This window comes from Gracilinanus agilis, chromosome 2 (genome assembly GCF_016433145.1).
Source record: "Gracilinanus agilis isolate LMUSP501 chromosome 2, AgileGrace, whole genome shotgun sequence".
In the NCBI taxonomy this organism is placed as follows: Eukaryota; Metazoa; Chordata; class Mammalia; order Didelphimorphia; family Didelphidae; genus Gracilinanus; species Gracilinanus agilis.
Genome location: NC_058131.1, coordinates 265,769,173 through 265,835,440, shown reverse-complemented (window position 1 = coordinate 265,835,440; position 66,268 = coordinate 265,769,173). Strand labels below are relative to the sequence as shown.

General features: G+C 39.4%; 1 protein-coding gene across 1 annotated transcript; it reads left to right on the top strand.

Moving 5' to 3' along the window:
• Window positions 1-25,196: 25,196 nt before the first annotated feature.
• SRMS (src-related kinase lacking C-terminal regulatory tyrosine and N-terminal myristylation sites) lies at window positions 25,197-53,775 on the top strand. The gene is made up of 8 exons (XM_044661171.1): window positions 25,197-25,626; window positions 40,915-41,036; window positions 42,670-42,836; window positions 44,089-44,230; window positions 46,095-46,253; window positions 49,583-49,764; window positions 51,082-51,238; window positions 53,071-53,775. The coding sequence occupies exons 1-8, from the start codon at window positions 25,205-25,207 to the stop codon at window positions 53,262-53,264; spliced, it is 1,545 nt and encodes a 514-aa protein (XP_044517106.1). The 5' UTR covers window positions 25,197-25,204; the 3' UTR covers window positions 53,265-53,775.
• Window positions 53,776-66,268: the final 12,493 nt, after the last annotated feature.

Genomic DNA, 66,268 nt, shown 5'->3' with positions numbered 1-66,268 from the left:
TTTGTTTACATATTGTTCTCCCTCCCATTAGATTGTCAGCTTTATGAGGACAGGAACTACCTTTTTTTATACCCAGTATTTGGCCCTATGCTTGGCATACAGCAGGGGCTTAACAAATGTTTATTGATTGACATCGAAAGGTTGATAGGAACCAGATTGTAGAGGGTTTTAAATGCCTGGATGCAGATTTTGGATTTTATACTAGAGCAAGAGTTCTAAACTTAGAATTCATGAACTGTTGGGTTTTTAGAAATATATCAATAACTGTATTTCAACAGTAATTGATTTTTCTTCATAGCCTCATGTTTTTTATGCACTTAAAAATGAATCTTCTGAGAGGGACCCTTAGGCTTCACCAGACTGCCAAAGAGGTCCATGATGCAAAAATGGTTAAGAATCTTGAGACAGGTAATAGATAAGTTATTGAAGATTCTTGAGTTGGAGTAGTCAGGGCTATATGTTAGGAATATCAGATTTCTTCTGTGTGAAAGATTTATTGGACAGTATTATGCAGATTATGCAGCAGCCATGTGGACCCATCAGTCAGCATCAACACAGTAGTCAAGAAACTGCAATCTAGTGTGGCCTTAGTGTATCAAACTTTCTCTCCATCCAATGACACTAATATGTCATGCTTTGTGAGCCAACTGTCACTCTTTCCCCTTTGCCTGGGCCACCCAGGGGACATCTGGCCTGCCTCCTGCCTTGTTGTCCCCTACTTCAATTTCTTGCTTTTCCTGCTGACTACAGGGGACACCAGAGTTTTGATACTATCCTCATGCTCAAGGTCCTCTCAATAATTTCCTTCACATAGGGAAGGTACCAGTGGTTAAGAGTGATTCAAATGAGAGAAAGCAAGAAGTTGATCAAGCAGGGCAATTGTTGGAGTAGATCAGAGGTTCCCAAACTTTTTTGGCCTACCACCCCCTTTCCAGAAAAAATATTACTTAGCCCCCTGAAAATTAATTTTTAAAAAAATTTAATAGCAATTAATAGGAAAGATAAATGTACCTGTGGCCATCACCACTCTCCTGGATTGCTGCAGCACCCATCAGGGGGCAGTAGTGCCCACTTTGGGAATCACTGGAGTAGCTGGAAAGGCATAAATCAAGAATACAAGAGAAGAGATTGGTCTTGGCTAAGAAAAGGTTCATATCTTTATCTGCAGTAAAGGAGAACATGAGGGAAAAATGTATTTCTGATAAATTGATAGGAAATTTGACAATGAAGGCCAATACCTTCTTGCTATTCCTCAAAAATATTCCCTCTAGGCAAGGTAGTTTAGAAGGCTTATTTAGAGTGAGGTGATAAGCACCTTGAGATTGTGAGCTTTCCTCACAATAATCCTGTGGGGGCAAATAGAACAAATATTGTCACCATTTTGTATACAGGCAAACAAGATTAGGGAAGTAAAGTGACATATCTTGCCTAAGATTACATGGCTAGAAAATGTTCGAACTAGGAAAAAAATTCATATCTTCTCATTCTTCAAGTTTAGGGCTTTTGCCATAATACTACATCTTCTCACCAGGAGCATGAAATTCTGGTTAGTTTTAATTGTACCTTCCTTGATTTGACTATTTGAAGCATTGGGAACTCTATTCAGTCTCCCTAGACTCCAGGCAACTTTGAGACTTCTTTTTAGAGATCACTTATTTTTGGATGGGAGAAATGGGTCTGGGAAGGGTCAAGACACTGAGTTTAGGTTATGGAATTTAGACAATACTGAGTTATGTGGTAAGTCACTGCGGTGTAAAATGAGAGTACAAAGATATAGCTCACATAAGCCTTCTTTGGCCCCTATTTATAGAAGTTCTCTGACTCTCTGATCTATAGCACCCAACTATGGACCTTTTTCTGGGGTCAGTGGAGCTTGAATGGGCAATCTGAATGATTTCTGCCCTATGAGCTTAGAGACTGGCAAAAGCAGGCATGGTCCAAGCTGACAAAGCCTGACCTACTAGCCTAAACAAGAGAGTTGACTGACCCCTGCAGGGAACAGTTGTTGAGATCTCTGATATCAGAATATTCTATGTTTTCCTGCTGTTCTGATCCAAAAAATAACCTTGAAAGGGCACATTCATGCTAATTCTTCTTGGTTGGAGTAGGGTGGGAAGAAGATTCTTGTGTATTAGCAGAGTCTGTTCTCCCTGTACCAGGTGGATATTTTGTTTCTTTGTATACCTTGGCATCTAGTGCTTGGAATGTTAGGGACCCAGGGTGGGTTAGGAGTGTCACAGTGGAATGTGCTGAACTTGACATTTATATTATTTCCATTAACTCCTAGTGCTCCATAAGGGTCAGTCCATCCTTTACACATATAATGTGCTTTGGGAATTTGTGTTGGATTTGGAGTCATAGGACCTACTTTTAAATTCTGACTCTTCATTTCTTAGCCACATGGAGGTAATGGATAAAACCTGGGTACAGCAAGTTTTGGGGGAAACATATTCCCTCCAGAAAAAGTAACCTTGGAGGTCAAAGAAACTGAGCTACAGAGACAGGGACTCTCAGGCTTACAAGATCAGGAGGACCATTACAGATTTATCTCTTGAAGGAGGTATCCACTATCCATGCCAAATTATTCTGATGAGATTAAGTACAGAGAAAATATCTGCATTGGAAGGAATGTGATCTTTGGCAACTCTTGAGACCCCAAAGTTAACCTAGTCTCTCCTAAATCACTTGACATCCTGTTCCTTTTATTCAGCCTCCCAAATGGAAAGTGACTAAACAACAGTTTCACCTGATAGGCTTTTTTTTTTTTTTTGCCACTTGCAGTGTCTAGTCATGAAACTGCACGATTTTCTCTTTATGTGCATTTCCTGCTCTGGCTAACCAGCTTTCAATCAAAGGGTTCAATGTGAGGGAGGAATCATTCTCTGAGGGAATCTTAGAACTTCTGGTTAGGAAATTCCCTAACACCTGCTTGACTTTGGGCCAGTCATTTCTCTTCTCTGGGCCTCAATTTCCTCATCTAAAGAATGAAGAGCTTGCCCTAGATAATCTCTCAAATTATTTCCAGCTCAATTCTATTTTCCTATGATCCTAATCCTTCTGGGCATGAATAAGAATGATTCATTTTTGATTGTCATTAGCAACTGTGTGACTACTCAAAGAGTCATAGAATTATAGGATTTTAGAGTTGGAAGGGAATGTAGAGATATGAAATCACAAGCTGGGACAGACATTGGAGATCATCTTACCCAACCTCATTTCATAGAGGAGCAGGAAACTGAATCTGGAGAACCTAAGTGATTCACTCAAGTTCACATAGCTAACAAAAGGTAGAGCTGGTACCATATAATCCAGTCCATCTTTACATTTCAACTGTATAGTTCAATTCATCTGTAGGAAGCATCTCTATATACAAGCCTTGCAAGCCTGAGGGTCCCTATTTGTGCAGCTCTGTAGCTGGATTGGAAAAGGAAGCATCTCTTAATTTCTGACTAGTGACCATACATTTTGTACTAAAGAAATCTAGTAATGAGAAACCTGTTGAAAGAGCCTGATCTCATTTTGGGCAGCTGCAGTTGTTAAGAAAAATTTCCCCCTTATATTGCACCCAAATCTGTCCACCTATAACTTTCTTTAATTGGTCCTAGTTCTATCTTTTGGTACAAGACAATGCAAATTGAATCTCTTTTTTTACATAACAGCCCTTGAAATTTTGGAAAGTAGCTATGGGGTCCTCCCTAAATCTTTGTTTTTTCTCTTCAGTCCAAGCCTTCTTACTTCCTTCAACAATCCTCAAATGACATGGTCTCTTGTAATTTTTTTTAACCATCTTTGTCATTTTCTTCTGTGTATGAAAGTCAGTGTCTTTACTAAAATGCCATCTCCTATGTGGCAAAACTGGGGCACTAATGCATTGTTGGTGGAGTTGTGAACTGATTTAACCATTCTGGATTGCAGTTTGTAACTATGCCCAAAGGGCTATAAAACTGTGGGAAAACCCTTTGATCCTATAATACCATTAGAAGGCAGAATCCCAGAGATAAAAAAGTAAAAGGCCTATTTATGCAAGAATATTTGTAGCATCTCTTTTTGTGGTGGCAAAGAATTGGAAATTGACATGATGTCCATCAATTGGGAAATGGGCTAAACAAGTTGTAGTATATTATGGTGATAGATTACTATTGCTCTATAAAAAACGATGAGTAATAAACAGAATCAGGAGAACACTGTACATAGTAATAACAATAATTGTATAATGATCAGCTGTGAAAGACTTAGCTATTCTTAGCAATACAATGATCCAGGACAATTCTAAAGAACTTATGATGAATAATGCTATTCACCTCCAGAGAAAGAACTGTTGGAATCAGAATGCAGATAAAAGCATACTATTTTTCACTTTAGTTTATTTATGTTTTTATTGGGAATTTTAGTTTTAAATGAGAATTCTCTTACAACAACCAATATGACAATAAGTTTTGCATGATAATACATGTATAACCCAGATCAAATTGTTTATCATCTCTGGGAGGGAAGAGGTAAGGGAAGGGAGGGAGACAATTTGAATCTTATAATGTTGAAAAACATGTCAAAATTATTATGTTTAATTGGGAAATTAAAATACACATGTACAAAAAGGAAAACCAATACATTTTTAAAAAATGCCACCCCTTGCCCCCAGACTGAACAAAATATTTCATGAAGCGGTCTGACCAGAGCAGATTACCATGTTCTGGAAAGCAGGCCAGCAAGGGCACAGAGCCCTATCCCACACCGGCCTTTCCTCCGGGTCCCTACGCCACACCACTGGGGTACGGAGCAGCCTTCAGCTCAGCTGCACCCGCCGGGGTCCTGGGCGCCGGCGGCGCCAATTACAGCCAGATGCCCGCAGGGTCCTTCATCACAGCCGCAGCCAACGGCCCGCCCGTGTTGGTGAAGAAGGAGAAGGAGGGGGCAGTGGTGTCGGACGGGCAGGATCGGAAGGAGCCCAGGGCTGGGGAGGTGATCTGTATAGACGACTGAAAGGGCCCCAGCCCTGCCACTCACCCCGTCCCAGGGGCCGTCCTCCAGCCCACATCCCACCCCTGGGGATTGCTGCCAATCCTCCACCTTCCCCACCCCCTGGGCCACGATCAGGATAGGAGCCCCTTTCTCCTTCACCCCTATTTTCCAAACCAGGGCTTTCTCCCTCTGTATTCCCCCACCCCCCTGCCCCAGGTGCCTTCTCCATTGATGCTTTGAATGAAGGTGCTGTGGTGGGGGAGGGGTGTGGAAGTTGTTCTTTCAAAGTAGCCCCAACCTCAACACACAGCTCTCCAGCAAATGGTTTGGGGTAAGAGGGAAGGGAAAGGGGTAGGGCTTGCCCAATTTCCCCTTCCCTCTGCAGTATTACGCTCCATCCTCAGTAACCAAGGAGGGGAATTTGCCCTGTCTAGCCCTTGTGGATCCTTTTGGGGAATGGAAGAACTTTTCAGAAAGGGAGGGAAAAAATTTGAGGTGGGATGGGAAATGACTCCTAGAGGGAAGAGAGGGGAGGTGTGGCTGCATGTTGCTCCCCCCTACCTCCCTCAAAATTGAGGGTGGGAAATTGGAGGGAGGAGTGTCAATTCATTTTCAGCCTCAGAATAAAGGCGCCATTCACTGGCTGAGTCACCTTCCCGTGTACTGGCTCCTTGTGTTAGGGGAATTCTTCCCTCCCCTCAAGGGACCAGGTACCCACCTCCCCCTAAGAAAAATGTCAGGGATGGAGGACACTCAGGCCAAAGAGGAGCCTCCCTCTCCCCTGTCCCCAACCTCAGCAACCCAGGTATTGTAAAGAAGATGGGAAGGAATACAAAGGGCCAGAACTGGGGAACAGGCCCCTTTGTGCCCCAGCTCTGGAAACTCAGGTGTCCTAAGAGTGCTCTATCCACCCCCTCCTTCTTTAGTCCTTCCCCTTCTGCCCCCAGCTCCAAGCTTGGACCAAGGGGCTGAAATTTGACTGGATAAGCTAGGGGAACCTTGCCTCCATACCTCTGAAACCATAACAAAGAACTTTGGAGTGAAGGGGAGGATGAGGACATATTCCCCCCATGGGGACCAAGGGAAAGTGACATTTTGCATGGTAAACCCCAGCTACTGCAGCCCTCTTTGCTGTCCCCTTTACCTTTTCCTTGCTTCAGCCCTTCTGCTTTCATACCCACTCCTCACCTATTCACTCCCTTCTGTATCGGGTTTCTTGGTTGTACATATAAATTATACTTTCCTTTCAAAAAAAAAAATGTAATCCAAGATCACGTTAGATTTTTTTGGCTCATATATCATATTGTTAACTCTTATTTATAATTGACATTTACAACATAATGCTTTAAAGTTTGTCAAGCGCATAATCTTATTTAAACTTTGCAAGAATCCCATGAGGTGTTTATATGGGCATATGATTTGGGGTTTTGGTTTTAAAAGATTACTATATTATAAAAATGAATAATATGGAAATGGGTTTTGAGTGATAATACATGTATTACCCAGTAGAACTGCTTGTCAGCTCTGGAATGGGTGAGGGAAGAGGAGAGGGAGACAATATGAATCATGTAACATGGAAAAATATTTTTTAAAGTATATTTTAAAAAAAGAACCCTGTGAAGATGGTACTTTAGACATTATTATCCCCATTTCACAGATGGGAGAGGTTGTGACTTGTCATGTTATAGAGCTAGTAAGTGTCAAAAGCACCCAAGTTTTCCTAATTATATATTCAGCACTCTAGCCCCTGTAGTTAATAGTACCACAATTTATAGTGCCATATTAAGCTTGCAATACATTATTGCAAGCCTCAGATCTGTATTTCACACAAACATTTGTTTAGCCATACCTTAACTGTCATGTACTTTAACCCAAGTTAAATTTAACCCAAATTTCACATTTTTCCCTACTAAATTTCATTATATATATTGGGATCTTACAGAGGGATCTGTGTTTAGATATGCGTTTAACTATATGATCCCCGAATTCCTTTCCAACTCTTAAGATTTTATGATTATCATATTATTATAGTTATAAATATGCATATATACAAAATACAAATATGTATACTTTTCTTAGTTTTGTTTTCATTCTTTTTTTAAAAACCTTACCTTTGATCTTAGAATCAATACCATGTATTGGTTCCAAGGAAGAAGAATGATAAGAATTGGGCAATAGAGGTTAAGTGATTTGTCCAGTATTACAAAACTAGGAAATATCTGATTCTAGATTTGAACCTAGGACCTCCCATCTCTAGGCCTGGCTTTCAGTATACTGAGTTACTTAGCTGACTCCTATTTTCTTTATTCCATATCAATCTATATATCTTCCCATGTTCCTTTGAATTCCACATGCTATTGTTGTAGAAGATAAATACTGGGAAACAATTATCTGAGCTCAAACTGATACTTTATTGTAGAAGCTATAAATCACAAAATATCAGGGCCCAGACCCATCTCACCTGAGCCAGAGACCCAAGATTTGAATTGCCCAATCCTTTAATATTCTACACAAAAAAGTCAAATCACACAAACTTCCTCCAAAAAGGAAGGGTGGTTGACTGAAAATTTTTCAGAAAGAGAAAACCTATTTCTCCTTTTAGAAAATCTCTTTCTTCTAGAAGGTCAGGTTTTTTCCTTATCTTCTTATGAAGGGAGGAATCATGTAATCCCTCTGTACTAATATAGTAACAGCCAAGGCTGTTCCAAAGTTTCAGTGCCAAAAGAGATACCACTGTCTTAAGAAGTCTGAATATATTCTAAGACACTAAAGACATTTGCCAACTTTCCTTGCTAAAGGAATTTTTGCAAAGCACTTAAAGGGATTTTAATTATTTTACTCACAATATGATTTGACTACTGATTCTCATACACAATTATTCAATCAATGAAAACTTGGAATAATTCCTTATTATCACTAAAATAATTGTTATCCAATAGGATTACATAAACAGTAAATATAAACTAAAGTTGCTTAATTAGATTATCTTTTACATTATAACAATGCAATAATGTTCTGTTTCATTCATATGCCATCATTTGTCCAGCCATTCTCATTCCAAAAGTGGATATCCACTTTGTTTCCATTTTTTTTTTTATAATCACAGAGTGGTTCTAGGAATATACTTTTCTTTCACTCATTGACCCCCTTGGGGATAAATTCACAGTGACAGGAATTCTGGGACAAGGAGTATAAACAATTTAGTGAATTTTTTATACAAGTGAACAAAAAAGTTTTAGTTTTTGTATCAATTCCTTATTTATCTTGGATAAATAATTTTATCAGATACTTGAGAATAATGACTTCCTCGATGAAACCATGCTGCATCTCAGTCACCACTTCCCTTTCTAATTGCCCACAAATCACCTCATTAATAATGTATTCTAAAACTTTGTCAGGAATGAGTCAACTTCATCACTTTATGGACCGAGGTCTCCATTTCTTCTCATTCTTGTTCTTCCTCTTCTTCTGGATATTTTCAATGCTTCATGCTTTTTTCTTTTAAAAATTAAAAAAAAATTATTCCCCCCATACTTGCAAAAACAATTTTTAACATTCTTTTTTTTTTAAAAATGAGACCCAAAATCTCTCCTTCCTCACTCCCCTCCCTTACTGAGACAGTAAGCACTCTGATCTAGATTTTGTATGTGCAATCATGTAAAACATTTTTCCATATTAGCCATTTTTGTGGAAGAAAACTCAAACAAAAACAATGAAGAAAGTAAAATATAGTATGCTTTAGTCTGGATTCAGACTCCATCAGTTCTTCCTCTGGAGGCAGAAGGTATTTTTCATTGAGTCCTTTGGGATTGTCGTGAATCATTGTATTGTTGAGAATGGCTAAGTCATTATCAAATATTCATCTTCATACTTTTTCAAAGATTCTGGCAAAGCAAGCATATCTGCTAGTTTTATTAGTATAATGGGATGTAGTTTGACTAAATGAATGCTCTTACCTTTTCCTCACTTTGGATTCACTTGATGCACGATAATTTTTTTTCCAACCACTTATTTTCATTCTGTGTTTGCCTTAGTTTTTAAAATGCGTTTCTGATAAATACCAGATTGTGGGTGTTATCCAAATCATTCTTTTTCATTTATAGGTTGTTTAATTCATTTAAATTTAAAGTTATGGAAGTTAAGTTTATATTTTTCTCTATTTTTCTCTTCCCTCCCCAGATTCTGATCTCCCCTCCCCTCATCCTCTGTAAATATGGCATTATTTCTCCTTAGTTATTTTAACTTAATCTGATTTACAGCAATCTTATTCTCACTGGATCTCTTCCTCTCCCTCCCAAATTATCTCCTCTCTCTAATTATTTAACTCTTCCTCTATCCCCATTTTCTTTCCTCTCCTTCAACTTATTTTATTCATTAGTTTTACAATTTCATTTGCCTTTTTTGAAAAACAGGATTCATTTTCCTCATTCTTTTCCTGAGTTAGCTTTCCTTTGTCTCTATTTTTGACTTTTAATTCTTTAATTCATAGTCCTTCCACTTCTTTAGTCCTTTCTTTTCTGCAGTCCTCATCGAATTAAAATTTTTTAGGTATCAATTTTAGACTCTCCTGAATACTTTGTGTTAATGTCTTGTACTCTAGCCTATTCCTCCCCTCCCTTCTTTGGAGGAGCCCTTCCATTCTAAAATTTAGCTTACTTGTAGTTGGATTTAGTTCATGATGTTTTAGTCTTATATCTCCATTTTTTTAAATTTTATTTTCTTTATCATATTTGACTTCTGATTTCACCCTTGTCTCATTAATTTAGGAAGAGATCTCTTACTACTTTCTCTATCGTTATTTTGTCTTTGGTTGTTATATTTATTTACTCTTCTTGTGTTTCTGTTGCCTGAGGTGTTTGAGAAGCAAATTCTTTCTTCAGATCTTGTTTTCTTTCTAAAACTATTTTGAATGGCTCTTTTTTGTTGAATATTTTTTCATTTATAGTTAAGTTTAGATTTGCAGTGTATGTCACATTTGTCTGCATCTTAAGTGCCTTTGCTCTTTGGAACAAATAATTTTATTCCTTCTTGTGGTTCCTGGTATGTTCAGAATAGATTTGTGTCACTGAGTTTCTTTTTCTTTATATTTGAAGAGCTTTCTCTTGGTTATTCAGAGAAATTGTTATTTCTCAATGGAACTGCTAAACTTAACCATTTTGGAATTTGTAGCATTAGATTTTTTTCTTTGAGATGATCTTTAGTTCTTTCAAATGGCAATTTGTTTTCAAGGTTCAGAAATTCTGGGAAGTTTTTTTGTATTACTTCTTGCATTATAATGTTCAGATTTTTTTACTTTTGATGTTCTTCTGAGAGACCTATAATCCTAATGCCTCTAGGTGTCCTGTCTTTAAGAGAAGTGTGCTTTACTGGTATGGAAATCTTTATTTATTTATTTATTTTTTTAAATTTTTTTTTTTTATCCTGGGACTCCATTCTAGGAGCATAGGGCCACAACCAGTAGGCAATGGGACACATAGTCGCTCAGGGTCACCCATCTGGGAAGTGTCTGAGCCCAGACTTGAACCTAGGACCTTTTCGTCTCTAGGCTGGCTCTCAAGCCACTGAGCTAGCCCAGCTGCCCCTACTTTAGGTTGCAGTTTCTTTAGCAGATGTAGTTTTTACAGGGTGGGGTTGCTAGCCCCACGCCCAACCCTCCTCCTTTTTCATCCGGGCTAGGGACCGTCCTTGGCCCAGGAGTGGTAAGGGTGGGCAGTAGGGGTCAAGTGATTTGCCCAAGGTCACACAGCTGGAAGTGTCCGAGGCCGGACTTGAACCTAGGACCTCCAGTCTCTAGGCCTGGCTCTCAATCCACTGAGCCACCCAGCTGCCCCCTGATGGAAATCTTGCTTTCCTTTAATTTTTTTTTTTTTTTTTTTTTTTTTTTGCTTTTCTTCTGTCATTAGTTGAATGAGGTTTGACATTTTTTTGGTTTCTTAGTGTCCTTGATTATGGAGATTGAAATTGCTTTATCTCTTGTGAATAATTCATGCTTGAAAATGTCTAGTTCAATGCCCAAAGGGTTTTAAAAAACTGCATTTTGATCTATCCATACCACTGCTGAGTTTATACCCCAAAGAGCTCATAAGGAAAAAGACTTATACAAAAATATTTATAGCCGCACTCTTTTTGCTGGCAAAAAAAAAAAAAAAAAAAAAAAAGGAAAATGAGAGGATGCCCTTGTTTGGGGGAATGGCTGAACAAATTGTGGTATCTGTTGGTGATGGAATACTATTGTGCTGAAAGGAATAATGAACTGGAGGAATTCCATGTGAACTTGAATGACCTCCAGGAATTGATACAGAGTGAAAGGAGTAGAACCTGGAGAACCTGATAAAACAGAGAGACTGATACACTGTGGCATAATCGAATGTAATGGACTTCTCTACTAGCAGCAATGCAATGATCCAGGACAATTCTGAGGGACTTATGAGAAAGAAAACTAGCCACATTCAGAGGAAGAACTGTGGGAATAGAAACACAGAAGAAAAACAACTGCTTGATCACATGATTCTATGGGGATATGATTGGGGATAGAGACTCTAAGCAATCACGCTAATGCAAATATTAATGATATGGAAATAGGACTTGATCAATGACACATGTAAAACCCAGTGGAATTGCTCGTTGGCTACGGGAGGGAAAGGACATGAATCATATAACCATGAAAAAATATTCTAAATGAATTAATTAAAGTTTTCAAATAAAACAAAATATCTGATTTATCATCTTGCCAGTCACATGACTTAGAAGTTGCCTCCTTGATTATTTTGCGTTTAAACTTTTAACATTTTTGATATCCTTCCCGGTCTAAATATTGCTCTCCCTAATAAAAGTGATTTAGAATAAGACCTGAGTGACTCTGCCTTCTTTATATCAACTGGGTTTTCTTTTTTCTATTTTTTCTTTTGATCTTAATACCAAATAAGATGGACATTTCCATATACAAAGTAGAACAGAAAAAAGGTATAGTGCACGAAACTGTGAAATAATAACTGGTAGCATTTATACAACACTTTAAGGGTTGCAAAGAACTTTGGAAATATTTAATTTTATCTTAAGAACCATGGGGGGTAGTGCTTATATTATTCCCATTTTACAGATGAGGAAACTGAGACAGGTTGGTTAAGTGCCTTTCCCAGGGTCACACAGCTATTAAGTGCCTAAGATCATATTTGTACTTCAGTCTTTCTGACTCTAGGTGTCAGGTTCTCCTTCCATTGTACTGTTCCTATTATGAATAGCTTTTTTTTTTTTAACCCTTACCTTCCATCTTAGATCAATATTATGTAGTGGTTAAGTCACATTTTCATAGTTAGGCATATGTTGTAAGAAAAGTAAAGTGAAAAAATATGCTTCAATCTGTATTCAGTTCATCCATTCTCCCTCTTTGAATGTGGGTAGCTTTTTTAATCTTGAGTCTTTTGAAACTATGGATTGTGTATTGATCAGAATGGCTAAGTCTTTCACAGTAGATTATCATTACCATATTGTTATTACTGTGTATACTATTTTCTTGGTTTTACTTACTTTATTTTACATAAGTTCATATATGTCTTCCCAGGTTTTTCTGAAACCATTTCCTTCATCATTTCTTATCACATAATAATATTCCTTCACAATCACATCATGACTTGTTCAGCCATTCCCCAACTGATAAACATTCCCTTGATTTCCAGTTTTTGCTTTTTGCTACCATAGAAAGAACTGCTACAAATATTTTTGTACATGAGTCCTTTCCCTTTTTCATTGATCTTTTTGGGATACAGCCCTAGTAGTAGTAGTATCAGAATGTGTGTGTGAGTGAGTGTGTGTGTGTGTGTGTGTGTGTGTGTGTGTGGTGCACATTTTTGTAGCCTTTTGGGAAGAGTTCTAAATTGTTCTCCAGAATGGACCAATGAATTTACAACTCTGCCAGGAGTACTTTAGCGACCCTATTTTTCCACATCTCCTTCAGCATTTGTCATTATCTTTTTCTGTCCTGTTAGTCAACCTGATAGATAGGTGTGAGCTGGTATATCAGAGTTGTTCTAATTTGTATTACTGTGATTATAGTGATTTTAGAGCATTTTTTCATATAACTTTGATAGTTTAATTTTTTTTCTGCTGAAAACGGCCTGTTTACATCCTTTGACTACTGTCAATGGCTCTTATTTTTATAAATCAGAATTTCCTTCTTGTATTGAAAAGTGTATTGAAAAACTTGGATTTTGGAAGGGAAAAGGGCATACATTGGAGTAAGAAACTGTGTCTTTGATAAGTTAAAGAGCTTTAGGAGAAAACATCAATTTACAGAGAAGTATTTTTAATCACTTCGAAATTATGATAGCCTATGGTTGTTTTTTCTCCCTACAATGTGTTATGTGTGGCATTTATTTGTTTAAAAAATTAAAGCATGTGAAGGTTTGGAATTTGGATAATTTTATTCAAATAACTGGAGATATTTTCTGATGTCACAAGTGTAGCTCTGCCCTCAGCCCAGGTAGGTTTTATAGTCCTTTGAAGGATAGCTCAAGCAGAAGGAGGGCATCGTGATTCTTGATTGTGAGATCATTCTTCCTTTCATTGTCTGCTAAGTTTGGTGATGCTGTATTCAAGGAAGAATATGAGACTTTGGACAGACTGAAAGAAGCAGAATTTGAGAAAGATAAAGTGAAGGAGAAGGCTTGAACTTTAGAATGGCTAATAGGCCTATGGCATAGGCAGAGATTTGGGGAAAACCAGTCCCCCAATATGTCCTTTGATTCCACATCAGTCCATAAGACTTTAAAGATCTGACATGTATGTAGTAGATAAAGATGTAATTCTAGCTCAATATCTGTCTTGGAGAGTGGAAGAGTGAGCCCCACAGATATTGAACTATTTGACAAGGCCAATGACTTGGATGACTTATGTTTTTTGGCTCTTCAATAAATGAATCTATAGCAACTGCAGGAGAACTTGCTCCATAGGCACTGTTTTCCAGAAAGATAGTTATAGGTATTGAGCTGGAAACATTGCTGTTCCAAAGGCTTTTGGGTTCAGGGTTCTGGACTTTCTCTAGCAGGGTCTGAAGAGATATGGAGGTCAAGAGGGTGGGTGTGATTTGACTTGTCTGGCATATGCATTTTTAATGATGAAACTCAATTTTTCATTCAAGACTATATACCAAAATGAATGTCAGAATTGTCCAGTAATCCTATAATAATCTGAACATTTTTATCAGACTGCAAAATACCCACAAATAATACTTCAAGGCCTTTTTTTCTTTTAACTATCTATTGTCCTGGAAGTCTTACCCCTCTTTAGAGAATAATGAATTCCAACAAATGTTGAATACTAAGAATGAGAAGTATTCTGAAGTTATAGAAATGCTTAAATAGAGTTGGAAAACTATAAAATGATATTATACCATGCCACATATCAGGAAAGGTTAAGAAATTTATTCAAAAGATGGAGACAACATGCTTCAATGGCATGGGAAATTACCTGATTTAAATTTCATTGCAAACATGTCGTCAAGGTGACCTTGAAAAAATGGACTGTTCTCTCCTATCTACTGAACAAATTATTGTTAGGAGCACCCCCATTCTCATAACCACTCATGCTATTAAACTCATTCTTATCCTCTATTCCTCATTCTTACCCCATCTATCTAATTCAAGGACAAATCTTGTCATTTCTACCTCATAACATCTCTGGCTTACATCCTCTTATTGCAATAGCCTTAGAATTGGTCTTCCTGGCTTGAGGCTCTACTCTAATTCCTATCTTACACTCAGCTGCCAATGGTGATTTTCTCAAATGGTTGGTCTTAATAGACTATCTACCTATTCAGATAAATAACAATGCCTCATTATCTCTGGGATCATATATAAAGTTCTCTGTTTGGTATATAAAACTCTTTATGACCTGACCCTTTCCTATCTTTCTATAAGGCATCTTATACTTTACTTCCCTACACAAATTCTATAGTCCAGCCATACTAGATTATTTGTTGTTCCTTGAACACAACAGTCTGTCTCCCACCTCTGTTCCTTTGCATTTACTGACTCCCATGTCTGCTCTCTTTCTTTGCTTCCATCTCTAAGTTTCTCTGACTTCTTTTAAGACTCTGTTCAAGTTCTATCTTCTGCTGAACGTCTTTTCCTCATTCTCTCAGCTGTTAATGCTGTCCTTTTAAGGTTGCCTTCAATCACCATTGAATATATCTTGTATGTGCCAAGTTATTGACATATTTCCATCACTAGAATGTAAACCTCTTGAGGACAAGGACTGTTCTGATTTTTCTTTTTCCCCCAGAAGTTAACATAGAACATGACTCGTGGTAAATCCTTAATATGTGTTTAGTGCCTGACAGACTAAATACTATGTGCCTATTACTGTGCTTGGAGATTAAGGGGAGATTGCAAAGTTTCAGTAAAACACAGTCCCTTGTTTTGTGAAGCTAGTCATCACAAAGCCAAGGTTTAGTATTTAATGATTTAGTGACTTTCTTCACTTGATTAGTCTTATAAAGGAAAACTCATAGTCCAGACCTAGAAAGGAAGATAGTTTATTCTAGTGACAGGAAATCAGTAGAGTGAGCTGTCAGCTGCAACGTGAATCTCTTCCTCTACCTAGCCAAACTTGGCATATGTGCACCCTTTCCATTCATTCATCTCTCCTGTTTGGTGATTCATAGTGGGTATGATAGTCTTTTTTTCAGAGCCAGGTCATTATTTCTTTTCAAGGGAATAGGTTACCTTATAGACTTATTCTCTAATCTAATTTGGAATCTCAAGATCTCATCTTCAGAAAGAGACAATTTGGGGGACTGTTAAATCAGTGTTTTTCTGGCCTCTCAGCAGGTCACTTTCCCTTAGGTGTAGACAGAATAAGTAGCCACTTTGACTTGGACTTATGTGATAATTAGATTAAGTCTTAACTGCTCATCTTTGGTGATTAAATCTAAAGATGGGCAGTGAAGACTAAAGATGAGCAGTGAAGACTTAATCTAATTATCACACTTATCAACAGCAGAAACCTTGGTAATCCCTGGTATACAGTAGGTATTTAGGTGTGTTGGCTTGAGGACTTATGACATTTGAGAGCACCTTCAGTTGTATTGAGAGGCTGCATTTAAAAAGAAGTCCCTGGTGCTTCCCATTCTCATTCTTCTTGGATCTGGGCCATTTTTGGTAGCTTTAGGCACCTGTGACATTTAAAGACTTTGGTAGGTATGAAGGTCACTTGTTTCTGTGGACATCCTAGTTGTGACTCTGCTAGAAATAGGAGAGCCACATGAGGAATAGTTGGAAGAATTGTAGGTATCTATTCCAAAGAAGAGAAAGCATACATATCTAGTAACTGTTAGATCTAAATAAGTGAAGGACTCTTACCTGGAAGAGGGAACAGAATTGCTCTGTCTCCAGAGAGAATGACCTAGGACCAATGGATGAAGACTATTGGGAAGAAGATTTTGGCTCAACAAAACTATTAAACTAACGGAGAACTATTTAAAAAAACCACCTAATAATCGTCTCACAGTAGGATTATCTAATTCACAATGTCTCCATCCCAGAGTTATATAAGCCAAGACTGAATGAACCTTTCACAAGCAAGCTGGATAAGAGGTTGGATTGGATAATCCCTGAGGTATCTTTCAACTCTGAGATTTGATGATGTATGGTTGCCTAGTCTTGGGTTACTTTCTCTTTTTTCTTTTTTGAATTTCCTATAAAAATGTCACCTTCATCAGTGATTCCTTGTCCTCCTCTGAGAGCACATGCAGAGAGAAGGCAAGGGATATTTGACCTTGAAATCCCTGCTTATTGGGACTTCCAGGGGTCAGCCTGTGCATGCTTCTGCTTCCAGGTGAGCACATGGTCTTTATTTCCTTTGTAAAACATTTAGCATGTATAAAGTACATTGTTCATATGATATGAGAATGCTTAACAAATGCTAAGGGACAGCTAGGTGACTCAGTGGATAGAGAGCCAGGCTTCAAGATGGGGAGATCCTGAGTTCAAATATGGTGTCAGACACTTCCTAGTTGTGTGACCTTGGGCAATTCACTCAACCCCAGTTGCCTAGCCCTTACCTTTCTGCCTCAGAACCAATATTTCTTATTTATTCTAAGAAGGAAGGAAGTTAAAAAAAATGCTAAGAAGTTACAGTCAGGGATTGCTTTCTAGATCTGATTCTATAAAACCTTTACTGGTCAAGAATACCTTGTTTGAATCATTTGCATGCATTTCTTTTTTTTTTCCCACTGTTTCAGGTAAATGGAGAAACATTTAGGGGAATGTAATTTGGGGATTCCCCCAGGTCCTGGAGCCATTGTTTCCTACCATCCTTGCCAACCAACTAGGGAAAGGGGAAAACTCTTTCTCTTTGGCAAGTACATACTGGTCTTTTGGATAATAATGTAAAAGAGGCTAAGTTATAATACTGTTTTGATCCATCAAATCTTTTGGCCAGTTCTACCCTAGGTATGAGAGGAAGACCAGGAAATATAAAACATGGTCCCAGACTTCATGATCTTACTTGGTGTAACATACACATTAAGTGATAAATAGCTGTGCTTGAGCCCAGGCTCAGCACTGACAACAAGTTTGGCAAATGCTTTAAAGAGAGAGGGTGTCTTTATGAGCTACTTTGTATGAAGAATGAGCCAATTTAGCTCTTGGATTTCCACGGAATTAGATCATCAATGGGAATTGGTTCTAAAAGGGGAAGGTCTGAGGTTATGAGACCTTTTTAGTAATCTCTAAGCACTCTAAATATTTGGCTTTCTGGCTCTTGTCTCTGAACCACATTATAAGACTACATTATGTTTTGCATGACTTCACATGTATAATGGGTATCATTGCTTGTATTCTCAATGAGTGGAGGAGAGGCTGGAGGGAGAGAGGGAATTTGGAACTAAAAAAATGAATGTTAAGAAAAAACAAATACATTTATGAATAAATAAAATATATAAAACTGCACTTAATAAGCAATTTCTCCAAGTTTGGCGGGCCCCTGATCCTTAGTATCTTATCACCTTTTACTACGATAGCAAAATGTACTCTTTCTGAGGTTTACTGATTTTGGTAGAAAGAGCACTTCTTCCAGTAATAAATGCTTCCAACAGGACTTTTGTTTGCCCACAAGTCTCAGGATGCTAGCACTTGAACATCATGATTTCATTAGCTGAATCGCATATAACTGAATTGCATGGAATTATATAAGGGTATGGGAGTGAAAGTTTGGGTTGAGGTCTCTGAAAAGAATTGGACTAAGGGGAAGGTTCAGTATTAGAAGAGAAAAGTCAGAGGAGGAGAAGGAGAAAGACACAGAGATTAAAAGGAAGAGGAGAAAAATAAACATAGAACTGGTGTGTTTCTCCTGGCCTTTAGTATATCCAAATGGGGGCTAAAACTTGGACTTCCCATTACTTATGCTGGTACCAGCACTATGAGATAACTGAAGCATACCACCACTTCTGTGTAAAAACAATAGCTGAAGGATTTGGAACTTGATTGTTTCCATGCTGAGAGACTTCAGTAGCCATCCTCTAGGGCAGTAATGGTGAATCTTTTAGAGACCATGTGCCATACCCTGACTCCCCCTTACCCCACACAGGTGAGGGAGAAAGTGCTTCCACTGGGCTGCTGGGCAGAGGGGAGGATGAAGGAAAAAATGTTGTCAGGTGTGCATGGCGAGGGGGGAAAAGGAGCAGCTTCACTCGAGTCTCTCTACCTTTCTAGTAGGGGAAGGAAGGACATTGTGTGTGTCTACAGAGAGTGCTCCGCATGCCCTCTTTGGCACATGTGCCATAGATCCACCATCAAAGCTCTAGGGGGATAATTAATACCATTTCTGTTCTGTGGGTTGCAGTGCTGATGAGTAGGTAAGGAAGTATAGAGAGCAAGGATGAATGGACTCACACCCTTCTGGAGCTGGAGATGACACTTTTGGGAAATGAGGAGTATGAATGATATAAGATAATAATATAATGGTAAGTAGGGAAGGTATGTTTAGTCTTTAGGAGTCTAGTTTAGTAGCATTCACAGTATGCTCCTATGGAGGCTGCATGAGTCTGCTTTTTGGAAAAGCATGATGATTCATGATGGAGGGATCTTGCTTCAGATTCAGAATATATGTAGGTATTTGATGACTATTCTCTAATGGCTTACCATGAAGTGATTAAAAAACCCTTTTAATTGACTGAATTATAACTGAGTGTGCATACAAATGCTCCAAAGGAGAAACTCAATCTCACTCTCTTCCCTAATGGCTTTTGAATGAGGAAAGAATTATTGCAAGCTTCTGGATGGGAAGAGGAGCATCTGCTTTGGCTACGTTTTCTTATCTGCAATACTATGTGGCTATGAACACATGATGCTGCTATTTTTTCTATCTCTATTATATTTCTTTTTCCCTGATCTTAGGTTAATCTTGTGAGTTTTAAAAGGTCAAAGTATCAAATCTGGCCTCAGACACTTCCTAGCTGTATGACCCTGAGCAAGTCATTCAACCCTCATTGCCTAGTCCTTACCACTCTTCTGCCTTGGAACAAATACACAATATTGATTCCAAGACAGAATGTGAGGGTTTAAAAAAAGTCAAAGGATCTATCAGAGATGTAGTAACTGGAGTCCATGATAGAACATCCTTTCTAGCCTAGTTCAACAGCGGCCAAGCCTGGGGAAGAGTCAGGCAGAGGGTGCTCTATTTGAACTAGTCCAGTAGTGAATCAACCTAGTCCCTGAGATGCTTTGTAATTCAAATAAGGGAGCACCTTTCTCATCAGCTAAGCTGCATCCAGAAGTGAATTTAGTGGAAGGAATTATTTATAGCAACTAATTTAAGTTTGAGCCTATCCTCCCCATGGACTAAGAGTGGTGGAAGAAAGTGTGCTTCTTGTTCGAGTTTTTATACTTTAGTCCTTAGTATTCCTTTGTTAAAGCTAATTGATATTAACCCAACAAAACCACTACTAGGTATGTATCTCAAAGAGATCAAAGATAGGGGAAAAGGACTTGCCTGTTCAAAAATATTTATAACAGCTCTTTTTGTGGTGGCAAAGAATTTGAATCTGAAGCATATTCATCGGCTGGGGAATGGCTGAACAAGTGGCATGTGATTGTAATAGAATATTATTGATAGAGTTGTGTCATGGGAAAGAATGAGAAATGGTGCTTTAAATAGTTCTTTGAAACCCTAGAAATATTTTGAAATCCTCTTTAAATGGTGCTTTGAGATCCTCGCTCTTTACTAGTTAGTAGACATGTAGATTCCAGTCTTGTGTTTTCTCTGTGCCTTCTTCCCAGTTGATAAGGGCTTGTTTGACATTCCAAGCCCAAAGGAGGGGGGCACCCTAGCTCTCTTGAAGTTCGACAAATGATGTTATGACTTCCAGCTAGTAAGTGCTTAGGAACCTAAGATGGGAGGATACCCAAGCAACTTTGAAGGTCAACAACAGTATATGAAAGGGAATATCATACATACATGGGGAATCTTTGCAATTAAAGGAAGATTTTTATGATTGGGGAAAATTCTCAAAGCCCCCTTTCTCTTTTCATGTGCTAAAATTCATCCCTTGACATCAGCCCTTTAAAATACACCTCTACCCTAAAACCTACATACCCCTTCCTTACCCATTCTCTGCTTTTTCAGCTTGGAATTCCCAGGGGAGGAATAATCTGAGGACAGGTGGAGAATTCCCAAGCATGGGAGAAGGAATGCCCAGACCCTCAATAAAAGTCTAGAAACCCGAATTCCAGCAGGGCAGCTTCTTTTTCTTCCACCACTCTGGTCATTCTAAATTTAGCTATTTCACCCAGTAAAATATTCTTGGGACAAGTTCTTCATTCATCACTCTCCAACCACAAAGCTATTGTGCCATAAGAAATGAGAAACTGGATGATCACAAAAAGTTCTGTAAAGATTTATATGAAGTGATGCAAAGTGAAATCAACAGGACCAGGAGAACTGCTGTACACAGTAACAATAATAGTATCCAATGATCAATTGTGAAAGATTTAAGTATCATCAACAATGTGAGGATTTAAGACTACTACATGGGACTTATGATGAAAAAGTCCATGCACCACCACTGAAGGAATAGATAGAATCTGGATGCAGATTGAAGCATATACCATTTTCCACTTTATTTCCTTCATGAAATTTTCCTCTAGTACAAGTGCTATATGTCCTCTTTCACAATAGGATGGCATACAATATAACATGGAAATATGTATTGCATGATAGCACATGTGCAACCTATATCGTATTATGTGCCATCTCTGGTCAAGGGAAGGGGAAGGAGGGAGAGAACATAAATCTCAAAATGTTAGAGAATGACTACTAAAATTGTACCTACATGTAATCTGGAAAAATATAAAAGAAAAAAACAAGAAAAGTTAATTAATGTTAATCAATTATCATTGATAGTTAGGAGATATCAACTGGGCAAAATGATATTGGTATATTGATCACAGATTAGATGATACCAGGGAGATATTAAGTGGCTCTGGTCCAAAGTTATTTGGAGGAACATACTAAATGGACACCTGAGAATGATGAAATTAGAAAGCTACCCCATAATCCCCAAAACTCTGAGGGGAAGAATTATTTGGTTTCTGAGATCCAATTTACCAGTGCTGAGGGTAGGGCAGATTTAGGAGAGTGAGCTCCAAGGCTTACAGTACTTTTGTTTGTTTGTTTTTAAACCCTTAACTTCTCTGTATTGGTTCCTTGGTGGAAGAGTGGTAAGGGTAGGCAATGGGGGTCAAGTGACTTGCCCAGGGTCACACAGCTGGGAAGTGTCTGAGGCCGGTTTTGAACCTAGGACCTCCCGTCTCTAGGCCTGGCTCTCAATCCACTGAGCTACCCAGCTGCCCCCTTACACGTACTTTTAATAGCATCATAGATCTACAGTTGCAAGGGACCTTAGAGGTCCTCTACTCTAAACCTTCATTTTATAGATAAAGAAACTGAGAACCAAAGAGGTTAAATGACTTGTCCAAGGTCACACAGCTAGGAAGGCTAAACTGGAAAAATGACTACTGAGTCACTATGGAGCTGGGTGTACTGTCTTCCCCCCTTGTTATATATCCAGGCATATCTGGTTTGGACTGGGGTTAGTCTTAGGGGAGCTTGCCTTTAAGAGAAAGGAGGTGGAGTTCTCTTTTCCTCAGGCCCATTGACTTATTAAATCTCAAAGTGTTCTTGTTGCTCATGCATAGACTTAAGAAAAAGAATGGAATAAAGCAGGTACTTAGTATACAATATGAATTAGGTATGGGACATATGATTGTACATATAAAATTTCTAACTATAAAAGATTTGAATAGAACAGAATTCGATAACTTAGAACTGGTATAATCTGCTGGAAGGATGATTCTTCAACAGATTATAAAGTAGTTGGCAGCATTGCTAATTAGACATTTTATATTTCATCTTGCCTCTGCATTATCACTTCAGCACAAACCTGAATGTCTTCTGAACTTTGCATTCATTTGCTTCTACAATCAATTGTTCCTGCTCTCCCCTGAACCAACTGTTCTTATTAGACACATGGTCTCTGGATCTTTTGGATCCACAGAGTTACCCTCTAAGCCTGACGTGTCTGCCTTCAGAACTATATTTGGTTACAGACTCCAGAAAGGATACTTAAGTAGAAAAGGATGCTGGGAGTTCAGGGACAAGCTTGCCTAATTGAATCCATAGTCCATATAAAGGATAGTAGAAAGTGGAAGAGAATGAGCAACTCTTTCCTGCCCTGGTACTTCACAAGAATCTAGAGACAGAATGAACTTTTCTTGACACATAGAAAAGTCATGATGAAAAGGGTTGAACTAGAAATGCCTGCTTTTTAAACTATAAACTCTGGGTTTAGTTAGCCAGGTTTTACTAAAATTCAAAGTCCTTTCAGTGCTGAGTTATCACATGTCTGGAAGCAATTTGTAAAATGAGGAAACTGAGGCTAAAATTGTGACTTGTCCTGGATCACACTGCTAGTAAGTGTCTGAGGCTAGATTTAAACTCAGGCCTTCCTGATTCCTGGCCTGGTGTTCTCTCCACTGAGCCATCTAGCTGCTTTGAATAAAAAATTCAGCTTTGAAGTTTGGAGGAGATGGGTTCAAATCTTTTCTCTATACATATATTGGTTGAATGACTTTGGGCAGATCTCTTAATCCCTCAGTGCTCTAGGCAATTCTCCTAGAGTTGTAAGTTGCAAGAGGCCTCCATTTTTAATTCTCTACACCAGTGAAATCATTGATCTGTTTGGGATTCCTTTTGTCTGATCCCAGAGCCAGTACTTTTTCCACTGACCCCTGTAATTGCTGCGTGATTTAGTGTGGTTTTTAAAAATTTCTTTTTTCTCTTTTCTAAACTCTAATTTCTCCTTCCCCTCCCCTCACCATAGAAGGCATCATCCAACAAAAATATAGCTTATGTCTTTCATGTTTCTATTGATCTATTCATTCTCTGGAGGTGGACATTCACAAGTTATTCTTCAAATATTGAACTGTAGTTGTATACAATGTTCTCTTGGTTCTATGCATTTCACTCTTCATTATCTCCTGTTAGTTCTTTCCAAGTTTAAAAAAAATTAATCTGCTCATCATTTCTTTTTTTAAAAACACCTTTACCTTTTGTTTTATAATCAATACTGTGTATTGGTTCTGAGACAAAAGAGTGGTAAGGGCTAGGCAACGGGGGGGGGGGGGGGGGTGGTGGGTTAAGTGGCTTGCCCAGGGTCACACAGCTAGGAAGTGTCTGAGGTCAGATTTGAACCCAGAATCTTCTGTCTCTGGGCCTCGCTCTTAATCCACCAAAACATCTAATTGCCCCTACTCATCATTTCTTATGGCATAGTAGTATTCGATCACAATCATATACCACAGCTTGGTTAGCCATTCTCCAGTTGATAAATATCTTGATTTCTAGTTCTTTGCTGCCACAGAGAATTGCTATAAATATTTTAGAACATGTAAGTTCTTTTTCTTTTCTCCTGATCTTCTTGGGAAATAGATCCAGCATGACATTACTGGGTCTAAGGATATGTTACACAATGATGTAATTTGTTATTTGCCTTGCAGTGTGTTTGTTTTTTACCTTACTATGATGTCGTGTTTGCAAATTCGGTTTTGGTTTGAGAAGCTCAGGAGAAACAGAGACTTGTGAACATAAATTTGAGTAGGTAGTGGACCTAAATAGATGTTAGGATTCTGAATATAATAGTTTAGTCCTATATTTAGATAGGTGAGAACTATAGAAATATTACCACAGAGTTATAGGTAATCAGAAATTCATAAGAGGAAATCTATGCAATGTAGAATTGGATAGCTTTCAAGTTTATTATTTATCTAGTTCCTCTTATGTGGATTTCTTTTGGCTTTCTGATGAAGCTGCCTTTTTCTTAGGAAAAGATACCCATAGCATAAGTATATTTCATTCGGGCTTCCTGGCAGGGACCACCCCTTTCCCAGGATTCTTTCTGGAAAACCACCTAGGCTCATCCACTTGGCAAGTTTTAAATTCAGTCATCAGTTGCTGCTTAGCTGAACTTTGGAATCATCCTACATGTCCTCAATATGCATTGGCTGACTAGTAACTTGTTCTTTAGTTAGGGGAAAGGGCCAAGAGAAACACTATAAACCCTAAAATTCTTAGGACTGAATTTCTCACCCAAAAGAATAATTTACTTCCCAAATCACAGAGACACATCCCTTTTCATTACAGGAGGAGAGGGCTCAGAATCCCAGATTGTTATACTAGAAAAGGAGCTTAAAGATCATCTGGCCGATCCTTTTATGTACAAAGGAACTGAGATCCACAAAGGAAAAAAAAATAGAATTTCTTCATCACCTCCTTCCTTCTCCCTTGACTAAGGCTAATTTTCCTTTTGAAATAAAAAGAATAAATTTAAAAAAAAGATAGTATGACTTGCAGGAAGTCAAATTTTATTTGATTTACCCAAGCCTTAAAAGTGTTAGTGTTCTTAAAGAACCTAAGGACTCTCTAGCTGTGGCTTTGGACCCAGATGTGTGATATTGTGTGTGTGTGCAAGCGCATTTCAGCTAAGTAGTTCAGGAAAACAAGTTGTACAGGCTTTTCCAGTTTCACTTTCCACCCTCAGAAGTTCGCAAAGAAAAGACAACACAGAAGCATTCCTGGAGTGAGGGAGCAGTTTGAGGCAGTTCCTCATGCAGGCAGGATGATGCTTGGGGAGATCTGTCCCATCCAGGCCAGATGAACTCAGATCCTTCTATTTCCAACTGGACTGGTCCTTATGAAACAACATTGGTACCCTGTGGGTCAGTCAGCAGCCAGTATGGAGCCTTTTTTAAGGAAACACTTGACCTTCCTATCATTCTTTTGGAACAAGCTTTGGCCCACAAGTGTCCCTGATGACTGCATCCCCAGATATCCTGGTCCTGATCCTGTTACAATGGACCTAGATCCTGATCCCGACCCAGAACCTCTTTCTCCAAAATCAAGCAGCCCTCCTCCCACCGTCCTTTTCATGGCTCTGTATGACTTCACAGCCAGGTGTGCAGATGAATTGAGTGTGAGCCGAGGAGACAAGCTTTTTGTGATCAAAGAAGAGGGTGACTACATTTTTGCCAGGAGGCTCTCTGGTCGGCCAAGCACCGGACTGGTGCCCATTAATTATGTGGCCAAAGCCACTCAGGAGACCTTCTCTGACCAACCGTAAGTATCATAAATTTTACACTTCACTGTTTGATGATGGGTCTTTTGGGGGGGAGATACCTTCGACAATTAGATAACTGCACTGGAGACTATGGACTAAATGTTTTCTATTCTTTTCAAGTCACTAAGTTTTATTAATTGGGGAATGAGTTCAGGATGATGAAGCCTAGATACAAATGAGACTTTCTCTCTGATTTTCCTGTTTTTTCCCCTAAATTTTCTCAGAAGTTGTGTTTCTTTATTTGTTATTTGTTATTCTGATGGGCTCTGGTAGCATCAGAGTATCATAGACCCTTGGAGATGGAAGCCGTCTAAAAAGATTTCATATTCAGTGCCCTGCCCTCAGGAAGTGAATTCTAAATCCTGATAGAATCATTCCAAATTACCTGATTTCGTTCTTTCTCAAGACCCTTACTTATGATCTTCCTCCCAATATTCTTCCAAAAGAGAACCAAGGAGTCCTGAGAAAAATTTTAAAAAATTTGATTTGTATTTATATCTTTTGTTTTAAAATCATATGAATTTCCCTATTTCCCCCTTCCTTTTTCCTCTGAGACCCATTCCATATAATAAAGAATTTTTTAAAGAGGAAGAGGAGGGAAAAAATCAGCAAAATAATTTAAACACACCAAAAAATATCTGATCATAGGCAATATTTCACACCAGTGAACCTCTCCCACTTCTGCAAAGGCATGGCTGCGGGGGGGGGGGGGAGGGGGGAGGGATGTAGCTTCTCATATTTTTTCTTTGGGGCCAACTTTGTTTTTTGTAATTTTGCAACATTCATCTTTGGTTATTTTGTAGTGGTTATTCTCACTCTTTGCATTGTTGTAATTATTGTGTCTATTATTTTCCCCTCTGCTTATTTTACTTTGTATCAGTTTAGGTAAGTCTCTTCATATGAGAAGAGTAACTTTTAAAAGCACTATATCTTGGTGGAAAGAGTACTGAGTTTAGAGTGAGATGGGGTTCTAACATTATCAGTGTGATCTTGGGCAAGTCATTTCACCCCTCCAAACATCAGTTTCTTTATTTGTAAAGTGAAGGGATTAGACTAGATGACCCCGAAAGGCCTCTTGGGTTCTGAATCAGTGATCCTAGAATTTGAACTCCCTGGTTGACTCCTAATCCAGTAGTTTACATACTAACATTGTAACTAAGGGAGACTAACACGTTCATCAGGGTCCTTGACTTGTCTTTGTCATTAAGCAGTGACTGTTCAGGAAGTTGTAGGAGACAAGTCAATTGAGATGAGTCAGGAAGACTCAGTCCATAGAAACATGGGTTGAGAGAACCAAGCTCCCAGAAATGGTTTCCTCACAAAACTGGGCAAAACGGTTAATTTATTATTTATTAGAGTCAGAAGGCTTTGATTCCTGTTGTGGACATGAAAGTAAAGACTGAGCAGACATCATTCTCTAGGTATCCCCCTTAAAATTTTTTACTTAAAATGTAAAAAAATCATTTAATAGAATATATTCCCAGGTAAATCAGCTCCTCCCTCCCCTCTCTGCACCATAGAAGGTACCACTTGACAGGAAGATGTGTGTATATATATATATATATATATATATATATATATATATATATATATGGTGTTTTTTGTGTTTCTTTTTTTTAGTTCATTCTCTAGAGGTGGACTTTCACAAGTTACTATTAAAATATTAATTCTATAGTTGTATATAATGTTCTCTTTGTTCTACTCATTTCATTCTTCATTACTCCAAGTAGGTCTTTCTACATCTTTTTTCACCCCTAAGATCCTTACTTTCTGCTTTAGAATTGATAGTAAGTATTGGTTCCAGAAGAGTGGTAAGGGTTAGGCAATTGGGGTTAAGTGACTTGCCCAGGGCTACACAGCTAGAATATATCCGAGGTCAAATTTGAACACAGGACCTCCCATCTTCAGGTCTCGATCTTTATCCACTGAGCCACCCAGCTTCCCCTAAAGTTTTTCAAAATTAACCTGTTCATTGTTTTTTACAGTATAGTAGTATTCCATCACAATCATATACCATAATTTGTCTAGCCATTCCCCAATTGATGGACATTCCCTCAATTTCCAGTTCTTTGCCACCACAAAAAGAGCTGCCAAAAATATCTTGAAACATATAGATTCTTTTCCTTTTTTCTTGATCTCTTTAGGAACAGACCTGGGAGTGGTATTGATGGGGCTGAGGGTACAAACAATTTTATAGCTCTCTGGGCATAATTACACATTGCTCTCCAAAATGGTTGGACCAGTTTGGAGTTCCAGCAACAGTTTATTTATTAATGTCCTCATTTTTCCATGTGTGCTCTTTTTGGTTAGTGTTAGGTCTTCCAACCTCGAGTTAGATATAGATATAAAGGATGGAAGAAAGGAGGAAATACAGTGAGTATTAAGGATTATGTGAGTTCCTATGACAAATGCAAAGGAAGCAGAAAGCTAAGTTGCTGCTCTTAAGGAATTTGTCATCTATTTTGGTGAGACATAGCATATCCCTACAAAAGGGCAAGGCAAGCATGTGATAGCATGGTACAATTTGTATATCCAAGTATTGGGGAAATTCAAAATCAAGGAAAGATGATCATTATAAGATGGTATTATTCAGGAAAGGCTTCATGAATAAGACCTCACTTCAACCATACTGTTGTCTAAGAGAGCACAGTTTAGGTTGAGTCCGTTCCTTATTACTAGGTTATTTAGCTTTTGTGTTTTTAGTCCCAAACTATCCGTATCACTTCCATCTAAGAAAGAGGTGTTCCCTATCATCCCTAGCACTGAATCAAAGGATTTATACCAGATTTATTATTTCTTTTGGGGAAATGGGAAGTTTGAGGCAAGCGGAGGTTTATAATTTAAGGTCCCATGGAGAATCAGGAGCAGAAATAGAGGAGCTGAGGCACTTCCAATGGGTTGTCACTTTTGGTTGAAGGCCATTCTTAATGTCAGACCTTTGACCTTATCATAATAGAATTCTGAACTCTCTTTGAGTATATTGTTCTCATTGTACCTGATCCCTTGAAGGGAGGGGTTAATGAGGAAGACTGAAGTTGGATAATGAAGTACAGGGCTGGTTATAGTTATCTGGGGGCGGGGTGTGTGTGTGTGTGTGTGTGTGTGTTGTGTGTGTGATGGTGGTGGTGTTCAATTCTTTTATTCTTCCTTACCATGAGAAGACCTCCTTAGGGATAGTCTGAATCTTATGGATCTCTGAGGAACATGGGTCATGTAGATTTTATTCTTGGTTGTGTCAGAGAAATGACGGCACTTTTTGCTAGGCTGGAGGGAGAATGGCTTTCACAGAGCATGAACCATTAGGGTTGAGAGAAAAAATATGGGGGAAAAGAAATACTTCTGGAGATGACTGAACACTGAGAAGGTTGTTCTGTTTCTCTTTTCTCTGGTGTTAATTTGATTACCTCTCTCCCCAACTCCCTGGTCCTACTGATATGTCTCTCCTCTATTTTCCTAGACCCATATTTAAGGAACATTCTCTCTATGAAAATACTAAACTGATAAAAACCCATTTTCAATTTTCTTTGGAAACTATGGGGATAAGTGACAGTATCTCTTCCATGAGTGTTGAGCTCAAATCTTCATCTTGTTGAAATTTCTCTCTTTCTAGATAACGGAGAATGAAGCCTAGAACCTGTATAATTCTAAACAGTTGTTCTACAGTTAGTATGTGCTGATGGAAACTGGCCTGCTAGTAGGCCCAGAAAAAAAGTCAATTTAACAACATAATTATGGTTGACAATATAGGTCTTTGGATTTTTTATACTTAAAATTATTATTGAGAAACTTTGTTTTTTAATATCACTTGTATTCTCTTTATCCATCCCTCTTCCTTTCCTAGTGAGCCATCTCTTGTAACAAAGAATTAAAAGAGAGAGAAAGCAGTTCAATGAAATTCCCCCAACAGATCAATTGAGTCTGATAGTATATGCAATGCTGTACCCATAGACTCTTCCACCTCGGCAAACAAGGGAAATAGGGTACATTTTCACAACTTTTGAGAAAGGGTGTAGCTTGATTATTGTTATTACACAATATTGCTTCCCTTTTTTGTTCTTTGTATATTGTTGTGTCATGTATGTTTTCCTAGTTTTTTGAGAAAGGGTGTAGCTTGATTATTGTTATTACACAATATTGCTTCCTTTTTTGTTCTTTGTATATTGTTGTGTCGTATATATTTTTTCCTGGTTCTATTTCCCACTGCATCAATTCTGTCTTCCCATGCTTCTCTGAATTTTTCTATTCATTTCTTACAATGAAGTCATATTCCATTACATCCAGGTATCTCAGTTTATTTAGCCATTATTCCCTAATTAGCTTTAAAGTGTCTCTTCACATTTTGGACACACACACATATAGACACAAATACACACATGCATCCAGACATATAAATACAGTTTCCAAATTGATGCTCAAAGCAATCCTGTAAGGTAAGTACTAGGTATAGTTTTATTGATCAATCAATCAGTCAACAAGCATTTATTAAGCACCCACTATTCACTAGGTCCTGTGCTAGGGTGCTGGTTACAAAGATGGAGTAGTCCTTGCCTTTGAAGAACTAGTTTGCCTATAGTCATACTCTTAGGATCAGTGGTGGGATTCAAGTCCGAGTCTCTTCTGATTCCCATGGCCCATACTCTTTTCCTTTACTGTGATGCCATACTCCTTTGAATTCTGGGAGTGGCACAAATTTGGTAAGTGAGCCAGATCTATCTCAAAGGGAACTAAGCAAATCCATGGACCTGCCCTCTGGGGACCTGTAACTATCTTAGAATGTTGAAATATATTTTGTATCAGCCTTTTTTGGTGTTCACTTGTTTTAGTTGTGTCTGATTCTCTGAGACCCTATTTGGGATTTTCTTGGCAAAGATACTGGAGTGATTTGCCATTTCCTTTTCCAGCTCATTTTACAAATGGGAAAAATGAGGCAAATAGGGTGAAGTGACTTGTCTAGGATCTCATAGCTGGTAATTGTCTGAGGCCAGATTTGAACTTAGGTCTTCCTGACTCAGGGACCCTTACTTTATCCATTATACCTTGTTGCCCCTGTATTGGTCTTAGTTATGCTTAACTTCCCCTTTCAGTGCTCTTTCCTCCTTTTACAGAATCCCTTCTTTAGTTTCCACTTGGATAAGTGGCACAATGGATAGCACATTGAGCCCGGAGTCAGGAAGACCTGAGTTCAAATTTGACTTCAGATACTTATTAGTTCTGTGACCTTAGGCAAGCCACTTAAACTCTGTTTGCCTCAGTTTCTTTATAAAATTAGTAAAATAATAGCAACTACCTCCCAGAGTGGTTGTGAGGATCAAATTATAGAATAGTTAGCATAGCAACTGGTATATAGTAAGTGCTATCTAAATGTTAGTTGCTATTATTGTTGTTATTTTTTGAAGATTGAAACATATCATTTTTTGCCTTATTTTCTTCATGAGTTTTTTCTTTTCTTTTTAAATTTTATTTTGTTGGTTTAAAAAATTTTAAAATTCAGCTTCTCCCTCCCCTCTCTACACCATAGGAGGCGTCATCTGGCAAATATATATAGATTATCTTTCATGTTTCTACTCAGTTTATTCTCTGGAGGTGAACATTCAAAATTATCCTTCAAATATTAAATCTGTAGCTGAATATAATATTCTCTTGATTCTATTAATTTCACTCTTTTATTATCTCATTTAGTTCTTTGTAAGTTAAAAAAATTAATCTGCTCATTGTTTCTTAAGTTGCAGTAGTATTCTATCACAAGCATATACCACAATTTGTTCAGCCATTCTCCAATTGATGGATATCCCTCTATTTCCAGTTTTTTTCTACCACAAAGAGAGCTGTTATATAAACATTTTGGAAGCTGCTACTATTATTGTTATTATCATCATTATTAAATCCATGTCTTTAGACACTTCCTAGCCGCGTGACCCTGGAAAAATCACAATGTATATTTGTCAGTTTCCCCAACCATAAAATTGCAAACTTCCAGGGTTGTTTTGAGGATCAAATGAGATATTTGTAAAATGCTTAGCACAATGCCTGGCACATAGTAGATGTTTATTAAATACTTGTCTCTTCCCTCCCTCATTTCCCCCTCATTTCCTCCCTTTCTCCTTCCCTTATTTCCTTCATTTCTTTTTTCCTTATCTCTCCCTCCCGCCTTTCTCTCCTCCCTCACTCCATTCCTTCCTCCCTTCTTCTGTTCCTTCATTCCTTCCTCTTTTCCTCACTCCTCAGAGACCAAGGGATCATTATTCTCCTTCCTTCTCATTACCCTCACCTTCAATAGGAACTCTTATGAAAGGGTCAGATAAATGTGTTCATCTTGAAGGATAAACAATCAATAAAATAGGCTTTAATGTGTTATTTTTCCTATGCACTTTATTTTTAAATAGAAGACAGCGTCTGAATCAAAAGACTTATAATGGTGACATTTCAGATGTCACTTGAAGGGATAATGATGATAATAGAGAAGTATTTCTCAGGCCTTAAAATCATTCCAGGTAAGTATTCCTGGGTTGCCTGAAATATCCATACACTTGGTAATGGTGTTGAGAGGCAGAGGTGAAAACTGGAGGAAAAAAGAGCTGACTTTTCAAGTCAAGGCAATTCTGCATTTGGCTAGTGAAGTCTCTGGGCCACAAACTCAAAGCTACTCTTTGTGTGTTAGTGAAGAAGATGGGGGTTAGCTTCGTGATTTCCCTAGTTCCCACTGGAATATTGACCATTGCTTTCTCCTCCACTTGATGTTTACAGGTTGGGAAGGAGGTTCTCATTGGGTATTGAGGTCTGCAAGCAAGTCTGGAATGTACTGCAGTCCATTCTGTCTGTCCCAGGGAGGCTTTGACTGATAGAAACCTTAATGTTAGGGCTGAGTTAGGGAGTGGTGGAGGAGCCCATACTATATTGCATTAACCATTCCAACAAGAGTCCCGTTCCTGGCCTGCGGACCAAGCTGGCCCTGGGCAAATGCCTTTCCTGACTTTTGTGTTCCTTCCTGTGAAAATGAAATGCTGCCAGCCTGGAAGAGCTAATGATTGTTTGTGGAGTTCTTTGAGATCTCCAGATGAAAGAGTAAAATGTAATTAGCATCTTCCTCTGGCCCAGACGCAAGGGCATCCTGTTGTGGGGGGAGTGGGAGGGTTGGTCCTCCTCAGGGCAGGCAGAGATTAAGGAAGAGGGCAGGGTAGTGCCTACTGGGGTATTACAGGTGTATTGGCATAACCTGACTAGTCTGCAAGAGGAATACTGGGACATATCCTAGGGATGTGCTGGTGAAATCCCATGGTTACTTTTATTATCTGACCCCCCACAGAAGGGTGTGCTGGAGTTAGCTCCAAATGACTGAGCTTCTTGTTACATTTTCAGTTGTGAACAATTATACCTCTGAAACAAACACTACAAATCTGAGCTTGATGTTGTTTTGTTGATTTCTAGTCTTAAGAAAGTGATGGAGAAAAATGTTAATAATGGCTACTTAGACTTAAAAGTATGTAGTGCACATATTATTTTCTTCTGGAGAGCCAGTTGTTATGTTTTTTTCTTCTGGAGAGCCAGTTTCACATTCATACGTGATTATGAAATCTCATACAAAAGATTACCAAGGGGGCAGCTGGGTAGCTCAGTGGAGTGAGAGTCAGGCCTGGAGACAGGAGGTCCTAGGTTCAAACCCAACCTCAGACACTTCCCAGCTGTGTGACCCTGGGCAAGTCACTTGACCCCCCCATTGCCCACCCTTACCAATCTTCCACCTATGAGACAATACACCGAAGTTCAAGGGTTTAAAAAAAAAAAAAGATTACCAAATCAAACATGGGATACTTTTCTTGAAGGGATCACTGTTCATCTCCATCTCAATTGCTCCATCTCCATTTGAATGGCCAGCTTGCTTCCCCCCAGCTCTAGCATCCAAATATTCCATTTTTAAGGACCACTGAGTATTTGAGAGAGAAGATACCTTTCCTGGACAGGTGTGGTGGGGATGTTTTTAGACTAACAAAGACAGAAATTGTCAGCCTAGTCCAGGGACAATGAGTTTCCATCCCAATGTGTAATTATTGATTCTAAATGAAAACTGTATTCCATACTCTGTCCTAGAGGGTGCTCAAAACAAGAGGAAAACAAAGTGGAATTGTTCTGTATCATTTTGAATAAATAAATAAGGATGTGAGATGATTTCAATTCAATTCAAAACAACACAAATTTCCTACTTATTATATGTAAGGCACTGTGCCAGAAATAGGACTTTCAAAGAAAAAATTGAGTTCATGTCAAAGCATTTACATTTGTTCATTTCCCCTGCTCAAGAATTTACAGCTCTTCCTCACTATGTGTAAGCAATTTCCTTACCATGTCTCTACCTGTTCTTCAAGGTAATATATAGTTAAGACCCTGTTCATTTAACTCAGTTTTGGCCTAATAAGGCATTGGTTTTCTAGGCCAGGGATTATGTGATCATAGGATCACAGATTTAGAGCTGAAAGGTCATCTAGTCTAACTTCATCATTTTATGGGTAAGGGTCTGAAAAACAGAGAATATAATTGACTTATGGAAGGTCACAGGGAGCACATTTGCATATTTCTAATCCAATTTCTAGTTTTCTGACTCCAAGTCCATTACCCTTTCCACCAGACCAAATCCAGACTGGACATGAGGCACAATTGGGTGGTGTAATCTACATTTAATGATTGAAATTCCTTATTTTGAGGCAGTACATTCTGGTAGAAAGAGAACTGGCCGTAGAGTTTTAGGTCTTGAATTTGCAGCTGGCTGCTGCTACCTGATTCTTAGGCAAAATCCTTTTATGCCTTAAACTACTCATGTATAAAATGGTGGGGTTGGACTTTTTGTGCTTGTTGAATTGTTTCAGTTATATTTGACTCTTTATGATACTAGATACTAGAATGATTTGCCATTTCCTTCTCTAGCTCATTTGACAATAAGAAAATTGAAGAAAACAGGGTTGTGACACTTGCCCAATGACAGAGAGCCAGGAAGTGTCTAAGACCAAATTTGAACTCACAAAAATGAGTCTTTCTGATTTCTAGTCTAGTGCTCCATCCACTACACCACCTAGATCAGTGATTCCCAAAGTGGGCACCACCGCCCCCTGGTGGGTGCTGCAACGATCCAAGAGAGTGGTGATGGCCACAGGTGCATTTATCTTTCCTATTAATTGCTATTAAAATAAAAAAGATAATTTCCAGGGGGCCAAGTAATATTTTTTCTGGAAAGAGGATGGTAGGCCAAAAAAGTTTGGGAACCACTGACCTAGATAAATAATGTCTAGCTCCAGATCTTGTATTTATTTATTTATTTATTTATTTATTCATTCATTCATTCATTCATTCATTCATTCATTCATTTATTTATTTTTAATTTTAAGCCCTTAACTTCTGTGTATTGACTTATAGGTGGAAGATTGGTAAGGGTAGGCAATGGGGGTCAAGTGACTTGCCCAGGGTCACACAGCTAGGAAGTGTCTGAGGCCGGATTTGAACCTAGGACCTCCTGTCTCTAGGCCTGGCTCTCAATCCACTGAGCTACCCAGCTGCCCCTCTTGTATTTATTTTTTTAAAAAACTGGTTTAAAGGAGTTTTCAGTTAAGTCATTGAAGAGGCAGGCAAGGTAGTATAGGGTATAGAATGCTGGATCTTGGATCAGGGAGATCCAGGTTCAGGTTCAACCCTTAGGTACTTATTAGCTGCAGAATTCTGGAAGAGTCAGTTTTACCCTCTCTGGGCCTGAGTTTCCTTATCTGTAAAATAAAAATGTTAGACTTATTGATCTCTAGGGTTCCTTCCAAATCTAAATAGATTCTCACATGTAAAACCCAATGGAATAGCGCATTGGCTATGGGAGGGACAGTACTAGGAGGGGAGGGAAAGAACATGAATCATGTAACCATGGAAAAATTTTCTTAATTAATCAATTAAAAAAATAAATAGATGATTTTGTGATGCCATGATATGCAGAGATAGATTATAAATGAAAAGGAAAACTTTGGACAGAAAATGAAAAGAATTTTTCAGATGGTGAGATTATCAGATTGAGGGGGTGAGGAAACAAGGGAAGCTTCTTGGAGGATGGGATGCCTGAGCTGTGCCTTAAAGGAAGAAGGTGATTTCAGTGGAAGAGATATATGGAGAGAGCATATATTTCAGGCATGGTGAATAGGTTATAGGAATGCAAAGATGTAGGAGAGTTCAGGTTAAGGTCAGAGAAGGTACGATAGTCTAGTTTGCCTGGAAGAAAGAGTACCTGAAGTGGAATAGAATGAAATAAAACTTAAAAGGTAAGTTAAAGTTTGATTGTGCAGAACCTTGAAAGTCAGCCTCTAAGGAGTTTGCTTTATTTTTATTTTCATAGGCAATAGAAAGGTATTGAATGTGTTTGAGCAGAGGAGGTACATGGTCCAACCTGTATATTGAGTTGATTATTTTGACAGCTGTGTGGAGGATAGATTGGAGAAGAGAAAGGTGGACAGTAGGGAGCCCAGTAAGAAGGCTATTTCAGTGGTTTGGGAGAGGGGGGCGGGATGAGGAGGCAAGACTGAGGGTGGTGATGATGGTAGTGAAAGTAGAAAGGGATAACTAGTGAGCACTGTTAAAGAGGTATAATCAATGAGACTTGGCAACTGACTGGATATAGAGAGGGAGAGGAGAGTCACAAATAACTGAGATTTCTAGCCCAAGTGACTGAGAAGATGGTGGCAGCATCAATAGAAATGAAGAAATTGGGAGGAAAAACAGGTTTTAGGGTAAATTGGTGAGTTCAGTTTTGGATATGTTGAGTTGGAGACTCAGAGGTCAGAGGAAAGAGATCAGTCCTGGGCAGAGATCTGGGAATCAGGAATGTAGAAGTGATGACTGAACCAATGAGAGTGGAGGAGATCATCCAGGAAAATATTGTAGAGAGAAAAGGGGAGAGAGATGAGAGTAGAGATTTGTTACCTGTGTGTATATATGGTAGGTGTGTGTGTATGTATGTTGTATGGTATGGTGTGTATGATGTACTCTGCATGCATGTGTGTATTGTGTGGTGTGTTTGTATGCATGCTGTATGTATGATGCAGTTATGCATATTGTGCTTATGTTATTACATGTATTGTATATTAGATGTACAGTGTTGTGTATTATATATGACGTATTTGCACAAGTGGTGTGTGTGCATGTTGTGTGCATGCTATGTGTATTGTGTGTAGTATATTTGTATATATGGTGTGTGTAAGGTATATGCATGGTGTATATATTGTGTGTGGTACATTCATATGTATGGGGTGTGTATGTATGTTGTGTGTATGTTGTGTTATGTATGGTATATGTATTGTGGGCAATATGTTTGCGTGCATGGTGTATATGTGTATATATTGTGTGTATATGGATGTGTGTATAGAATACTCACAGCGAGGGAGTGGCAGGAAGATGAGGAACTAGTGAAAAAGCCTGAAGATTTGAACCAAAAGGAAAGAGAGAGAACAGTGTCAAGAAAAAGAAGGGAAGGAGACTGTATCAAGGAGGGGTTTGTCAGCACCAACAAGTCCTGCAGAGGTCAAAGAGAACAAAGACTCTGGTGAGGGGCAGGGATAGATGATGGGAATGAGAGCCAGCCAGATTGTAGGGTGAAGGAGTGAGGGGGATGCGAGGAAGTGGAGGCTGAGTATAGAGTCAGTTCTTTCTAGAAATTTAGCAGAGAAAGGGAGTCACATTCAAGGGAAGTAGAGATGGGGAGTTGGGCAGGGAAGAAGGTATGAAAAGCTGGACAGGTGATTTGGACCAGATCCCCAAGTTTCAAGATCTGAGGGCCAGAAGGGCAAGTTATGCTTGCTTTGTTTACCTACAAGCAGCCATTGCTCCAGACATTATCACTGGTCCCCCCCCCACCCCCGCATGAAATTCATGGAGGTCTCCATGGCATTGCTCCCATTATTCACCTCTCAGAGAACATTCTCCCTGTTTTCTCTCCTAGAATTCAGGTAATTTAGTTCCCATTTATTAAGTGCTCACTATGCTTGGACATTGTGCTTGTGCTTTAGGAATACAAAGACCAATTTGAAATAGCCTTTGACCTCAAGGAGCTTACATTCTACTAAGAGGAAGCAACATGTTCAGGCCTAAGTAAATTCAAAATACACATAAAGTTAGTAAAAAATCATTTAGGGACAGAGATGTGGAGGTAGAAAGAGCCATAACAACCGAGGGAGTCAGAAAAGGCATCAAATGCCAGGAGGTGTGGCATTTCAGTTGCACCTCAGGAGGAACTAAGTATGGGGAACACACAAATGAGTTATGGAATGTTGTGTACAAAGAACAGTAAGCAGGTCAGTTTGACTGTGTAAAATGAAGGTAATATGGGGGAATAATGTGAAATCAGCCTGGAAAGGATGGACTGGACTCAGACTATGAAGGTCTTTAAGTGCCAAACTGATAAGTTTATGTTTTATTCTAGAGGCAAAAGGAAACAAAGCTTTTTTTTTTTTTTTTTTTTTTTTTTAACGGGGGATGGCATGGACAGGCCTGGACTTTCTCATTTGGCAACTAGGAGGGATGGATTAGAAGGGAGGGACTGGAAGTAGGAAGAACAATTGGGAGACTATTGCAATCATTCAGGGAAGAGGTAGGTGATAAGGGCTGAATTAGGGTGCTGGCTATGTGAGTAGAGAAAAGTGAGAGGATAGATGTTGTGGAAGTAGAATCAATAAAACTTGTCATTTGAGTAGATTTGGGGACAATGAAAATGAAGAGTAGTTAAGAATGATTCTATGGTTGTAAACCTGGGTGATCAGAAGGGTGGTGGTGTGTGGTCTTTTTCTTCTTTTTAACCCTTACCTTCCATCTTAGAATCAATATTGTGAATTGATTCCAAGACAGAAGAGTGGTAAAGGCTAGACAATGGGGGTAAAATAACTTGCCCAGGGCCACATACCTAGGAAGTGTCTGAGGCCAGACCTGAACCCTAGCTGGTGCTGGTGCTGATCCTGATAGAAATAGGTAAGTTCTGCTTTAGAGGATTGATAATGAATTATATCTAGACATGGGTTTAACATTCTGAGCTCATGGGTCTAAGAGATATCTATATTTCAGCCCTCTTCCTCAAAGCACTTCTTTATCTCTCCAAGTTCATTATTAGAAATCCTTTCCTAAGAACCCAAGACTTGTTTCCCCCCTTCTCTCAGCTCCTATGGCAGTTTAAAAGTCTTAGTATAGGATATTAGTGCTGGAAGGACTTTAGATATCATTAACGTCTTTAATAAAGATGACTTTAGATGAAGTCCAACCTTATTTTACTGATGAGGAAATGAAGTGACTTTTCCTAGGTCAGAGACTGACAGACCCCTGGCTCTTGAATCTAGGGCTCCTGACATCCGTTTCCTTGCCCTTTTCATCATGTGGGCTAGCATAAAGTTGGTGCTTGATGCATATTTATTGAATTAAGAAAGGACTATAATTTCTACTGGAAAAGAAGTGGGAAGGTTTTATTAGACCTGTGTGAAAAGAAGTGGGCTTGCTTTATGCCAAATACCCAGAACAGTTAAAGCAGGAATTCCTTTGTCTTTCTGGGAAGTTGAGTCAGAGGAAAATGGGGTGTTTTCCCTCATGGCCTATGTGAGAATGGAGTAGATCTGACACATTGGTGAACCAGAACAGAAAGAAGTTTTTCATGTTCTTTACAAGAAGGTACTCCTTCCTGGGCACAAAGCCAACCATAGCAGGCCTTACCTGATGACAAGTAGCAGCTGGAATTATTAGAAGTTGGATTCAGGGAATCTGATTGGCAGAGAGTCTGGATTGGGTTGGGGAGAACCCCTGATACACAAGGCCAGGGTACTGGGGCCCACATCCATAAGCCCTGGGAATAAGGAGCCCATCACCATATTTCTGCTAACAATTGAATCCCTTCCAGAAATCTGCTAGGGCTATTTCTCCTTGTTTTCCCCTCCCTGGGCTCCAGCTGCTTTTCTTTACCTCCCCAAATCCTATCTGCCCATTGTTTAGGGCTCAAATACCTAGCCTATACTATATTTCCACCCTCTGAACTATCAAAGCATTACGAGTTTGTGCCACATAGTAGGTACTTACTTATAAAGGAGTCTTCTTGCCCCTTGACTTGTATATGAATCTTGTGTCTCTATACAGACTATGAATTCCTTCAGGGCAAGGTCTTGTGCCTTCTCATCTCCAGAGACAGGACTGGGTACTCATCTGGGCTCAATGAAAACGTGTTTAATTGTGTTGCTATTTCTTATCCAGCAGCTACCTGAGGGATAGTGACAATCAGAAATGGTTCTGAATTGTTGCTCGATAAGAGGGACCATTGACCATTACTCAGGAGTTTCTTAGACTTTCACTGGGCTGAGAATTGGGCTGATTATGTGTTTCTAGGGGGCTATTCCTCTAGAATAGGGGTTTTCATCCTTTTTGGTGTCATGGTCTCCTTGGGCAAGGTCTGGCAAAACCTATGGATCCTTTTCTCAGAGGTGTTTTTAAATGCATAAATTGAAATACTTAGGATTAGACAGGAAGCCAATCATATTGAAATAGATACATTTTTTCATATGTAGACTCCAACGTTAAGAATCCTTACTTTAAAAGAAGGGGAAGATATGTTACCTTGGACCACTCCAGTAGAGTAAGTTCTCTAGGCAGACCTATGCAGATGTCCTATTTATACAGGATAGTCTTCCTACTTTGAGTAATGGCAATGGGAGCTCCAGAACAACCTAATCCCAACTCTGACCTTTTGTCCTTCCTGGAGGCCAGTCATGACTCAGGCATTTGGAAGTTCGGGTTCAAGGCTGGAGCAAAATGAGACCCTTCTAAAAGTTAATAAAAGGAGGTTTACATGACTATAACATGGAAAGGATTTACTGCAAAGATATGGGACTAGCTCAAGTAGAAGTAGCCATCTTTCTATGCATTTGATCAGCTGCCCAGGATTTAGGGCCTCACATTTGCCAATTCAGAGCACTTCCTCTTTGTGGGCTTTTTTAAAATAATGCCCTTATATAATTAGGAAGGTATATCTTTTTTTTTTTTTTTAATTTTCGGAAGGTATATCTTTGTGACTCAAGCCTTGGCCCTCTTGTGCTAATCTCAATTCTCTGGATAGCTACTTTGCCTTTTTTGTGGGGTAAGGAGCTGAGAGGGAATGGAACTGAACCAGTCTAGCCTACATGGCAGAGACCTTGCTAAAAATAAGCTCCTTCCATATTCCTGGAGGAAAATGTTGGTGGAGGTAATGGGGATGAAGTAGATGACATGACTTCTAAATTGATCCGTTTGCCTGGGTTGTTTTACAGGTGGTATTTTGATGGAATCAGTCGAAGCGAAGCTCAGCAGCTTCTACTTTCCTCTTCTAATCAGCATGGAGCCTTTCTGGTTCGGCCCAGTGAGAGTAGTCGAGGGGATTATTCACTATCAGGTAATTTCTTCCAGAGAAGCCATATCACTCTAGTGGGAGGTTAATCAAAAGGAATATAATTCATTTAGTCCTTTCAGTGAATTCCTGTGAAGTGACTTAGGCATTCTGGTCTCATGTCCCTGGTGATAGCCATCTGTGGTCATAGCAAAATATTTGGATATCATAGGAGCTTCATATAAGATGCTGGGTGAATGAATGGGATGAAAAGTTTCCCAGTGCAAAAAATATTATAAATTTCATAAGGGAAGGAAGTTAATGTAATCCAATGCAAAGAACCTTGAAGCCGAGAATTCACTCACTGATTAGCTATATATCTAAGGACTCATTCCCTTTTCTTCTGCGTGCTTTAAGTAATCCATATAAAATGAGGCTAACAGTTCACCTACTAGAAATATAAAATGCTTTGTTTCCTGGGAAGTGTAGTAGCCTGACCATGAAGAGAGCTAAATTTAATTCAGCAGGTATTTACTGAGGATCCCCTGCTTGCCTTGATTTTGCTAGCTTTATAAGAAGAGGTCAGACTGAACTCAAAAAGCAGTTATTATATTTTACAGAAACAACAAAACAAAACCTCTTACCTTCTGCCTTAAAATCCATACTAAGTATTGGTCCCAAGGCAGAAAAACAGTAAGGATTAGCCAATGAGGGTTAAGTAACTTGTCCGGGGTCACACAACTAAGAGGAATCTGAGGTCATTTTTGAACTCAGGACCCCCCCCCCCATCTGTAGGCCTGGCACTCTATCCACTGAGCCCCCTAGCTGCCCCTCAACAAACAGTTATTAAGTGCCTCCTTTGTGTCAGATACTTTGCTAGGTTCTAGGGATATATAAAACAAAAACAATCCCCACTCTAAAAAAGCTTACATTATTGATAAGATGAAGGTATTGGCATATAAAAAATTAAATGCAATATCTGTCTAATAGATAATCAGATAGATATAAAGACAGCTATAAAATAATTTCTAGGGGGAGGACCCAAGAAATTATGAGGATCAGGATTTACTATAGAAAGTAGTACTTGAACTGAGATTTGAAGGGAACTGGAGATTCTAGGAAGTAGAGATAAGGAGGGACTACATTCTGTGGATGGGGAACAATTGGTGCAACATAAGAAGATGGGGCGTGGAATGTCACATTCAAGAAACAGCAAGCTGGCCAGTTTAGCCAGATTGTAAATCAGTGAAAGAGAGTAATATAATAATCGTCTTTGAGGCTGAAGCTAGACAATTCCTTTAAACATCAAACAGCAGTTTGTATTTCATCTTAGAGGCAAGAGGGCACCAAAGTTTCTTGAGTTGGGGAGAGACATGGTCAGAGCTATGCTTTAGGAATATCAGGTTGTCAATGGAGAATGAATTGGAATGAAGAAAGGCTGGAGGCAGGTTAGAACAGGAGAATAGGAAAGAAAGTACTATCTTTGTAGTTCTAACTTTGGTTTTTCTGTTTCCTTCTCTCTTTTTCTTTTCCTCCTTCCCTTTCTCTTTCCCTCCTGATCTCTCTTTTCCTTCTTTGTCCCCTTCCCCAATTTCTTCTTCCCTGTCTTTTCCCCCATCATTTCTCTATCTCATTTACTTCCTTTCCCATTCCATCATCTTCCCTCTTCTTTCTTACTTCCCTGTCACTTTTTCCACAGTTCGAATGCAAGCCAAAGTCTGCCACTATCGAATTGCCAAGGCCCCAGAAGGTGGCCTGTATATTCAGAAAGGTCAAGTTTTCCCCAGCCTGGAGGAACTCCTCATCTATTACAAGGCCAACTGGAAGATTATCCAGACACCCCTGCTGCAGCCCTGTATGCAAGAGGTGGGTCCCTTTCCTTCCCCTTCCTTGTCTCCCTTTCTCTTCCTCCCTTGTTGCACCCTCCTCCTTCCTCATTCCCTTCTCCCTTTGTCCTCTCTTCCCAATTCCTTGGGGAGCTCTTTGAGGAGCATCAGTGAAAGAATTTACTGAGCTCACTCCTGTGTGTTCACTCTTGTGTTCCCCTTTGGCTATGTGTTGGAGAGGGAGAGAGACCAGTTTAAAAGCTGCTATTAGTACTCAGGATTTTATACCATGACCAGTTGGATATGAAGTCATGTGAGCCTCCAGTAGGCATTTATAGGTGATAGGGCTATTCCTGACCTGTTCTGCGTTGGAACTGCTGAGAGGGGTGGGGGAAGACTTCTCCCAGCTAGGAGGCCTGGGGCTTAGGTCATAGAACGTGCAACCTCAGGATCCATTGGGAAATGAGTTCCAGATGCCTTAGGCTCCATCAGATACCCTGGAAGAGGAAACTGTGGGTGTGAGGGCTTGGTAGGAACGTTGCTTTATCTGTTGTATTTGAGTTCTGGCTGGGAGATAAGAAACTACACTTTATCTAGGATCATCTCCCTTTCTTGCTCTGGTATAGGAGGGAAATGATAAAATTCCTCTGTGTCTCATCAGCTATTAAGTAGAAGTAATAACACTTTCTACCTCTCATCAGGGAGTAATTAATGTTTGTAAAGGGTTGATTGAGGGACACGCACTATGAAAAGTGCTACTTAAGTTGCCCATGTAATTATTTGGGGCTCCCAGAACATCCTGCTTTCAGGCCAAGTGTGAGGAAAATTTTTCTGGGAACAGATTTTTTAGCTTCTCCTCCTTGGCCATCAGCAGAACCCAGGCTTGAAACATAGAGAGGATTTGGATTCATCTTTTAGGGATAGTGACTGCTTGTGTATCCTGTCTTCCTCCAAAATAGCCAGAAAAACCTGTTATGAGTTTGGTTTCATCAAAGTAACTTTCCACACTGCAGGACTACTTCTTCCTGGGAGGAGACCAAGGAGCTTTCCCAGCACTGTGAATTACCATCTTGAAGACAATGACTTCCTTTCTTTCCAGCTTAGCAGTTGTGTGCATTTATGGAGGGAGGGGGTCCATTTCCTCCTTAAAAGAAATTGCAGAGTTTTTTCTTACGCACTTCTGTCAGAAAAAGTAAACAGGCACATTACATTATATGTCAACCTTGGCTAGGTCTATTAATTTCCCTTCTTCCATTGCTCATCTACATTTCTATCTCTTTCTGTTCCGTCAGCGGCCACTGGAGAGGGATGAATGGGAACGGCCACGGACTGAGTTTGCCCTTCGAAGAAAGCTGGGAGAAGGCTATTTTGGAGAAGTATGGGAAGGCTTGTGGTTGAATAAGATTCCAGTTGCCATAAAGATCATAAAGTCTGGTATGTTTGTGGAGGGTTGAGTTAGGGCTTGTGATTCACTTAACTCTCTCCCGTTTTGCCCCATATTGATAAATAAGGAAAAAATTTCAATGAAATAATTACTAAGGCCAGTATTCAGTCTTGGATTGGAGACTGTGGCCAGGGAAAGAATAGAGTCAACTGACCCAAAGGGGGATGGGACCCATAAGCTTGGATTTCCCCCCAAACCTAGGATCTCAAGAGTTGGAAGGCGCCTCAGAAGACATGCAGCCCAATCTGGAACAGGAATAGGTACCCCCACCCTACAACATCCCTAATAAATGGTCATCTAGCCTTCGATTGAAGACTTACAGTGATGGTGAACCCAACACTTCTCAAGGCAGTCCATTCTATTTTTGGACAACTCTAATTGTTAGGAGGGTGGCTAGGTGGCACAGGATAGCGCACCAGGATTAGAGTCAGGAAGACTCATCTTCCTGGGTTCAAATTGAATCTCAGACAGTTATTAAGTATGTGACCCTGGGAAAATCATCTAACCCTGTTTGCCTCAATTTCCTCATCTGTAAAATGAGCTGGAGAAGGAAATGGAAAAGTTGCTTCAGAATCTCTACCAAAAAACATCAGACAACTGAAATGACTAGACAATAGCAATAACAATCATTAGGAAATCTTTCCTTAGATTGAGCTTAAGTCTGTTTCTAGCAACTTTCATCCATTTGTTCCTTGTCCTGCCCTCCAGCACTAACCACAACAGGAACTCTTCACTGACTTAAAAAAAAATCCTTACCTCCCATATATATTGTGTATTGGTTCCAAGGCAGAAGACTGGTAAAGAAAGAACTATACGATTGGGTTTAAATGATTTGCTCAGGGTCACACAGCTAGGAAGCATCACTAGGCTTGGCTCTCAATCCACTGAGCTACTAACAGCCCTTCTTCACTTAATTTTAAATATTTGAAGATGACTCTCATGTTTCCCCAAGGCTTCTTTTCTTTAGGTTAAGATACTTCAGTAGATTCAGAAATGGCAATGTCTCTAGTTCCTTTATGCCTCCCTTCTATGGATGTTAATGACCTTCCAGCAATGACACACAGTACTGAACACCACTACCCAGATGTAGTCTGATGAAAGCAGAGACTGTCATCACCCTTATTGTTGACACTGTGCCTTCACTAATGTTCTCACTATAAGATGTCTTAAACTTTTTTGGTAGACATATTGAATTTGCAGATATTTTTTCATAGAAACTTTCTAGTTACATCTCCTCTCTCTTCTATAATTAACCTTTTTTTTTAAACCCTTACCTTCTGTCTTAGAAGCAATACTATGTAGAAGAGTGGTAAGGGCTAGGTAATGGGAGTTATGACTTGCTCAGAATGACACAGCTAGGGAGTGTCTGAGGCCAGACCTGAACCTATGACCTCCTGTCTCTAGGCTCTCAACCCACTGAGCCACCTAGCTGTCCTCGCAATTGACTTTTTGAATCCAAATGTAGGGCTTTACCGTTATGCTTATTCAGCTTCCTCCTATTAGATTTGGACATTGTTCTGTCCTATATACCTTGAATAGCTATCACCAAATGTGCTAACTCTCCCTTTCAGATTTGTATCCTTTGAAAATTTGATTTTCATTTACTTAATTACATTAAGCATGTATAGCTAACCAATTACAAGTAACAGAAAGGCAAATGCGCCACCATTTTCTCCTCACCCTCTCCCCGATAAGGTCTGAGAGTCTACTGTTCACCTCTCCACTGTCACTCAGAGGTTAGAAGGGCTGTGGTAGGGAGAAGGTTGAGTTTGGATGATGGAAGTCGCCATTAGTGCCAACTTTTTCATGTGTTCTCCAGGCCTTCATGGATCATACTTGCTTGCTTTCTTGCAGCTGATATGAAGCTTGATGACTTCACCAAGGAGATTCAGAACTTAAAGAGTCTAAAACATGAGAAGCTGATCAGGTTGCATGCAGTCTGCTCCATCGGGGAGCCTGTATACATTGTGACAGAGCTCATGAGGAAAGGGAACCTCCAGAGCTTCCTCAGCAGTGAGTGTGCTCCTCTATTTCTACTTCCTCTGCCAGTTACAAACCTCAAAAACCCATTGTCCACTGTGGAAGAGGAACCTTATTCCACACAGATGATGATTGATTGGGTGCTAATTCCCTTTCTCAGTTCTCCCATAGTCTTTCCCTCCTAGTCTCTCTTTCAGTTCTCTTTTGACTCCTTCTCAGGTCCTATTCTTTGGGTCTATTATGGCCCCTCCCTTTCATGATCTACTCAGCCCCCCTCGAGGCTATCTTTTCCTCTCTGTCTCATCTCCCCAAGCAACCCTGCTTCCAGCAGTTACCCCTACCCCTTTTAATGAAGAGATAATCTGTTGAAAGCTATCCAGCAGGTCTAGGAGAAATCTGACAGCTTAGGTGATAAAGAAAGAGGCAGGAGAGGATCTTGACTGTCAGCTCATAGCTGCTTCTCTGAAGTGCCATTGAGTCACAAGTTTATTATATATGAAATTCAAGCTCCCTTTCACCCAAAAGCACAGAGAAAGATTTGCAGTTGCGCAGAAATTGCAATGACCTCTTAGACAATACACAGAAGCTTTAGAAGCTTCAAGGTGAAGATAAAGTACAAAGTTGATTTCTAGCTGCCTCATCATCAGTAAACTAAATCTGGGAATATTTTTCTAGGGTGGGAAGCTGCTGTGTTTTTTGGCCTTGACTGTCTAAAAATATTGTTTTGATCTCAAGAAGCTGCATTTTAACCGAGAGAGAGTGTTAACCTCTTGACTGTTGGTTTGCTAAGAACTTAAAGTTTTCCAATAAGACTATAATGTTTTTCCAATAAGAAAAGGTGTGGATTAGAAAAGGAGTCAAAAGAGGAGTCAAGATTTTTATCTTAGATAGCCCATTCTGTTTGGCTCTGACTACCAGAGTAGCTTTCGATGGGGCCCAGATAAAAATATCTATTTGAGACTCTGTTTCTCTTATTGGCCTCCCACAATAAGCCCTTCAGCAACTGCTATGTATAATGAGAAGACTCTTCTTAGCCTGTGGGAGAGACAGGACAATGAGGTGGCACAGCAGCCCCTGTCCTGGAGAACTCATTAGATAAGGGTAATACTCATGAAAGGCTCAGAGAATGCTCTAGATTACAGTGTGAGGTCATGGGTGGCTTTATGGCTGGAGCTATGTGGGTTGTGGATGAAGTTCATGGGCAAGCTTGCTGTGAGTCTGAAGTGCTACCCTGGGTATAGAAATGTGGTCCTTATTCCCTTTGGAACTTTGGCGTTTAGATAAAGGGCACTGTTTGGCCTAGGCAGACTCTCTGGCGCATCTATGGGCACGGAGGAGGAAGCCTATTTCCTGACTCAGCCTTAATCCTGTCCCTGATACCACTAGGAAGCTGGTCCCAGATGCCCATTAGTTCTATTGTTAGGGCCCTGTCTATAGTTACAAAGTATTAACTAATGATAATAATGATGATCATGATAACAGTAATAACCTCTCAGCCTCTGTTTCCCCACCTGTATAATGGAATTAATGATACATATTTACTTTCTAGAGAAGCTATGGGGCTTAATTAAGAAACACATACTGAGTTCTTTGAAGATAAAATGGTCTTTCTGATTATATAGATAATAATTACACATTTTTAAGAAGGAAAATAATATCCATTTGACAAGTTCTGTTCTCACCAGGGTAGGGCCAGCCCAGTTCTTGGCTCAGCTGCTCTAGGATGTTGCTACTAAGATGGTTCTAGTCTGGAGAACACTCCTGACTTTGAGTTCATTAGCTTCCACAACTTGTGACCTTCCCCTGATTCCTGAGGGTGTCTGAGTTTCCCAGTTTCCCAGCCCTGTCCTGGGACCAGGGACTTGAATAGAAGGGAGGTGCCTGGGTGTGAGTAAGCAGTCTTTGAGAAATACCACAGATCCTCAATCACCTGAGAAAAGTCCTGACCTGGAAAACCCAGTTTCCTTTCTGTCTTTGGATGAATCAGCCTTACTCAAAAGCTAAGGAGGAAAGAATAAGTTTTGGAAATCATCTCAGTCTCATAGTTGTGCCACCAGGGGGCATAGGTCACAACCTTGCTATGGAAAAGTTTTAGAATGCAAGGAACAAGGACATTGTTTGTTTGTTTTTGGCTAACAGCTTTCCTAAGGACTTTTCTACTTCCCACAGTCTATACCTTTCAGCATCCTCCTGCTTTTCTATCCTTTTGGCCAGCCCCAACACTATTTCCTATATTCTCTGATACACCTCCTCTCTTCATTGCCCTATTCTCTCTCCCCAAGCAATGCAATACTATTCTGTCTATCCCTCCCCATATCCTTCTCTTTCTACTCTCTCCTCTTGAATACTCTGTTCCATCCCTCTGGAACTTCTGTTGTCCCATCATCTTCTCCATCTCTTCCTCCTCTATCTTTCCTCCATTTCTCTTCCCTTCATCTTTCTCTCCATCCTTATCCCTGAATCTTTCTCCTTTTTCCTTTCCATCTTCCTTCTCCACCCATCTGCATTCACCCCTCCATGTCATCTCCAGTTATCCTCCCCTCTATCCTCCATTTTTACCTCTGTCTCCTCATCATCCTTCCTTTGTTCACCACAGCTTTCCCTACTCATCTCCCTAAGATTTTCCCTTCCTCCATGTACTTTCCTGTCATGTCCGTTTCTTCACCCCACCTCCAAGATTCTTTCCTTTTACCTCTTCTCTCATCCTCACCTCTCTATACAGGGTTCCATCTCTCTCTCTATTAGTCTCCCTCCCATTTCTTCTATCACATTCTCTTCTCTTCCCTCCCCTCCCCGCTTCCTCACATTGTTTCTCCATCTTGGTTTTTAGATCTCACCCATAAAAATAGGCAGTAGCATCTTTCTAACAATACTCTATCAGGGGTCAGCAACGTATGGCTCTCGAGCCATATCTGGCTCTTTCTGCAGGAGCCATAAAGTCCATTTTTTTTCAGGCACTGTTACAGGAGTACGCACTGTGAGCACTGTATGTCTCTCACGAAATTACATTTTAAAAAATGTGGTGTTTATGGCTCTCATGGCCAAAAAGGTTGCCGACCCCTGCTCTCTATGATGGTGATTCAATGAACAAGCCCCTGTTCCAGGTGCTAGAAATGCCCCCATCATCTCAGTGCTTTCCTTAAAAAATAACCCATTCTCACTCTGAGGAGGGAGGCCACATCTATGCATGGCAACACATGTTCCCACATATACTTATTGCACTAGATTCTCTCATTCCACCCTGGCTTCATGTGGTGGACACTTGGCAAGTATCACAGTCTGTGGACTTCCAGTCCTAGGGAGCTACCATCACCCTCACTGGCTCAGGATCATGACCTTGAATTTCTCTGCTGGTCCTTTAGGTCCAGAAGGGAAGGCTCTCAGCATCATCCACCTCATGAGCATCGCCTGCCAGGTGGCTGAGGGTATGACTTACCTGGAGGAGAGGCACATTGTGCACCGGGATCTAGCTGCTCGAAACATCCTGGTGGGAGATGACCTCACCTGCAAGATTGCAGACTTTGGCCTGGCCAGGCTGCTAAAGGTCAGGCTGAGGTCTCTGTTTCCCTCTTTTTGTTGCCCTGCCACAATCTGTCAATAACCCAGCTGTGTCCCTTTTACATATGGTTCTGATATAGTGGGGAAAGTCCGTGAGTTGAAATTCAGAAGATTCAGGTTTGAATCCTTAGATGACCTATTTTAATCTTCTCATTTTGCAGAAGTGAAAAGTAAAAAGTTCGTAAAACCTTGGGATTGCCTAAGATCTCATGGATAGCAAGCAACATAGCTATTATTAAAAAAAAAAAAAACCAAACAGGTTTTCAGATTTTTGTGGGACCCTGAACAAGATACAATAATTTTGGGGACCCATTTTCCCTTTTTTAGAAAATGATGGGAAGAAAACAGCTGCTTGATCACATGGGTCCATGGGGATATGATTGGGGATGCAGACTCTAAGCGACCACCCTGATGCAAGTATTAATAATATGGAAATAGGTCTTGATCAGTGACACATGTGAAGCCCAGTAGATTTGCTCACTGGCTACGGGAGCAGGGTGGGAAGAGGGGAGGGAAAGAACATGAATCATGGAACCATGGGAAAATACTCTAAATTAATTAATTAAAAATTTCAAATTTAAGAAAAGGAAAAAAAAGAAAATGATGGGGTCGGATTGGATAAACTAAAGATCCTTCCCAGGTATGACATCCTGAAACGCTGAGTGTATGTTAAACATATGGTGTGCTTCCCTTGCCTGGAGTAGTCTTCTGTCTTACCTCTCTTCTGCCCACACCCACTTAGCCCTAGGGGTAAGGAATAGAAACTACCTGTAGTGATAATTAAAACAAAATAGGATGAAGTAGTCAGTCTGACATAATATTGTACATTCTTTTTTTTCCCTCCCTAACTCTTACCTTCTATCTTAGAATCAGTATTGTGTATTGGTTCCAAGGCAGTGGAGCAATAAGGGATAGGCAATGGAGGTTAAGTGACTTGCTCAGGGTCACACAGCTAAGAAGAATCTGAGGTCAGATTTAAACCCAGGACATCCTGTCTGTAGGCCTGGCTCTCAATCCACTGAGCTACCCAGGCTGCCCCCAGTATTGTACATTCTTAAAACAAATATGCCATAAGTATTTTGGATCATCCATGCTTTTGATTTATGAATAATTGAGATTTGGATGCAAAGTCCAGGTCTCAACAGATTGGCAGCCTTTATAAATCAGAACCAAGTGAGGTATGGGAAGGATTATGTATTGTTCCACCCCCCCCCCTTCAAGGTTCCTAGGTTGATATGGGACTAGGAGATGTATTTTTGTTCCTCTTACCCCCAGAATGACTCATTTTTCAGTTGTTTTTTAGGATGATATTTATTCAACAAAAAGCAGCACCAAAATCCCTGTAAAATGGACAGCTCCAGAAGCAGCCAATTATAGGATCTATTCACAGAAGTCAGATGTTTGGTCTTATGGGATCCTGCTTTATGAAGTCTTCACATATGGACAGTGTCCTTATGAAGGTTTGATCCCATGCTCTCTCTCTCTCTCTCTCTCTCTCTCTCTCTCTCTCTCTCTCTCTCTGTGTTTCTCTCCCTTTCCTTCTCCCTTCTCTCCTTTGAATTCCAGTGTCATCTGATGGAACCCACACTTGCTTGACCTCACATGCATTTCCAAAGGCTCCCATGTGAGTCAATATCTGCATGTCTTTTAGGTCTGTGTTAGGTTTTGTGGAGGATTCCAAAGGAGGAGGGCATCTATTCTCTGAGGCAGGAGCTACACCCTTCTCTCAGAGAGCCTCTGGTCTGAGCAGTCAAGATTTTCTTCTTTGGAGAGCCCTTAACATGATGGAAAAATGACCTCTGCCTTCAGGAGAGTCCCAGAGGGTGGAAATACAAGGGGCCTTGCCATTACAAGATCCTCAGCCTGATGAGGAAGAGAATAAACATGCCCAGGAAATGGAAATCCCATCTCTGATCTTAATTTTCTAAGGTTTTTAACCTCTTAGGTATTCCATTTTTTCATCTGTAAAACCAGGGAGTTGGACTAGATGACCTCTGAAGTCCCTTCCACCTCTAGATCAACTAACTTATAGTCAAATTAGAAAATATGTAAATATACAATCTCTAAAGAGTTCAAAACTTTATTGTCTTCTGATGGATTTGGAAAATCTTCTTTGTCATTCAAGTTCAGCATGACCTTCAGGCTTATGTTAAATGTATAGAGGAACTGAGGCAAACAGGGTTAAGTGACTTTCTCAGGATTACAAAGCCATGGTGGTAAAATGTCACACAGATACGATGGGCAACCTTCTGAGCTAGGTGTGTAAAAATTCACCAAAAAACTGAGTATAACTCGGGTGGTGTGTCACTGAGAAAAAAACCATAATTTCACGATATTTATAGTTTAAATAACAAAAAATGTATAATTGTAATATATAACTATTTAATAAACCAAAATAGGTAAATTAATATAGGTAGAATTGTCATCTATAGTGCACAGAATGTCTACATTACACTATAGCAAATGTTTCATCCTTGGCATGCGGCCCCATACTTCTCTGTATGTGACTGCATCTGGCCACGTGTTATTGAAAATGGCTACATGTGTCAGTGTTGACATGCATGTCATAGGTTTGCCATCATTGTTGTAGGGAGTTCTAGGAAAGGAGTAGACATGGCTCTATATTCCTGGCTCTCCCTAGTTTGAGGCAGGAGAAATAGCTTTTTAGAGAGCGCCTAGTGTAAGCAAACAGACAAGGCTTTCTTTCTTTCTTGAATCTTTTACTTGATTGGGGAAAAAAAATATGGTCTCCACCTTCAGGAATCTCAGATTGATGGGGATAGAAAGGAAACATGGCCAGGAAAATGAAATTAGACACAATGGATTAGTTGGTAGATCAAAGAAGTCAGTTTAGTAGTGAACCATTCAGGCTTAATATCTTGGAGACAAAGCCTTTAGTTGATGAAGCGAAATTGCATTTTTTTTCTGTGCTTTGGAACAATGGGTAAGGAATATGATTAATTAGGGAAGTCTTCCTGGGAAAAGTGGTATGGCCTATAACTAGGCTGGCATCCTCTGAGGGAAACTTCTTAAAGGGAATGAATTACTTAGATCTTGACTTTCCTTCTTTTCTTTCTTTCTTTTTTTTTTTTTTTTTTTAATTTTAAGGTGGAAGATTGGTAAGGGTAGGCAATGGGGGTCAAGTGACTTGCCCAGGGTCACACAGCTGGGAAGTGTCTGAGGCTGGATTTGAACCTAGGACCTCCTGTCTCTAGGCCTGGCTCTCAATCCACTGAGCTACCCAGCTGCCCCCTCCTTCTTTTCTAACACCAATTTATGTTGCTTCTTTCAGGAATGACCAACCAGGAAACTATTCAGCAGATTTCTCGAGGTTATAGACTGCCACGCCCACCCACTTGTTCCCCTGAGGTTTATGTGCTCATGTTGGAGTGTTGGAAGGGCAATGCTGAAGAGAGACCTGCCTTCTTTGTGCTCAGGGAGAAACTTGGCTCCATTTACAGACGTCTCCATCATTCCTTCACATGACCTAAGCCCTGTTACCTTCCCCATCTTCCTGCCCCAATACAAAAGCTGTGCATATCCCCAACCCAATCCCTGGCTTTGGGAACAGTTTCCAGTGTCTTCCTAGTGCCTTCTCAGGGGGAAGGGGGCATCAGGAGAATGCCTGTAAGGATCCCAAAGATCTATGACAAGACTTATTGAGCATGGATATGCATCTGCTGTCAGGCTCCTCACAGAATCTCAAAATTGGAAGGCTTCTTAGCCATGTAGACAAAGCTATTCCCCCAAAGCCTCCTACTGCCACAAACTGGACAAGCGGTCTTCTGGAATTTGCTAGAAGATCTCCAGTGAGAGGAAACTCACTACCTCCCAGGACAACCCCTTCTATTTTCCTCTTTTTTCCCCTTATCATTCCATTTCCCCTATGGGAGAAAAGAATGTAGAGGAGAGGAACCTTCCTTACTGCTCATCACTCTCAGGAAAGTATTTAATGTAAATATTGTACAGAGGACATCTAAATATAAGAAAGAGAATATCCTGGAATAGTATGTCTATAGAATTCATTTGGTGGCTTACTGATATTTGTGTATCTTCATTGCATATATGATCATTTAACATACTTCCTGAGCACCTGGGATGTCCAAGGCTCTATGCTGAGAACTTCAAGATCAAAAAAACATGAATAAGACATGGTTTCTGCCCTGCTGTCAGAGGAGGAACAAGTAAAATAAGATATAAGATACATACACATACATATAACAGAGTCAAGTCAGTGAGCACATATTGGGCTCTAGAACCAGATTGTAGATATAAAGGCAAAACACACACACACAAAAAAACAGTCCTTGCTCTCACAATCTAATGAGAGAGGCAACATAGAAACAACTGCACCCCCCCCCCCCACACACACAATGGATATAAATAGGATAAATTGAAGATAACAGAGGAAAGTCACTGGTATTATAGAGGACTAGGATAGGCTTCCTGGAGAAGGTGGGATTTAAATTGAGACCTGAAGGAAGCCATTGAAGCCAGAAGGTAGAGAGGATGAGATAGTTCCAGACATAGGCAGATTGGGGAGATGGAGTAGTGGTGGTGATAGTAGTAATAGTGATATCTGACATTTACATAATAGAGATATCTGGTCCAATCTATACTGCTCAAAGAATTCCCCCTACAACATACCTGAGACCTCCATTAGGCCTGGGATGAGAAGGACAACTTCCTCCTGAGACATTCTATTCCTTTTTTGAATAGTTCTAATTGTTAGGAAGTTTTTCCTTCCATCAAACTGAATTTGCTTCTCTGAAGTATCCATCCATTTTTCTTAGTTCTGGCCTCTAGGACTCTAAGTCAAATAGAATCCTCCTTGTGGTGGCAAGAAAAGTCATTTGTTATGATGGCACACAGTCCAGACCTTTATCCTGGTTGCCCTCTCTCTCCAGCTTATCAATTATCTGTCCTAAAATATGGGTCCTGGGACTGAGTAAAATACTCCAGAGCCGCTATGGAACTACCACTCAATTTCTAGAAATTATGTTCCTATTAATGGAGTCCAAGGGCCCATGAGCTTTTTGGGTTACCATATCACATTGTTGACATATTGAGCTAACGTATGCAAAATGCATTACTATACTACGTAATTTTATCCTGTTTTCCTCTTTTGTGAAATGGAAATTGAATTAGATCAGTGGTTCTCAAGCCTTTTCATCTCAAGTTCCCTTTATGTACTTAAAAGTTATTGACTTCCCAAAGAGCTTTTGTTTATTTGGATTAGATTTATTGATATTTATTGCAGTAGAAATTACATTTTAGTAATATTTTTGATATTTTTGACCTCATGGACCTATGTGAGAGGCTCTTGAGTACAAACTGGACCACAGTTTGAGAATCTTTAACTAGATGATTGCTAAGTCCAGACAGGCAAAGTAGAGTGAGAGTCCAAAGATAATATGTATCCTGAAGCATACTGGCACACATTCCAAAGAGCACAGATATACAACATGTGTTCTCAGATCATTTATTACCCAAGGAAATTCCATTTGGTCAGAGTTCTCAAACTTCCTGGTTCATCACTGAAGACAAACACCTTCTCTGATGAGGTAACCAAGTTGGGTTTTTCTGAGTCCTGAAGAAGTGGGGAGATCTCATGGGGGCCCTGCTTTTAAATTCTGTGCTTGCTACTTACAAATGTCACTTTGAGAAAATTACTTAACCTTTCTGGATTCCAATGTCCTCATTGGTTAAAAAAAAAAGATGGTTAGACTAAATATCTCTACCTCTAAATCCTCTGATCTGAGTAAAAAGTGTATAAAAGAGCCTACAATTAAACAGAGTCCAGGGATATAGAGGGACTGCAGCTGGACCATAAAGAAAAGGGGAGGACTAAGTAGGAGGAGGGGAAGAGGGAAGAACACACCAGGGTCAGGGTTGCAAGCTTACCAGGCAGTCTCACATGGCAAAGAAGATTATACTATAGGATACTTGTAGGGTTAATTTAAATCATAGATTCTTAATCTTGTGTCTTGGAGCCCTTTGGCAGCCTTTGGACCCCTTAGAATCATGCTTTTAAATGCAGAAAATCAAACACATAGGAAGCCAAATTTTAAAATATAAATGCAGAAAGGAAACCAATATATTGACATAGGTATATTAAAAACAAAATCATAGACTTGAGGCCAAGAGCCCCTGTGTAATATTAGAAACTCAAAATAGAATTCCAAAGGCAGTCAAAACAGAAGACTTTCTGAGAGTTGAAAACATCTTAGGTATCAAATCTGGGTCATTAGTTAATTAAAAAAAACAAATATTCAAAATTAGATTTTCAATAATTTTTACAAGAGACCCACACTTTTTAGATGTTTTTTTTTTGAGTCCTTCAACATGAGAATAGTTTCTGCTTTTCCCCCTCCATTAGGATGAGAGAGAATGTTCTTTCAGACAGTCTTGAGCTCTTCAATTGCTGGGTCTGGGCACACTGATGCGTGGCCTCTGTGTGCCTCCAACTCCTTACCCCAGTGATACTATGCCCACAAAAGATATAGATAATTGAAGTCAAGTAAATATTTTTGCTTTTCAGAATCTAACTGGATCCGAAGTATTGGGTAAGACAATATTGAAGAGGGGAAAAATGCACTGGATTAGGAATCGAGACAGGTTCAAGTTGTATAACATTTGCAAGGTTACACAAACCTAAGCCTCAGGTTTCTCAGTTGTAAAATGAAGGCCTTGGATCAGGTGATTTTTCTTCTCTTTCTGTGATGCTAACACTGAGGCCAGAATTTCGATTCCATCTCTGTCAAGAGGCAGCCTTGACAAGTCATCCTCCTATCCTAGCTGTCAAATTAGAAATTACGCAGAAGAGAAAACTTCCCCAACGGTGTTTAACACTGTGACTTTGAGAGACTTGGGGCTTCAGATGTGACAAGTTCCTATCTCTGGATGTCTTCAGAGATTGTGTGTGTGCTCAAAATGATTTGTGTGGTCCTGATGGAAAGGATGACTAATCCTGGTCCTTTGAGCCCTGGGAGTTTATAAGCAAAACAGGCTCACAGAGCTTCCCACATAGGGAACAGTTGTGCTACTGTTTGCAGGCCTGCAAAAGTCAATCTCTTCACTGGCAATATTTTTCATAGTGATGCTATTTGATTGCTTAGACTGGAACACCAAGACCTCAGAAGAATCAATATTGCAGATGACCCAAATGGCGATGTAGACACAAAGCAGGATGCAACTTGGTTAAGTGGAAGAAGAGTTATATTTGGAGTCTACAGACCAAGAATTGAATCCATGCTCTGGTAATTAATTAGCTGAGTAATTTAGGATAAATAAATTCCTCTCATCAGTTTTCTCATTTATAAAGTGATGTTAAATCATGCCCAACTCCATGTGACACTATGGGCAAAGGGGTTTTCTTGGCAAAGATACTAGAGTAGTTTGCCATTTCCTTCTCCCCCATTTTACAGATTAGGAATGAATACAAATAGGGGTTAAGTGACTCAACCAGAGTCACTTAGCTGGCAAGTGTCTAAGGCTGGATTTAAACTCAGATATTCCTGACTTAAAGCCTGGTGCTTTTAACCACTGTATCACCCCAATGAGATTGGGTTAAGTGACCTAAGATCCATTCCAGTACTAAACATTTCACTTTATCTATGATCCTGAATAGCTTACAGTATATTATCAACTGTGATTTGTTCTCAAGAAATGGCACAAAAAATACCATCAAGGAACATATACCACCAGAAAAGAAGGTAGGTGATTTTGTGGCCACAGATGGTCAGCCTGGGTGATATACTGGTAGCCATGAAATTTTTTTTTTTTAGACCCTTAACTTCGGTGTATTGTCTCATAGGTGGAAGAGTGGTAAGGGTGGGCAATGGGGGTCAAGTGACTTGCCCAGGGTCACACAGCTGGGAAGTGGCTGAGGCCGGGTTTGAACCTAGGACCTAGGACCTCCTGTCTCTAGGCCTGACTCTCACTCCACTGAGCTACCCAGCTGCCCCCTGGTAGCCATGAAATTTTAAAAGAACCAGAGAAAGACCATCAATGTGTCAAGAAGCTCTTTTCCAGGCAGTTTGGTGAGGTAGAATGGTGCAGTGCAAAAAACAACACTCTTATCTAAAGCCAGAGGACCAGAGTCCAGTTCTTCCCTCTGATGACCTTGGACTATGCGAAGTTTGAACTAGAAGGCCCAAGAGGTCCCTCTCAGTTCTGACTGTGTGCACTCTGAAAGGAACAGAGAACCACCCGCTCCAAGTTAAAATGATCACAAGTAGAATCGCTTCTGTGGCTAGTGTTTATCTCTAAATGTAAACCAGGAAAAGTGGGAAGGATTCTGACCTGGGAACAGATATAAATCTTTTTCTGAGAAGTTGTGTGTGTGTGCTGTGTGTATGTGTGTGTGTGTGTGTGTGTGTGTGTTGTGTGTACTGAAAATGTGTGCATGTGTCTCTCCAATTAATGGGGAGCTAAAGAACTGATGGATGGAGCAGTCAGAAATACAATTAATATACACCTTTCTGTGACCTAGGCTTCCCCATCTAACAGTCTCCTCCAAGCAGAAGACATCTAACCATGCAGGAAAGGAATGATGGGGGAGTTTCTGGGAGACTGGGAGTCCACAGCCACTCCCAGTGGAATGGACAGTGAGGGACTACATTTAATTATCTCTCCCACCAAATTTGCAATGCCTTTGTAGAAACAGCTGCAAACATCTGGATTCATATGAACAAATAATGACAATATGTATTTAGTGAAGTACTACATACAAAGCACTAAAGTTCTCTGGGGACTACAAAAATATTTAAAATATATTTTGACTGCAAGAAGTTTGCAATTTAGGTGGGGAAAAATGTAATCATGGGGTAGCTAAGTGGCCCATATTGAGCACTATTGGGTTTGGGAGTCAGGAAGACTCATCTTTCTGAGCTCAAATCCAGCCTCAGACACTTAATAGCTATGTATCCTTGAACAAGTCACTTAGTCCTCAGTTTCCTCATCTATAAAATAAGCTGGAGAAGGAAAAGGCAAACAACTCCAGTATTTTTGCCAATAAAGCCCCAAATAGGATCACAAAGAGTTAAACATGACTGAAATGACTGAAAAACAACAATATAGTTGTACACATATTATTGAATCTATGAGGTATCATGTATGGAATATACCAAATGAGTGATATGAGGGATAAATAACATAGAAGTTCAAAGACAGGAGATTTAAGTGGTGGTCAGAGAAAGTTTCCTAGAAGGGTTGAAGGACTTGGGTTTACCTTGAATCATGGAAAGGATTCAGAGAAGCAGAGAGTTGAGAGAGATAGGTGAGTGGGTAAATATTTAACAACTGGATATAAAACAAACAAATGAAAAAAGAATGCATAAAGCATTTTAAAATTTAATCTGCTTTATTAACATTTTCTCCATCATTTTAAAAGTCTAGACAATCTACAAAGCAATAAATTCAGTCTAGATTTGTGGCATTTGCTTATTCTGAAGATTTGACAATCAATGGCTATATATATGCTATTCAGGAGTTCTAGCTTATTCCTGGAGGCAGTATTTACCAAGATGAGAAATTAAGAAATCTTAGGGCCCTTGGAGGGGATGACAGTAAGAACTATTATGAACAAAGCCAATATAAGGAAGCAAGGGGAGACAAGATTTGGGGTGGGCCAGAGTGTCATAGTTCTGAATTCTGGAATGAGCTTGTACATTATCCTGTGGTCATTGAGAAGCTATCGATGGTTTCTGAGTAGGAGAGAGACATGATTAAAGTGACATTATAGATAAAGCTAGAGTCTAGATCAGAAGTCTCCAAAATTGGGTAAATGAAAAGTACCTCCTAATTAAGGAAAAGATCTGAATGATTCCCACGTCAGAATTTCAGTAATTTTGTCTTGGCGACATTGACTAACTAGAAGTATGGAGGACCAGGATTGAAGTGGGACTGTAAGGAAAGGACTGTTTGACCAAAGGATTCCCATCTCTGTCTCTGATACTTGGAGCTTGTGTGGGAAAAGAAAAATACTATTGGGTTATGAAGGAAAGATGAAATGGAATGGAAATTCTTTATAAGGACAGATAAGAGTAAATGACAGTGGGTGGCTTTCCTTGCAGTGAGCCCATCTGGAGCCTGGAAATGTTTTGTTCTTTCTGCTATATTTAAAGATCAGTCTCTCCTCAGAGGATTGTGGTGGCGATTGAGAGAAGAAGCAAGGCCAGGAAAGACTGGAGTTGAGACATCAAAGGCTTTTGGAGTTTATTTGGAGAATAGTCCTTATAGTTAGGTATCTGGGTCATCCTCACACCTTTAGATTCTTTGCATATCTCATCAGCCACAAGCCAAGCAGGTTTTGAGTCTCTGGGGCTCAGGGGAGGGACTATGGAATGTTCTCCTCTCTGTTACCTTTTCCAGTTCCTGCTATTGTTAAAAATTTCAGAGCCTGCATCTCTTATCACACTTCAGGATTAGGGCCTCTATAGGATTAGGGCCAGATATTTTATTTTGGTCAATATGTTTCTGCTTAGTGGTTGTAGGAACACAGAAAATAATCGCCCATGATTAATTCTCTCAGATAGGAACAAATTAAAGAGCTTGGAACAATGATAAATCAGAGAATAAAGATGCCAAATTTAGGCATTTGGGTAGTCTAGTGGTTCGAGCATAGGACTTAAAGACAGTCAATCAATAAACTTTTTGTAAATATCTGGTATGTGCTAGGCACTATACTCAGGGCTGGAGAGACAAAGAGAAGCAAAAGACAATTTTTAAATTGTGACCTCAAAGAGCTCACAGTCTAATGGGAGAGACAACATGCAAGCAAACTATATACAAATAAGTGATGTATAGGATAAATGGGAAATAACCAACCGAGGTAAAGCACTAGAATCAAGAAGAAATTGGGAAAAGTTTCCTGTAGAAAGTAAGATAGGCAGCCAGAGGTGTGTTGGTAAATATTTAATAACCAACTCTCAAAAAAACCCTAACTTTGCCTTTTGTCTGGGACTTAGAGGAAGCCAGCAGGCAAACATAAGGAAGGACAATATTCCAGGCATGGAGGACACCTGGAGAAAATGCCTGGAACCTAAAGATGGGGTATCTTGTTTGAAAAATAGCAAGATGGACCAAGGAATAGAGCACTGGGCCTGGATTCAGGAAGCCCTGGATTCAAATTTAGCCTTAAACTTCTACTAGCTATGTGTCTGGACAAGTCATTTAACTCTATTTGACTCTGTTATCTCATCTTTAATATGGAGATTATAATAGCACCTATCTCCCAGAGCTCTTGTGAGAATCATATGAGAGAATAATTGTAAAGCTCTTATAAAGTAAGCTCTATATAAATATATAATATAGTATAATAAATATATAATATAATTATATATAAATATAACAAATAAATATTAAGGAGGCTAGTGCCTTTGGATCTAGAATTTGTGGACATAAGAGAAGAATATATTAGAAAATTGGGGGAGGCAGTTCAGTGGAGAGCATGCCAGACCTGTAAATGGGATGTCCTGTGTTCAAATCTGACCTCAGATACTTCCTAGCTATGTGACCCTGAGCAAGTCACTCACAGTCAATACACAGTATTAATTCTATGACAGTAGGAAAGAGGCTTTTTTATTTAAAAAAAAAAAAAAGAAAATTGTAAAGATAGAGAGGGGCTAGGTTATGAAGGGCTTTAAATGGCAAATAGAATTTTATATTTGATTCTGGAAGTAAAAGGGAGCCACTGGAGTTTATTGAGTGTGTGTGTAGGGTAGTGTGTAGGTGACATGATTGGATTTATGCCTTAGAAAAATCACTTTGGCACCTGACTGGAGTGAGATGAGACTTCTAAGCAGATGGAACAGCAAGCTATCACAAGAGTCTAGGCATGAGGAGATGAGGACTTGTACCAAGGTGGTAATGTCAGAGGAGAGAAGAGGACATATATAAAAGATGTTGCAAAAATAAAATCAAAAGGCCTTGGCAAGAGATTGGATATGGGAAATATGAGATAGTGAGGAGTCAAGGAGGCCACCTAAATTGTGAGTCTGGGGGACTAGGAAGGTGGGGAGATCTTTGATAGTAATAAGGAAGTCTGGAAAGGGGAAGGGTTTGGAAAGAAATATAATGAATTCAGGTTTGGACATATTAAGTTTAAGATGTCTATGACTATCTACTTCAAGATGTCCAGTAGAGCAGTTGGATATGGGAGATTGGAGGTCAGCAGAGAGGTTGGGGCTGGCTAAGTAGAGTTGAGAATCATCAACATAGAGATGATCATTGAATCCCCTAATCCAGTGATGGGCAAACTTTATTTTTTAATTTTTGGGGGGGCAAATTTTTTAAAGAGGGGACCAAAGGAAAGGAAATTTTGCTCATCTGTCAGTCTGTTTCTAAGGCAACTCTTTCGAAGTTTCATTGTATTGCATCCTACTTATTGTATTTGTCAGATTAGAAATAATGTTGCATGGCTGGATAGAACATTTCAGGGGACCGCATCTGGCCCATGGGCCGTAGTTTGCCCATCACTGCCTAATCCATGAGAGGTGCTGAAATTATCATATGAAGTAGTATAAATGGAGAAGAGAAGATTCAGGAAGATCCAAGTTCAAATTTAGTCTCAGATGCTTACTTAGCTCTTGGACTCTGGGCAAGTCACTTAACTTGTATCAGTCTTAGTTTCCTCATTTGTAAAATGGGGACTATATCTCAGAGGTTTGTGTGGATCAAATGTGATAATACATGAAGTGTTTTGTAAAACTTTAAAGTAGCATATAGATATGAGCTATTATTTATTACTCAGTGCTTCAACTTGGTGTGAAAGTAACTCTGAGTTCTCAAAATCTGTGCTTCCATAGTGTTATCTCTGGAACCTCCTACTGGTCTGAAAGGTCTAGGGCCAAATTCTGTGCTATTTTGTGAAGATCAGCCTAGTTAAACTGGGAGAAGCTCATCACCACAAAATGAGATTTTGGGGAAATTTTTGGAACTAATTAATTTATTTATATTTTAATTTATTTCCCAAGGCTACATGATTCATGTTGTTTCCCTCCTCTCTTCCCTCCCCCTTCCTGGAGTTGAGGAGCAATTCAGCTGAGTTATACATGTATTATCACTCAAAACATATTTCTATATTATTCATTTTTGTAAGTGAATAATCTTATAAAGCCAAAACCCCAAATCATCTGCCCAAACAAGTGATAAATCATGTGTTTTCATGTGCATTCCTACCCCAACAGTTCTTTCTTCGTAGGTGGAGAGCATTCTTTGCCATTAGTCCCTTAGAATTGTCCTGGATCATTGTATTGCTAAGAGTAGCTAAGTCAGTTACCGCATTTGATTGTTCCACAATATTGCAGTTAATGCTTATAATGATCTCCTGGTTCTGCTTATTTCACTCTGCATCAGTTCACATAGGTCTTTCCAGCTCTTTCTGAAATCATCCAGTTCATCATTACTTACAGCACAATAGTGTTCCATCACCATCATATGCCACAATTTGTTTAGCCATTTCCCAATTGAGGGACATCTTTTTAGTTTCCAATTCTTTGACAAAGTAAGTTAGGAAGATCACCTCTTGAAGCAGTGGAAATAAGAATGTGTTTGTATTAAAATGACCTAGGTTCAGCCTCCACTGAGCTAAATGTCTGTGTGACTTTATTATCTTTCAGCTGTTTTTCAGTCATGTCCAACTCTTTATAACCCCTTTTAGGGTTTTCTTGGCAAAGATACTGGAGTAGTTTGCCATTTTCTTCTTCGGCTCACTTTCCAGATGAAGAAATTGAGCAAAGAGGGCAAAATGACTTGTCCAAGGCCTCACACCTAATAAGTATTTGAGGATTTGAACTCAGGAGGCTGAATATTTCTGGCTCCAGGACTGGTATTCTATCCATCGTACCACCTAGCTGCCCTGTGTGACCCTGTGCAAGTCATTTAAGATCTGTATACCTCAGATTCTTCAACTATAAACTGAGAGGATTGATCCCTAAGGTCCCTTACAACTTTAAATATTATGCATCTGGTAAGGCATGGAGAGCAAAAAGAGAGGCAACAATGTTATTTATCATTGGAGGGACTCCCATATTCTACAAAGTCACCCACAGGTGGTCCAAGATATGAGGGAGAAAGGCGATGAAGAATAGCAAAAGAAGTAATTGATTTAGTGTGAAAAGACCCCATTAAAATTTCTGCTTCACTACCACTTATGTGATTTTGGGTAGAATATCACTAAAAGTTACTCAAACTCAGTTTCCTCATCCATTGAGTGAAGTAGTTGGACTAGATGGCCACCAAGATCCCTTTCAGCTCGAATATATGACTATGATTTTTAAAACCCTTATCTTCTGTCTTAGAATCAATTCCAAGGTAGAAGAGGAAGTAAGGGCTAAGCAATTGGGGTTAAGTGACTTGCCCCAGGATCACAAGCTAGGAAGTGTCTGATACTTTATGTTCTTTTGAAGCATTTGAGAGCATTTCAAAGGTCATTAAGTTGTGGTTAATAACACTAAAATAAAGAATGAGAATAAATAACAAAATATGAATTCACCTCAAAATTGTTTAACTTTTCCTTTCTTTTCCACCTTTTCTTTCTTCTTTGCCTCTCATTCTCCCTTTTTTCCTTTTTTTTCTTTATGAATTTCTTCTTTCTCTTTTTCTGTCTTCCCTTCTCTCTACAATTCCCTGTTCCCATTTTCCTCCTCCTCCTTTTTTTATGATCATTCCTTAAGTTAATCTTCATGTGGAATTTAATTACATTTTAGAAAAGAAGTAAGGAAATCAGCTTTTATGAAGTATCTACTATTTGCCACACACTATACTAAGTGCTCTAATAGTCTTATTTGGTCCTCTCAGCAACCCTGGGAAGTAAGTGCTATTATTATCCCCATTTTACAGTTGAGGAAACTAGGCAGACAGAAGTTATGTCACCTGCCCAGTTTCACACAGCTTATAAGTGCCTGAGTTTAGAGTATGTGATATAATTATTGAATGACAATTTTTGTTGACCTTGCATGATTTTAAAAGCAGTTGAGGTTCTAGTTGTGGTTCTCTTTGTATGAGAGGATAAATCTAAATCAAGTTTTTTTTTTTGTTATGTGGCCCTCAAATCATTTTGCCTCTGATTCTTTAGACCTGGAAAGATGTGTTTCTCCTTGCTCTAAATAGTGTTCACTGTTTTTTAAACTAAACTTTGAATTATATGGGCAGTTTAGAGTACTGACCTAGGAAGACTTGGGTTCAAATCTCTCTTCTTGTCTTAGTTACTATGTGACCTTGGACCCTGGAGATAGCCAATGACTCTGGGAGACCTAATCTATGGTTATTTCCAGTCCAAATATGTTGAGGAAGTTGGAGGTGAGTAGTGCTTCTCAAAGGATTGGCCCTTGCTTTTCTCAAATGTCTAAACCTTATATTTTTTGTTTATTATTAAATTATATATATGTATATATATGCATATATATATATATATATAAAACACTAGGAGTATTTATTCATTTTTACTCCTACAACCTTTTGTAACTAAAACAACTAAAAGTCATTTTGGTTTGAGCTATTATATTTTAAATATAATATTTAAAACAGCATGTTATTTTAGAATTCTCACATATTTAGTCAAACCCTTTAATTTAATTCCTTACACCACACTTTTAAAAATTTTTATCTATTAACTTATTTGAACCTTTATTCTAGTCAGATCTGTCTGCTTACTATCCTACAAGACTGAGATCCTTGTCAGAATTTCTTCTCTTGATTATTGAGCTGAACTTTGGTATATAGTCTTTGAATGCCACCTAGTGTTTCTTTGGGAGATGAACCAGCATCAAATTATGGGAGAAGTAAGACAAGTCCAGACAGTGGAGTCCAGGAGGGTTCTTTGGTTTAACAATACAATAATGTAATTCAACAAGCATTTCTTACCTGCCTGTTATAGATAAAGTACTATGCTCGATGTGGAGTACATGTACAATTAAATTATGGCATGGATACTGACCTCATGGAGCTTGTAGTCTAGAAGAAGGATAACAATAATAAACAATATTCTATTAATATGAGCTTTAGAGAAAAATATGTAGTCAGAGAGCACTGTCTTGGGAAGTTCTATTTTCCTCTTCCAGTGGATTTTGGCCACATTGAGAGAATACTAATAATTTAATGTAAACTCCTTGAAAATAGGGACTGTTTTATTTTTTGTCTACTTATCTAAATGTGTCATATATTCCCAGGGCTATTTTTTTTTGCTTATCTTACCCAGAAGCCCCTCTCTTTTCTTTTTTTTTATTATAAACTTAACAATGGTTATTAAATAAAAACATTTTAATAAAGGAAAAACAAAAATAGGATTATATATGAAACTGTGAACTTGTTATATGCAGTTTGTTTTTTAAATATATATTTTAAAATTTAAGAAAGTAGTAACAAAATCATAGTTTGTGTCTTCCTGAACTTCTTTTTCCTTCCTTCCTTCTTTTCTTCCTTCCTTCCTCCCTTCCTCCCTCCCTCCTCCCTCCCTTTTTCCTTCCCTCCCTCCTCCCTCCCTTTCT

Bases quoted from the DNA above. Each gene is read 5' to 3' on its own strand.
- SRMS (XM_044661171.1), top strand. From the start codon at position 25,205: ATGAAACAACATTGGTACCCTGTGGGTCAGTCAGCAGCCAGTATGGAG. The intron at 49,765-51,081 runs GTCAGGCTGAGG...GTTGTTTTTTAG, and splicing joins GCCTGGCCAGGCTGCTAAAG to GATGATATTTATTCAACAAA. The intron at 51,239-53,070 runs GTTTGATCCCAT...TGCTTCTTTCAG, and splicing joins TGGACAGTGTCCTTATGAAG to GAATGACCAACCAGGAAACT.